Source organism: Impatiens glandulifera, chromosome 4 (genome assembly GCF_907164915.1).
Source record: "Impatiens glandulifera chromosome 4, dImpGla2.1, whole genome shotgun sequence".
NCBI classification, from domain to species: Eukaryota; Viridiplantae; Streptophyta; class Magnoliopsida; order Ericales; family Balsaminaceae; genus Impatiens; species Impatiens glandulifera.
The window spans coordinates 59681557-59753645 of NC_061865.1; the positions used below are offsets into that span (position 1 = coordinate 59681557).

Consider the following 72089-nt stretch of genomic DNA (forward strand, 5'->3'; position numbering starts at 1 on the left):
TTTGGCTTATGTTACGGATTAGGTCTAAATAGTGAATCGAGACCGGGTTGACTAGAACATTACTTAGACACGTACAAAACTAATTTTGTAATGTTAATGAGAATGGTTAAGGTGGTTTTAGTGCTGACCTTGAGTGGACTCTTGGCTCTTAGCATTTTGGTAAGTGATCATGATCTATGCATGCAACAAGAGACAAAGCACTCAATCAAGCACAAGAAGGAGATGGTCTTCCACTAATGGAAATCTCTAATAGTAAACTCCCCAATGTGCATTCTCCACTCTACTGCCCACCCTTTTTGACTGCACCATCAGCAACCAACCTACAGAAGAAGAATAAAACATCGATCTGAAAGAGGCTTATTCATTGCCATTTGTCCCATTCAGTACAGCCCTATACTTCATCTGTGAGAAGTTGACTTTACCACATAATTAACTTTAATCAAAACAAATATTTAAGACTTTACACCAATAAAACTATTCACGTAATGATACATAAGGCCTTGTTTCATGTGACCCACTATCTAATCTACCATCATCACATCGTTCAAATCATCAACAAAAAATATTAATATACTCTAGTTTTACTCAAATAACCTTGTTTTTTATAACCTACGTCAAATGAGGTTATATGAAATCAAATAACCTCAGATCGAACAAGGCCTAATACTTTTCATTTTATTATACATATTAATGTTGATGTAAGTGCTATTTATTATCAAAGGTTGTTGTGATTGAGAAATGGATATTTAAGCAAAAGACAACAAAATTTATACTTTTAATTGACCAAATTCATTAGGTACTCAAAAGTGAAAACCCGTGTAAAGGGGAGCTAAAAAGATAATGGAAATGATGAACTTAATCGTCAACTGTGTCTGCAATGAGTGTGAGAGATTGAAAACTAGATACACAACGTTAATATAAATAATAGTAATAAAAGCAATTGATTGAAGCTTGGAATTCTTATATACAGGAGTTTGAAACAATAATATTTTCATCTCATGTTGTAGTTAGAAATGAAAAACTTATGAGAGACACAGTTGGCATATACAAGCCGAAAGCATATATAGTTCTCGAATGACATATATAGAGATACACAGTTGTCACGGTTAATGTGGTCACATCAGCATGTGTTGAAATAACTGGACGAAGATGGTGTACCAGATCACAACTCACAAGGGCCTTCATAATGAGAATGCTTGCTGAGGATGTAAAGTCATAAAGCCTCAATATCTGACTTTCAACTGCCACTTTGTTGAAAAATAAATATAGGAAAAAGGAACAAAAAAAACCATAAAGTTTAGCAAATGAAACAAATAATCTCTTGCACTTTTAAAAGGTACAGATCGACCCAGAAGTTTCCATAAAAAGTACACGTCGGCATTCTCATTATGGGGTTGTACACAAACCTTGTATGAAAACTTCTGGGCGATTCTTATTTTCAAAGTTTAGGCTTATTCGTCATTTTTACCAAAGTTCAAGAGCTTTTTTGTCCTTCAAACATCACCAATTCTTGTTTCTTTTAAATCAGCTCGACAACACGTACTTCTCCGGGCATTTCTCGCACCTCCAATCTTCTCTTGTCTGTATTTCTTGTCATATCTAGTTTTCATGGCTTAGGATTGATAAAATTCTAAGTAGTTTTCTAAGAGCTCCTCCATCTAAGTGAAAAGACTATCATCATAGATATCACATTTTAAGAACCATGTCATGATCCTTAAAATAATTTTCATATCAAATGAAGCCAAAAATCATAGTATAATCTGGATCATGATATGAGAAATTAATCTTTATACCAAATGAAGTAGAGAATCACACTATAATATGGTTGATGATCTAGAAAACAATTTTATACCAAACGGTACAGAAAAATCACTTTCTATTTTAAATTTGGCAATTTTCAATGAGATTGTAATTGTGACAAAATATCAGTTTTCAAATAAGCTCATGATCCTCATCTGAAGTATAGGAAATAAAGCTGGAGCAAGTATGAGACACAGAAGAATCATGTCAAATTGTGAAATATGCACATTGAACGGGCGCTTACAGTACAAAATACCTGTTTCAAGTTGTTCTGATCTAAGCAAAGTGACTTTAAATGGACAAGGTTGCATATTGAAGAAGGAAGGCCCTCAATAGGAAGATAAAACAACCATTGTTATGAAATGAGATATCAATGCAGCAACAATTATGCAAGTTAAGTACAAAAAATACTTATTATCCCTTTGTCAAATTACATAGGACCCATTTTACATAGTCTAGATTCAAAAAGGTCGATTAAGTTTGATTTTTATTCGCGATTTCATCTAAATCTACATCCATATGAAATACTTACCAAAAGAAACTGTTTTCAAAGCAAAATTATTGACCATTACTAGTTTAAACATTGTTTTCTAAATGGGTTAATTGGATAAAACAAGAATAAGACAATTACCATTGTAATGAACGTCCCCTTCTATGCTGTTTCCATCATATTCTCTGATCCCTGCTCTCTAAAACTCCGTCACGACCTAATGAACATTCCAATGGAAAATTATACTAATGAAAGTGAAAAGGCATCCTCTAAGACAGCCACTGCTGATTTTCTTCACTCAAATCATTTGGTCACAACTAAGCTAGCCCTGGAAAAACAGAGAACCGGCGAAGACGCTGCTGGAAGCGTCTTCTACGACTCGTTTGAGCTCCGGGCGGTGTCCAAACAGCTCAATCGAGCAATCCGAGGATCTACCGGTAGCCCGTTGTCGCCATACTCATACTACTTGAGATTTCATCTTGATAAGAAGGGAAGAAGCAAGGCGAGGAAAATAACACCATTTGCAGATGGGAAGAGAGGGGCCGGCGCCGGAGCCGGCGCCGGAGGGTTCGGTCAGTGGTTGTGGAAGAAGGTGAAAAGTGGGTTTCTAGGTTACCGGCGAGAGTGACTGAGTCCGGATCGGATCTCTCCCCCCCGGTGATCTTTCATCCGTTCCCGCCTGACCCGAGAGCAGCTGTGTTGGATTCGGCTTCATAAAATTTTATTTACACTTAAATCTAAATAATTGTAAAAAATATATAAATTAATAATACTTTGTATAGAGTTTATATTGAGTGTAAACCATTAAAGAGGTAGTTAGGACCTAGTTCGAACATCAACTCGAACTCGGTTGAATAGTTAGGTCAAATCACGACTCGAACTCAGTTTGAGTAGCTCGATTTTGTAATCGATCGAGATTGAGTTCTACTTCGAACTCTATATTTTCAATGTGGGTACTCGCTTTATAAATATTATTAACGTTTATATGAATAATATTTAATTTTAATTAATAATATTTAATTTTTAAATTCAAGTTCGAATAGCTTGAATCGTTAACTAACCGAATATGAGTATAAATTTTGGTACTCGACCAAGTTTAATAATATATATATAATACAAATAGAGTAGGACTTGTAAATTTTTGAAGAAATAACATGATATTTCTTTTGTCCATTTCAAACGATCGAAAAAGAAATAAATTGTTAATATATTCAAGATAATTACGTATTTACAAAATACCGTCTCAATTGATCGTATTCCATCCGATTCATGATGTGGTATGGTTCCAAATGATGAACTTGATATGGACAGTTCCTGATAGTCCTTTGTGGATCTGGTGACGACTAGATTCACACTCCATGTTTCGAGAAATATTTACCATTCAAAAAATAAAAAATCGGAGTTTTTGTGTAAAGAATTCTTTTATATCAATCCCAGTACAAGTCTATAATTATAAAACCAACCATCAGGTTTTCTATAATTTTGTTGAATATGCATACCAATTTGATATACCTATAATAAGAATTATGAATAAATCTTGAATATAAAAAGATAAAATAATTATATTGAGATGAGAAGGGAAGAATCAAATGAAGTAGATAGAAACCTAACTCTTATAGTGAATATAATGGGGATGGGAGAAAATTTTTAACAAGAATTTTCAAATAAATCCTTTTATATCTCATTCTTCAAAGTTAATTGTTCTATTTATACTATTAAATTAAAACAGTCATTTTATTTTCGTCATACCCTAATATCCTTTTTCCTTGTATTATATTAAGAAAATTTTGGAAGAGTCCTACCATAAAGATGTGGTATATACAGGATGGTTGGGAATTTTTAAATAAATTATATTATGAAATAGTATAAAAAAAATTACTTTATTTGATCAAATAAAAAACAAAGGTTCCTTTAAAAATATTGTATTTTATTTTATAAAGATAAAGAGGAGCTCTAGTGTTGTAAAAATAATTTTTTATTTAAATTTTATTAAAATAAAATATTTTAAAATTTAATAATTAAATAAAGAATATTTTACAGGCTTATAGTAGATTTTTTTTTAAAGATTTATAAAATATTAAAAATAGAAATTATTCAAGTACACCTAAACAAACAAAAATGAGAAAAAAAATATAATAAAATGGAAAAAAAAATAAAGACGTAGGTCAAAGAATAATAAAAATTAATGTACACAAAGTTATTAAAAAACCGATAAACTTTAAATTCAGTAAAAATACAATGATTCATTACCAGAAGATAATAAAATAATAGTTCAACGATTTAGACTCGTCGTATACAACGTATGTGCACCAATTCAAACAATGATGACTCGGACTATTGTGTCGTCCCCCTAGATATTATTATTTTTTTATTTAGTTTAACAAATATCTTTTTCAATTAATAAATATAAATTACTATCTTATAAATGATTGAATTATTATAGATGATAAATTAGAAAAATATAATTTTGAAAAAACCTAGAGCTCGTGAATCCAAACAGGCCAACAATTATGAGTATAACACATTAACTCAGGTTATCATGGCCACGAGCTGAAATCTTTATACTCATTAGACAGTAGTTGGTTTAACATAAAAACATTATTAAATTTATATAATTTAACATAAAAACATTATTAAATTTATTAATATATATATATATACATATATAAATATAATTATGTCATATTTTTACCTTAATATTTTATCTAAATTAATATTTAAATAAAATAAGTGAATGTTTTTTTTATAATTTTCTTTCTGTTCAAACTTAAATACAACTTAGGAATTCCAAACAAAGTATGTAAACATTGTGATTGATTTTGTATCACAAAACAATAGCCTAGTATTCATGACGTTACAGCCTATAACAAACAATATAAATAAGATGACAAAAATTAATCAAAATATATTAACATAAAAACTAAAGAAACAAGAATTAAAAAACATATTAAGATTAGTGTTTCAATTTGAGATTCCCTAATCATAGAAAAGAATAAAGAATTGAAATTGTTGAATGAATTAATTAGGTTCTTGGTGTGTGTATGAATGACCAGGACCTCTCTTGCTTGGTCCAGAAGACAAACGAAAAGGCAAGTTCATCATGAGTATTGAATTACATCTTGAAGAAGAAGATAAAGAAAAGCAAGAAACCATGGTTGCTGGCTTCACCACCCTTTCCACATGATGTTCTATAACCGTTAATGATTCCGAGTTTTCAACACCGAGAAGACGACAATGGCCGATACCCATTTGCGAGCTCATAGTTGTCATGATGCCCATAGCAAGAACAAGACTCATCTTCAAGCCCATCTTCAATAGTCGTCTTCAACAGTTGGAATGTGATATTGTAGAGGCTGGTTGGGCATATATATGGGATGGGATTGGGTAAAATCTTTAATTTTCTTATGGGCATAGCAAAATCTTTACTTTGCCAAACTTTTGTGATTTATTTTGTGGCTGGCTGGTTGGTTTGTTTGGTACAAGGATCTTAATCTTCGTTTTGGTCACATGACATATATACAGTCACCAATTTTCACCTTTCTAATTAATGTTATGTTTATTTATAACAAGATATTCATTAAATAACCACTAGGATTGCCACATTTCTCGTATTACTTTGTGATTGAAATAAGCATCGTTTCGTGTTCAATGTCGATCTTAACGTTTGAGTTATCCTAAACCATTTTTTAATCGAAAATATTATACAAATAAAGTCATCTTAATTCAATTTTGTTTAGAAAACATTTGATCTAATGTAATTGAGGACCATACATTTCATATGGATTGTGATAATTTGATTGATCATGCCTAGTGCAAAATACAATAACTTTTTTATTTCTCATGTAGATACACAAATATTAAAGTGATGATATAGATATTATTAATGGAAAACATAATTTTTTAACGAATTTTATAGCGGTGCTTCTATTCTAGATTATAATATCCATCTCGAACTCCATGGCGTGGTGTTTTCACCTCTATCAACGACTAAGCAAGGGAAGAGGGAATTTTTGTGGAGTATATGATTGTTGCGATTATGGTGTTTTCAATCTATCAACCACTAGACAAGGGGAGAGGTAATTTTTAAACTTATTATATCTCTTGTCATAATATGTTTTAGCATGATTGGTTTATGCAATCTTCATGTACATATGGATTAATAAAATGTTCTTCCTTTTAACACAATATCTAGATACTCAAGAATCTTACTATAAATTAAGATTTTATATTACATATGTAATTGTCTCCTAGACTTAATTGAATTTTTAGAACTTGTCTATAAATTAAGTTGTGAATGTTTACAAATGATATAATTATTATTTTTAAATGCAAAAAAAATGAATAATGATTTTTTTGATTAATTAATGATGTGTGTTATTGTATATTTATTATTTTTAAATCACAACAAATTTATAATTTCCTTCTCAATCAACTCTAAGATATGGTGTAGGGTGAGAATTTAATATTTAATAAGTTATGCAATTCATTTATTGTTTGTTTCATATCAAGACAAATTTACACTTTTTAACTTTTTTTAGTTTATATTTTTCACCTTAATTATCATGCAAATTTCATGGTAAAAAATTAATATCATTAATATTAGAAGTTAAGTGACCTCTTTCCATATAAGTGTTGAAGTCAGGCCATCAATGAAATATCTATATAGGAAGATTTTTGAACAGAAAAATCTTGTTTCAGATTCATGAAATAAATATAATTATTATTGGTACATTTACTTGGTGCATTTCAAAAAAAAATATCATCTATAAAAAAAAATATATTTAAGGGGTGTTTGGTAACTATTAAATTAAAATTATAATTTAAATTGGGATCAAATTTCAATTTCTAGATTTAATAGACTATTTAAGATTAGAAATGTGAATTAGAATTCTAATATAATTTTATAATTCTAAATTTTATTTTTTTAGTTCAAAATTGTAATTTCAATATTTTTTTATGTTTTTCAAACAAAATATCTTATTATATTATAATTTTAGAACACGATAGATAACTTAAATTTATGGTGTTAAAACGTTGAACCAATATATATATATATATATATATATATATTTAGTTAGTTAATATTTTTTATAAAAATATTTATTTTTAAAATGCGTAGAGTAAATGTAAATTACACAATGATGACCAACACTATTTGTATGTTACACAGTAAAAAAAACATTACCCACGTTATATCTCGACATTGGCAATAATTAATTTGACAGTAAGAGTTTTCGAAAGAAAGTTATAGAAATGAACGTCTTAATGAATTTATGTTACACGCGTTCGCTTCAATCCGAAAAAAAGGGACTGGTACGGGATGATAAATTTTTGATTTTAGTGACATTTATCATTCTTACGTTGTTTTCTTATTTCTTATTATTTTTTTTATTGAAAAAATGTCGGTATATACCCTCTAGTTTATTTACAATAGTCGACGTTTTTGTTAAGGTAGAAAATAATAAAAATTGTAACTAATATTTTACTTATTTCAATCTAGATTTTTTTTACCCTAAATATTATTCTTATTTAATTATATACTTCATTTCTAACTCAATAAGTTGCATTAATTGAACTCATTTATCCAAGAATTCAATTGGTCAATTGAATCATCTTCTATTTGATTTTATGAGCTAGTTCATATTCTCATCTAGAACTTAAGAGACACGTGTTACTCAGTGATTGGCAATTCCAGCTTCGAATTCACGAACCAATAGCTTCAGTCAACAAACCATTGGGCTCGGAGTATAACCTTAGTCTCGTTCCGAACCAAAGCTTGTTCCCACAGTTCGTTGAAAAATTCACTCTTTTTTCATTTTTCGATCACTTTATCGTCCTCTCTGCAACTCATCTTCGTTCTCTCTCCTTCCCATTTCATATCCTTGTCAGTTCCGCCTTCTTCCCATTTCATTCGATTATTCAAAGCTCCCGGCAGTCGCGGAAACGAAGGTTGAAGTGGGTTTATCTTTGAATCTTTGACTGCGGCTTGCCTTATCATCTAAGTAAGCTTGTACCCATCTCCCCTTTTTCACAAACCCTAATTTTTCCTATCCATTTTGTGGGGGAGGTCCAGTTATTTCTTTGCCAGACCTTAATCCCAGCCATATCTCATGGTTTTTCATTTTCCTGATTTTTTATTATTACTATCTCATGAACTCGATCTTGTTGGAGTTATTGCAGAAATTGAGTTTTCCTTCTTGTGGAAGTGTTTCAGACTGAAAGATTTTGTTTTCTTAAATTTTGATTGTCTTTTGTTGCTTATTTCCCGTGTAAACATAATCATCCTCCTTAGTTTCTGTTTACATTTCTATTTTGATAGGTGTGGTTTGTAAGTGCTATGTTTCCTCTATAGCAGCTAGAGGCTAGTGTAAATGAGTTAGTTGTTTCTTAACTTCAAATGTCAACCTATCTCAATTGTATGTTATGGGCTTCTCTTTCATATTTGGAAATGATTGATGAATGATTAATTTGTTGCTATGATTTCCTTGAGTCACTTGACTAGATGGTGCAAACCCTTCTTAGAATGTGAGGCATCGAATCATCAAATTTTCCAGACATTGCGTCCAACATAACTAATTCGACTTCTTTTGTTGTATATTAGCACTGTATGGGAGCTAGCTATTGAATTCATCATGCGCGGATATAACTTGGGACAACCTTTTGAGAGGATTCGATCTCATTACGATTAATGATAATTTTAAATAGTTTTGAATGTATGTAAAGATGTCTTAGTTCAAGTGGCTTGTTTGCTGCGCTTTCAGCATAGATTGTAAGTTGTAGTCTAGTGGTGAGATATATGGTTCCCTTATGTAGGAACAGTGATTCAAATATTTCCTACTTGAAAACAATCAGCTTCACCCCTATGAAATTATGCATAATTCTGGACTTTATTTGTTTGTCCTATCACTACTGATGAACATGTTAAATAATTTGCAGATTAGCAGGCCAAGTCATAAGTGGGGGGAATCTCGTAGCTAGTGATTTGTCTAAAGACACGCGTCTCTGTATGTAATAGTTTATTAAATTGTACTTAGTTGGAGCAAAAATAATTGTGTACTCTTCTGTGAAGAACGTTGATGCAAAATTATCTACCTAATTGAGTTTGCAACTGTTAATATTCAACTCATATTTGTTTCCAAGTTTCTATGACTGGGAACGAAGTTGGATACAGGGCTCACAACTTCTTTGCACAGGATGCAACCCCTGGCCTCCAACCCTCTCATTCTGTGGATGGTAGTTGGACAATGCTTGGTAACAATATGTGGCCTGAAAGCCAGAGACATGGAGTTCCCATCCCCAATTCAAAAAATTATAGTGTTGGACAATCAGGTATCTATGAATGGTCTTCTCATTTCTTATAAATTATGAGACATGAAATAATCATATATTTATATTATTTTTCCTCTCCTTAAATGGATTTTATGGACCTTCCTTTAAGAAAGTGACCTTTAATTTAGTATTCATTATAATGTTCTAAACATTTTTAACCTCTTGTTGTTTGAAATAATCAGATAATAGTAGAGGAACTGGCAGCCATACGTTGCCAGAAGCGCATGGATTGAACTTTACGCAATCAAATTTTAGGCCAGAGCTTGTTAGCAGGAATTCTCCAAGCCAAAACTCAAATGTCAATAGCTACATGCACGGATATCCGGGTTACCAAACAAACCGGAATGAGACAAATTTCTTAGGAGTAGATTCTGAAACTGATGGCCACAATATGAATTCAAGAGGTTCTTCTTTCTATGAATTGCAGCAAGGACCTGCTCCTGGACATAACTTATCTCTAGATAGTTCAGAACCATCTGATTCTCCTGTTAGTTTTGATTTTATGGGTGGCCAGCAACAAATGAGTGGCCATAATACGGGCACCTTGCAACCTTTTTCTCGGCAAAACACATTGAGTGATATGCACCTTCTGCAACAAGAAGTTATGTTCAGGAAGATGCAAGAACTCCAGAGGCAGCAGCAAATTCAGCAAGTAGAAGCAAGACAACATCAAATTCAGCAAGTAGAAGCAAGGCAGCAGCAAATCCAGCATGTAGAAGCAAGGCAGCAATTAATGAGTCAGATCCCATTTGGTGGCAGACAAGCATCCGGTAATCATTCACCTGCCATCTCAAATGGAAATCCAATTTCTCAAGTAAATGAAGTACTGAATCATCATTGGTCTGGTGAACTTGCTTCAGCTAATGGAAGTTGGATGCATCGTGATGCTGCAACTATTCAAGGATCCCCTAGTGGACATAAATTTTCTCCTGAACAAGGCCAGGCATTGAACTTCATGGGGCTGGTTCCTTCTCATGTTGATGAATCTCTTTACGGGGTTCCAATTTCTAGTACAAGGATCGATTCAAACCAAGATTCTCAGACCTCACTTAATAAAAGTTCTACACATAAAATGATGACCTCAAGTAATCACTTTCACAGTAATAAATTTTCTGGATTCCAGGTGGAAAATAGCAATAGGGATGAGAATTCCATTTATAGACATGATGATCGAGAGGAAAATATATTTTCTCATGCGCCTAGAAGAAGTGTGGAGAATGTTAATCAAGTGGGCATCCTTCAAAGGAATGCATTTTTGTCCAATGCGCATGAAAGACATGAGCTAGCTGATCCTGCAAAAACGTTACAAGAGAAAATGGTATTGCAGTCCACTTCCCATACACCAGCTGGTCTGGATCCTGATGAAGAAAGAATCTTGTATGGTGATGGTAATATATGGGATGCATTAGGAGACGGCCCCAGTGCTGGTGCTGAAGGATCTAGTTTGTTACATGGCACGGGATTCTCAAATGCCCTACCATCTCTCCAAAGTGGGAGTTGGAGTGCCTTAATGCAGTCTGCCGTTGCAGAAACCTCCAGCAGTGATGTAGGGTTTCGGGAAGAAACTAATGGTCCACATTTTCCGTATTCTGAGATTCAAGATGGTAACAACCAAATATATGAAGCTAATGCTAAGCAGGAAAGTATATTAGGTGAGAATAAGTCAAATATGTCATCAACTATGCATTCCCGCTCCGGTTCCTTATATGATGGTGTGAATTTAAACAATAATTGTGGTGTTGCCACGGGATCTCAACAATCTGGATCTAGAATGTCATATCAACAAGGCAACAAGCTTCAGGATTCTTTCAATAAATCCTTCAAACACTCCCATGAAGAAAGAAATGAATCTTTAAATGGCGTCTCTTTACAAAAAGCAGTTGCGGAGGAAAGTCAGGTTTATGGAAATGCTGCTCATTCTGGGGTCTCAGAGATGGGTGTGAAGAATACCTCTATGCCTTGTGCTCTTCCAGATTCATACATTGGCATGGGACAACCTTCGTGTAAGCCAAATGGTCGAGATCTAAACGAGTCCGGGCCTTTGAATGGAGATCTAGTGCAAGTTCATGGGAATGCATCTTCATTGAAACTTCCAGAAAGTAATGATCAGACAAGGTCGAGGTACCAAGAAATGGGTCATCCTGGTGGTTTGTGGAGACCTAATGCTATTTCAAATTCACATGGAAGACTAGCCTCTAGTTCACTGGCTGGTGGAGGAAATCCAAAGCTGAGTAACATTGCTGGAATGTCAAATCCTGATAATCTGCAGGTCAGTCAAGACATTAACCAAACTCTTCCCCATACTGATAATTTTGCTTACTGGAAGCAAGCTGATTCATCAATGAGGAAGAATGTGAATGAAGGTCAAGTGAAATCTAATAGTGGTCCTAATGAGAGCCCTCAAGTACTGGAATCGTATAACTCCAATAAAGCTGGTATTAAAGTGCATGAGAAGGAGAATGATGGAGATGAAAATTCTTTTGAGGGCAATCAGTCAAATAAATCTCACCATACTTTTTCGGGTGGTTTGAATGACATTGCTCGTTCAGATGTTGATTCTAGGGCTTTTTCTGGAGCCAATCAAAAGATGTCTGGTTCGGCAGGTAGAAAACCTCCTGTTCGCAGGTTTCAGTACCATCCCATGGGAAATTTGAATGATGAAATGGATCCTTCACATGGAGGAGGGCATGCTAATCATCCACACATTGCATCTGAGCAGATTAGTCAAGGATTGCTTGGTCAAAACCAAGGGCATCGCGGGCAGTCGAGAGTGTCTGGTCAAGTCACTAAAAACAATTTTGAGACAGATAAGGTTATTCATGAGGCATATGCTTCATTTTTTAACTGGTAGCTCATTGGTAAGTTATCTAAGTTATTATGTTATTCTGCTTGCAGGGGTATTTGCCTACTGATTCTCAAGGAAAAAGAAAAAGGGAAGAGAAGGGGACTTATCCTGGTAGTTCACTCAAAAGTTCTGCTCTTAGTGTTCCCACTAGTAGTACTTCTTCCCAAAATAAGGGTCTCCAGTCGAGGTTGTTGCAACCATCCTTTCGTGCTATTTTCAATAATGTTTTATGCCTTATATAAGAGGTTGCTTGATGAAGTATTTTCTTTATTTCAAATAATTCATTCTTTTAAATTAAAACCTTGTTTGATGAAAAAATTGGATTACTTGGGTTAAATGACTAAATTATTCCGTGTTTAATATTTTAAAATTTTATAAATAAATTAAGGGTATTTTGCTATTTTTGTTGATTTTGATTTTATTGATAATGCGATAAGAGGTTATGAATTAAATTCAAACAATCCTTCATCAAACAAGCCCCAAGTAACTTCTCAAATTTTCTGATTAGATAAGATGTGTACAATTAATTCTCTTTGAAGTTTCGTTCAACAACCTTCTACTTTTTTGGTTTAAAATCTCATGTTGGTTTAGCTGATTGTTTGTGATATTTTATTTTTCTTTGTTCTAGTCAACATATGCTTGAGCTTATTCAGAAAGTGGATCAGCCGAAAGATAACAACTTGTTACATTTGAGGTCTTCTCAAATAAAGTCGTCTAGTACACCGGAAGATGAAATTTCTGATGGATCTGAAGGTCAAATTCAGCAAAACAGATCGTTTGCTTCTCGAGGTTTTGGTTTGCAACTCGGACCGCCTTCACAGGGACAGCTACAACCCAATGAATTGGCTCCTCCTCAGGACCCTAGGAAGATGGTCAGTTCACTGAGTGCAACTCGTATTACTCAAGAGGGATATGGACTGAAGCAGACAGGTGGTTTGCTGAACCAGATCATACCTGGCATCAACATGCGTGCGACAGCTGCGACTACATCTTTAGATGGTCATTCCTTGCAATTTAAGCGGATTGATGAGTCTAGTAGTGGAGTTCATACTGATGCATCTTCATCAGCGTCATTTTCTCATAATGCTGGCATGATTTCACCTGATAATGCTCTCTCATTGGCAGATGCATCTCAACTGACTAGAACCAGACATTCTCATGAACAATTCGTATCTCAGGGTTCTGGAGGGAATATTTTGCCCTCAATTGGGTCTGTTGTTGCTTCAAACCAATCTAAACATACAGGCTTCCCAAAATTAGTTCCTAATGAATGGGTCAATGTTCCACGGCCTAATGCCTCAAGGGTTTTCCAGCCAGGTACTCTCAGTGGTGATGCAACACCAACTTCATCTTCTTCACAGCATATGGAGGAGAAAGATGCAGAAAAAGCAGGGAGGGGTTCATCAAATGTGAATTCCCCAGGATTGGTTCAAGAAGAGACACAAGTCCGAGAAAGGGTTGTTGATCAGCGAGCTGGGTCTGTTGACAGTGATCTGACTGGAAAGGTAACTGCAACTCAAGTGAAAGAAGTTGGAGCTTTTATGCATTCTAGTTCTAATCAGAGAGATATTGAAGCATTTGGCCGCACTTTGATAAGTCAAAATTATTCTTTACTTCATCAAGTTAAGGCCATGAAGAATCCAGAGATGAACTTGTGTGACGGAGATTTGAACAGATTGAAAATGCCAGACAATGCCTTGATCCCCCAGAAGATAGCTCAATTTAGTGAATCAAGTACATCCACCTTTGATAGATTAAATCTTAATGCAGTTACATCCAATGATTCTAAAATGCTAAAATTTTCAGGGCCAATGGATAAAGGGGAGAGAAATGTACCTTCTCAGGCTGAGCTTGGGCTTGACTCAAGGATTCCTAATCATTATTATCAGATTAGTCCTCAGATGGCACCTTCCTGGTTTAATAAGTTTGGAACAATGAATAATGGGCAGGTATTACCTGCCCATGATGATGCTCGAAACGCAAGCACCTTGAAGACAACGGATCAGGCAATAACTCTTGGGATGTCTTACAGTATACATTCACCGCTTCTATCCAAACAAGTCGATGCCATGGCTGAGCCTAGTCAGGTTGTCAATATCTTGGGAAGTTCAACAAGCAATTCTCTTCCTACTGAATCGTCTTTGCAAATGTTACCCCAAGGTATTATTGATACACCTTTGCCTGTTGTGAGACAAAAGAAGCGGAAGACTGCCACATCAGAGCTTCTTCCTTGGCACAAGGAATTAAGTCAGGGTCCTCAAAACATACCTTCTATAAGGCAAGTTTCCTATGTCCTGATATATTTTCTTGTAATGTACATAACTGCAATGATGGTACTGGCAATTTAATATTCTGTCTCTTGTAAACATTTGCATTTTTTATGTTAATAATGTGTTGCTTGCAGTATTGCGGAGGAAAAATGGGCTAAAGCCGCAAACCGCTTGATAGACAAGGTGTGATATGTTACTACCTTTATCCATCCATCTTAGTGTATTAATTAGTTTCTACACATTTTCTCTTTTCCTTCTATATTTTAAAGAATGGTTTATAGCCTCATCTTGCTATAGGAACTTCTTCATTAACGTATGGCAGCATGATATTTCTGTTCAAATACTTTTTTTATTTATCATATTTAAGCAAAATACTTCATTTCGCGTGCCAACGCTTGATTTTACAGTGTTTCTGTCTGTTTTTTTGGTTCAATCTCAATTCGTCATTCCATTAATCATCTACTTAACATAGTAACACTTTTTGTATTTATTTGACTGTTTTTATGGGAATTTGTCAAATGATAAAAAAAACAAAATAAACTCTATATTTGGCTTAATCACTAAAATTTATGGACCACAATCCAACAATTAGGCACAATATATGCCGATCTTCCAAATGTTTTCAAGTCCAATAAAGAAGAAAAACAGAAAATGTGACTTATCCTAATTACACTCTTGTCCTTACTCCCTAATCCTCTTATATATCAAGGGTTAAATGGTAGAAATGCAACTGTAAAATGTTGACAATTTTATACCAAATAAAGTTTCATCAGACTCAAATCACACTTTTCATGCCAAATATCACTTTTTTCTTTGAAAATTTTCCAATTGATTGTGATTTTGATGGTGATTGACGAATATCTGTTTCCAAATAGGATATTTTCATATTAACTTTCTTAAAGGAAAAGTTAGTGTGGTAATTAAAAGAGATAGAAAAATGAAGACTGATATTCTTTTTCAATCTGTGATACGTTCTTAGTGTGTTAATTTGTATCTTTGCTATTGTGCAATCTTTTTAAATTTCTAACTTGCCACAACAGGTGGACGAAGATGCTGAAAACGAAGATGTTCGAGGCACAAAGAGGCTTAAAAGACGACTTATCTTGACTACCCAGCTCATGCAGCAATTATTCTACCCTCCCTCATCTGTTCATCTATCTGCAGATGCCAGTTCAAGCTACCACAGTGTTTGTTACTCTGCAGCTCGTTTAACACTAGGGGATGCTTGCAGCTTATCATGCTTAGGAAGTGATGATGATGCCACACTTGCCAATGAAAGCATGTAAGGAGTGATCATAAAATTATTTTCCTTCTTATTTTCTTTTTCTCTTTCTGGTCTTTAATATAATTAGCAATTGTAGTGAATGGTGAGGCTATTTACTTGTTACTAACTATTGATTCCTTTTTTATCCCTTAAATATGATATAGCTTGTTGGATAAGCACAAGAATTTGAGGGGAAGGAACAGGGAACATTTATCAACGGACATTGAAGTCTTCCTTAATAGAGCACAGAAACTGGAAATCGAATTCACAAGGTACAATACAATATCTGATTCGATTCAATTTATCTGGCCTGTCAAAATTTTAAACTGAAAGATAGAAGACTATTGGTTGATACTATGTTGACCTTTTTCCACATTATGATGTATTTCGATATTTCGAACAATATTATGCCAAATGAACTATAATATGAGAAACTCTTTTTGTTGTATTTGATTTTGGGGAATGCGGAATGTTGATAGTTTTTTAAATCCTTGTATTATGTGCAGATTGGACAAAAGAGTGTCAGTATTGGATTCAAGACTAGAATGCCAAGATCTGGAGAAGTTTTCAGTAATAAATCGTTTTGCGAAGTTTCATAACCGAGGACAATCATCTGATGGAGGGGCGGATGGAAGCAACTCTCAGCAGAGACTGTACCCACAAAGATATGTTACTGCACTCCCAATGCCATCCAATGTCCCTGATATGGTACAATGCCTGTCACTTTGATCATCATCGTCATTATAATTTATTATTAAATTCAATTTGTTCCCTTTGGTTTCCCTATAATAGCCTCGATTTGTCAAGGGTTGGTTATCTGATATGAAATCTTAGAGAGGCTATCTAAGGTGTCTTCATCTCTTCTCTAGGGGGTCAAATGGTCATTATTCTTTAGAAGTAGTACATTTCAATGAGAATTTGAAAGGTATCTGGATAGTAAAGTGCATCCCCTATCATTTTTTTGGAGTATTTTTGGGGTAAAATTATTAGACAAGTTATATGTGGATAGATATATCAGTGATTCTCTAATGTCTATATACCTCTATTTCACAATCATGCTCTTTACAAAGTGTCTGAATTGCCAAATTATCTAATTTTTCTTCTTTTTTACGTGTAAAGTGTATTTTGGTCAGTTTTTGTTGTTGGGGATTGTTGTGGGTTATAGTTTGCATCAATAATTTGCATACCAAATGAAGTCTCTGGACTATGATGATTATCACACTATACTATGGCTGGTGATCTAGATGAGATTGTATTTGTGACAAAATACCAGCTTCCAATTGTTTTGAAATTCTTCTAAACTAAGCAAAGTTAAATGAACAAGTTTTCATATAAAAGAAGGAAGGTCCTCAATAGCATTTTCTGACAAAAGAGAAAATTAGGAAAAACAACCATTGTTATGAAATGAGAAGTCGACGAATAATAAAAAAAAATTAAAATTCATGGTAATAGGTTATAAATGATAGTTATTTAAACATAAACTTTATTTAAAATTGTTAGACAATTGACTTTTAAAAAATGTTAATTATAAATTATTATTATTTATATATAATAAATGATTTTATATTTAGTCAATTTTAAAAATTTATATATTTAAATATAAAATTAATTTATTTGAATAAATAATATATATTTTTTTAATTTATAAATAATTTTTTTTAATGTAAAATAGAATAAAATTAAAAAATTAAAATTATTTATAAACTTTTAAGATTTTATTATCGTAAATTTAAAATTTTAAGAGTTTACTTAAAATCAGGTTCGTTAGGATCGGACGGCTTTCTTTGTCCCAGCCTTCAAGCAACTAACCGCACATACAATGTAATTCCGATTACTGAACACTTAAGTCGCTTTCTAGTAGCTCTCACTCCTTTCTTAGTATTAATACTATCGCAAGATAAAGAAGCTGCGATCACAACACTGAATTGAGTTTAAAGTGGAAGATTGAGTTTATTTAAAGTTGCATTCGTACCAACATACCTCTGAAAATAAAAAAAGGGCCGTTTCAGCTACAGGAGAATGACCTGAAACGACTGAGAATACTAACCCTCTTCTTGTTCCTAGTCTGATGAGTCATGTTTTTTTTTTATCAGAAGCTTGTGATTTGGTTTCTATTTTACATTCGAAAATCCATTTTTTGTCCAGAGATAAACTCTTCTCTAGATTGGCTTTGAAAGAATATGATTTATCTTTAGGGAACTGGTTAACTGCAAGAAGTTCATCGAAAACCCTCCTAGTTAAGGAGCAAAAGCAGGTTTGAAGATCTCGACCAATGTCTGAGGATGGAAAGGCCCTTGATTGCCTCGGTTGTACTTTCAATTTCTGGATCTTTCATAAAAGTCATTCTGTTGTGACTTTAATATTCATAACAATGAGGATTTTATTACCGATATTGTTGAGTTGAACTATGGCTGAAATAGAAGTGGTTATATCTTTTAAGGGCTATTTTATAATTTGTTAGTCTATAAATAAGGTTAGAATTGTCAAAGAGAGGGTATTGTATTTTTGGTATTCTAATTGATATACTTTCTTTTTCTAATTACTAGAGTCGTCGCTCCTGGTAACCCTAACCCTAGACTCCCAATTTCTATACAATCTGTTCTTCTATTCAATCTGTTATTCTATAAATATATTTTTCTATTCAATATCTTCTACCTATTTTGTTCCTATTCTATTCTTCTTTATCTATTCTACGAAACTTTTATTATGGGATTTATATCGTGATTGACAGGGAGATCACGACAAGTGGTATCAGAGCTTACGATCTTTGGACTTCCGCTGAGAATGGTGAATTCACGTAACAATAGTAATGAGGAGATGATCCAGAATCTGACTGAACGTATCGAGACGATGGAATCACAAATTAATGATAAATTCCAGTTACTGTAGCGAGATAATCTCAAGGTTAATCAGAATATTGAAGCGAATCAGATTAAAACTACTCATCACTTCGAGATTATGTAGAAAGATAGCACTGAAAAGTTTGAATCTATAATAAAGCTACTGGAATCCAAGAATCCGAACACAAATAATAAATCAACCGAACACAAAGTAGGAGGTTCAAATACACCTCCACTATAGCCGAGATCTGGACATGGAACAACTCCCTATGAGAGAGATGATATTTACAGGAGGCCAAACAAACAGACGGTGGGACAAAATTTTGGAACAACTAAGACTCCTATTAGTAATCGAAATCAAACTACAGGTCCTAATTTGATACGGACTACGGGAGGTATGTCAATTAAGCAACCACAGATGGATCTGGACAAATTTGATGGTTCAAACCCTAGGGGATGGATCGGAAGAGTCAATAATTTTTTCAATCACTTCACCATGCCTGAAGAAGAAAAGGTAAGTTGCATGTCTTATTTTCTTTCTGGTGAGGCTGATGTGTGGTTTTATGATTATCTGATAGATCATCCATTACCAAATTGGGAAGAATTCTCTAAAGAGGTGTTATTGGCATTTCAAGAAGAGGGACACCAAGATGTGATAATAGAGTTTAATCAGTTGAGACAGACAGGAATTTTGAAAGATTATATCTATCAATGGCGAGAGCTAAGAGCATTGGTTGTAGCTAAATGCTTTCCACAGAACGACGAATACTATGTGAAGAGTTTCATGGGAGGCTTACGACCTGAATTGAAAGAGGTTTTAAAGATGTCAGAACTAGTGACATTAGATCGGGCAATAAAACTAGTTAGAGTGAAGGACAAGTTCCTCGAACCTCTTGGTAAGGAAAAAAATTGTTCACCAAATTGTCAACTCAGACCCCAAATGAAACACAACCAAAACCTCCATGGAGTAATAGCCATACGTTTAGACCAACTATTAACAAAAATACTACTGAAATGCCAACTAGAGATCTCACGTTTGCACAAATGAGAGAAAAATGCGTTAAAGGTATTTGTTTCAAGTGTGATGGGAAGTATTCCAAAGATCACGTTTGTCCCAATCATCATCAGCTAAACAATATTGAAGCAATGAAAAATGAGATAGATGACTGGTTTAAAGCTAAAGAGGAGTCCAAAACCGAATATATCTATGATAACGAAAATGATTGTCTTAAGGCTAAAGAGGAGGCCAAAGTCGAAAGGGATAATGATGGGGGTTCGATTTCAATGCACGCTCTTAATGGGAGTGCTAATAATGTTACGCTCAAGATTATTGGGCAGCTCAAGAAAAGGAAAATCACTATATTAATCTATAGTGGTAGTACACATTCGTTTATTGATGAGGGTACTACATCTCAGTTGGATTGTGTTCGAAAGGAAACAATGCCTATGGGGTGACTATTGCAGGCGGAGGCAGAATATTTAGTCGATTCTTATGCACGAATTTGGCTTGGAAAATGCAGAGTCATGATTTTCTACTAGACTTTCGAACGATCAAGTTGGGAGGTTGTGATATGGTTTTGAGAGTTGATTGGATGACTAAATATGGACTAGTGAGCCTTGATTTCGATGAGAGAGTTATGAAAGCTAGGTTATCCAGCGAGAAAATTCGACTGTCTGGTGATAAGGAGGGCAGTTCCTTTTATTTAATGACAGGGGACGACGTAGCTCGTAAGGTGAAGAAGGGTTACGATTGTTTTGGGGGTCAACTATTATTTATGAATGTTGAGCCTCAAATCTGTTATCAGTCCAAATTCCTGAATTCTGTAAACAGTTTCGATGCAGAAACCACGTTCGAAAATGGCAAGGAAGTTCTTAAGAGGAAATGGATGTTTTGACTCTAATATTTACAACAATGAGGATTCTATTACCGATATTGTTGAGTTGGACTAGGGCTGAAATAGAAGTGGTTCTATCTTTTAGGGGCTATTTTATAATTTATTAGTCTATAAATAAAGTTAGAATTATCAAGGAGAAAGTATTGTATTTTTTGGTATTCTAATTGATATACTTTCTCTTTCTAATTACCAGAGTCGTCGCTCCTGATAACCGTAACCCTAGACTCCTAATTTCTATTCAATCTGTTCTTCTATTCAATCTATTCTTTTATCAATCTATTCTTCTATTCAATATCTTCTATCTTTTCTGTTCTTATTTTGTTCTTCTCTATCTATTCTACGAAACTATTATTGTGGGATTTATATCGTGATTGACAGGGAGATCACGACACATTTTTATCATCTTCCTAGTACAATTGACAGCTCTACAACAAGCCTCTCTATCGAGAAAGCATCGACGCTACTAGTGATAGGCTTAGCGTTGCTATCAAGATAAAAAAAAAATCGATCAGTAATCACTCGCAACTTATTGGTTTGATGATTCTAGAATAAGAAAAAGACAGCATTTCAGGCAGGAATAAAATAAATATGATGCCCGTGACAATAGAAAGAACTCATATTGGATTGGTGCGAGGCTGAACACTGGAGCCAAAAGGAAAGATGGCTTGGAAGATGTATCACGAGAATAGGTAGAAGATTTTGCTAAAACCAACTCAGTATGTTGGCAAAGTATCCAGCCGTGTCTCAAAAGAGATAACTTCATAGCAGTACTATCCAATGAGGGGAGAAAATGCCTATTTAAGAGAGAAGCTCTGGTAGACTTAAACTCATTCCGGAGAGCCTGGTGAAATTGAGTAAGTCTCGTATTATCACGATAGTCAACAAACTTATTAGTATCCTCAATACAATGTCATTGTGGTTCAGACATGGCCCGTTCATCCTTAAGATAACTCATCTTAGAATAAAAATTACCAATAGACTTACTCTGTCGCATATTATAAAGATTATGCATGAGCAAAGTCTGCTGAGCTTTTGTCTGTATCAATCTCAAGATAGAGCTAAGTGTCTCACAGTGATATAATATCTTTACAATCAAATGATGCGAGAACCGCGGTGAAGAAATAATAAAATCTTTCTATATCGAAATATTAGTTGAAAAAATAATAGAAAATTCTTAGATCACTCTGTCAGAATGTGAAAAAGAACCATCGGATATGGGGCCCGGAGGGCCACGATGTGAATAAAATTAACCGCAGCATTGGAGGGGGATAACATAAGGGTGCATGCTTTATACTTGACCCGAAAGAGTGATTTCTTTTAGCCCTTCCAGGCAGATATTGAAGTAAGAACAAGGCCGTTCGGGCTAAACTCCGTTTACACTCATTTCACCACGGCAGTAAGTCCCGCGGGACAATTTTCACGTTCCAATTGAACACTTTCCATTTTCATTTTTAATTATTTTCAAAGGAGGAGATTATTCTCTTCACCAAACATATGTGAATTCAATCACGATCTTCTAATAAGAACAAGAGATCTTTCTCGATTAATCATCTTGCCCCTCATTTTTTAGAATAAAAAAGATCATTTTCCAGTTTGAATTTGTTCATTTGGAATTTGGGTTCTTTGACTTTATTTTTCTTATTTAATTTTGATTTTTTACCGTTTTTTTATATCATTCTTTAAGTCCCATAGGTTTGATCCTATAGATTTTAACCCATTTTCTCATTGAGCAAAGGGTACGAAAAATAATAAGTATATGAAATACTCTATTTTTTATTATGCCTCTCTACCTACAACATACTCATAGGTAGAGTGATTGAATCAATAGAGAACATTTTTTCTGTATGATTTGATATTATTACATTCCAATTCCTTCTTAATAAGTCCCAAGGAAAATCTCAAATTGGATCCCAAATTGACAGGTTATTGTAAGCTTATCCATGCGGTTATGCACTCTTCGAATATGAATCTATTTTCTGAAAGATTCTGACGTTTGTGCTTGGTGGGTCTTTGAATCCTTTGAATGACCTATGTTTGTTGAAGAGATATCTTTAATAATTTGATCTATAATAATTTGATCGATTGTGTAAATCCTGCGGTAACAACATAATCGGGGAAAGTATATAGAAAAGACAAATTTTTTTATTCTATTAGTAGTAATTAGATTCGTATTAGTTAGTGATCCCGACTTAGTGAGTCCTTTCTTCTGTGATGAACTATTGGCATCAGTCTTACTTCGGTGGACTAAGAAGAAAGGGGGCTCCACAGAAAGAGGATTGTACCATGAGAGAAGCAAGGGGGTCAACCTCTTTCAAATATACAGCATGGATTCTGGCAATGCAATATAGTTGGACTTTCATGTCGCCGAATGAATCATCCTTTCCACGAAGGTAAATCTTTGGATGTTAGGCAAGAGGATAAAAAATACAAATTTTGTCTAGGTAGGACTATGGGTGTAAATGAGCTGACCTGCTCGTGAGTGGCTCGGTCAAAGCTTGATTCGAGTTCGGTCAAAATCGAATTCGAGCCGAGCTCGAGCTAGCTCGTTTAAGATTCGAGCCGAATTCGAGCTTAGGTAAGACTCGCTTGATGGTTCTTCGAGCTTTTTCGAGCCTAATCATATAAATTTTATTTATTATATTTTACTTTTTAATAAAAATTTGAAACATACTCATAAGACTATCTATGACTTATTGCTTATAGGTCTCCCCAAAATATACTTATAAATTAAAAATATATGTTATATAATATTTATAATAAATAAATAAATTTAATATTAATTTAATTAGATTGCTTATGGGCCACCCAAAAATATAAAAATATATGTTATATAATACTTATAAGGAAATAAATAGATTTGATATTAATTTAATTATAGAAACATAATTTTTGAAAATCGAATCAAAATATAATTATCTTGTAATACTATTTAATATATGCAATATCAATGTAATATATTTTATATGATATAAATATATTTTAGTTTACTATAAAGTGTTTTAGTTTCAAAATAAACATAATAGAGGCCTATGGTGTTGTAGGGCAGCATTCATGGAGGCATATTGTTGGGTCAGCCCTTTGAGTAGGGTCTTAAGATTATCCATCTTTGCTGCTATCTGGTTTCTTTCATTTGAGAATCGTCTTGCTCTGATACCAAGAATGCTAGGGTCTAAAATCAAGGCCTAGGTCCTAGAATAAATTCCAGCAACCTTTCTCGACACCCGGTCTCGGTCCTATGGTGCACATGGGCCAGATTTCTGTTTTGTTGTTTTATTATTTTGTTTTGCTTTCCTTTTCTACTTTACAAACCGAATTCTGTTATTTTCTAGTTATTGTTGTAACCGAATATTTTGGGGCAAGACATCACCTATATAAGGCTGATCTTTCTTCCCCAAGGACCCATGAATAGAATGATGAAGATGTGACTTCGCCCCTATTCGTCTATTATTATTATTATGAACTGTTTGGTAAAGACCAACTGTAATTCTCTTCGCACCCTTGATTCTTCTATCCCTTCCCCCTAAATTCTCTATCGAAAACCTTCCGCTGCCCTTTGATTGTAGAATTTCCACCTGTCTTATTGATCAAGAACTTAATTCTTGAACCCAAAACACATCTTACAAAACAAGTCGTAACATTCTTGGTATCAGAGCAAGACGATTCTCAAATGAAAGAAACCAGATAGCAGCAAAGATGGATGATCTTAGAACCCTACTCGAAGGGCTGACCCAACAATATGCATCCATGAATACTGCCCTGCAGCAACAACATATGACCGAACAGGCTGCCTTGCACAATGCCTTTCAGCAAAATATGGACAGAAGGTATGCTGCTGGAAAAAGTTGACATCCATTGAAAAAGATGCGTTTAATAATGTCCAAAATCCCCGCACCCGACCCTATAATATTGCTTCTTGCTACCTTTCTCCAAACCGGCTCACAAATATTGATATACTTGAATTTGATGGGACTGATTTGGAGGGCTGGCTCTTATTTGTCGAGCAAATATTTAGGGAGAGCAAGACGAATGATGCCACAAAGCTGGACATTGTCCGCACTCACTTCTCAAAAGAGGCAAGAACGTGGCATGAATCATATTTGCGGAATCGCAACCATATGGAAGCATTGACGTGACATAAATTCAAGAAAGATCTCTTGCTGCGATTCGGTCGCAAGCCCTTGTACGGAGCCAAACCGCCGCTGCTGCCCACGCCTTGCATTGTTAACACGGTCTGGCCGAGCACAAACCGGACGACCGATCCCAAGGAAGACCGGCGCTACACTTGCAATGATAATTGGGAGCCGAATTATAGGTGCAAATCCAGATTGTTCATGGCCCCGTTTAATCATCAAGAAGTCCAAGAACGCGTTCAAGAATCCGTCTAAGAATCAGATTTTTATGACCCACCTTTGGTGTTTGAGACAAGGGACGAACGTGTCATTATCTTGCACACTTTCTCGGTCCAGCAAGGTGCCCCTCGATCGCGGGTCAACATAATACAAGGCAGCCAGCTAGAAAAGGCCTTAGAAAATCATAATGTTGCTGCCACGGTACAAATAATCAGTAAGAACGAATGCCAAAGTGATTCACTTGTTTTGAAAGACGCTCCTAAAAATTTCTAAAAAATAATCAAAGGGCTCACCCAGCAACCCAACAACCGAACACCAGCCAGGAATGTAGTCGGAAGACATGGCTATGTTGTTGCGCATGTGTTACTGGTCTAGATAAAGGACCGGGCTTGGTTATTTGAAGACATTCTAGAGTATGCCCGGAAGAAAGATGGCCATTTTGCTGCACTTGGCGTGCTGGGCCGAATGAAGGACTGGTCGTGGAGCAGGAAGACCGAAGGCTTCTAAGAAATGCGGTCCTAAGACTCCGACACTTGCTGGACTTGCTGAAGTCCGACCGAATTTTTGAAATATTGAGCATGCGCATTAGAGGCTCGGCAGACTCGGCAGACCACGGTCTTTTTCGTCGAGGGCGACGAATTTTGAAGGGGGAGATAATGCTAGGGTCTAAAATCAAGGCCTCGTTCCTAGAATAAATTCCAGCAACCTTTCTCGACACCCGGTCTCGGTCCTATGGTGCACATGGGCCAGATTTCTGTTTTGTTGTTTTATTATTTTGTTTTGCTTTCCTTTTCTACTTTACAAACCGAATTCTTTTATTTTCTAGTTATTGTTGTAACCGAATATTTTGGGCAAGACATCACCTATATAAGGCTGATCTTTCTTCCCCAAGGACCCATGAATAGAATGATGAAGATGTGACTTCGCCCTATTCGTCTATTATTATTATTATGGACTGTTTGGTATAGACCAATAGTAATTCTCTTCGCACCCTTGATTCTTATATCCCTTCCCCCTAAATTCTCTATCGAAAACATTCCGTTGCCCTTTGATTGTAGAATTTCCACCGGTCTTATTGATCAAGAACTTAATTCTTGAACCCAAAACACATCTTACGAAACAAGTCGTATAGTGTTTGATTTATTAATAAAAGAACTTTCTCTTTCCTAAAAAAACATTGGCATTTTCACAGACAAAGAACAAGATGCAGAGTTCATATTCCAAAACTACACAATAAAATAATTTTTAATTAATAATAATTAAAGCCTACCAGTGTCTTCTCCAGAACACTAATCTTCTGTTCTTGTTGTGACCAACATATCTTCAACTCTCTAACTTCTTCAAACAATCTTGAGCAGAAATCATTGGAACTTTCGTCAAACTATAAATGAAGAAATAAGATATTACAATACATATAAAATAAGGGATGAGTACTATCAAACTTTTTTTACCTCATTTGAAGTAAACTCATCTTTCGAATGTTCCTTGACCATTGAAAGAACAAAATCTTGCATGTTATTATTATGGGATATCAACTCTTCCCTTAAATGTAATAAATCATCATGTACATTAGAATACTCAAGGCCTCCATCCAAACAAGGTGCCTTAATGGGTGAGCCAACAACATTAGTTTCTATTGAACTTGGTGCATCAACACTTGAATCATCATCTTGTAAGTTCTCTACTTCTTGGTTTACATAAACAGATATATGATCAAAATTAGAACAATTATCCCAGTTGAAATCATGCATGGGTTGCACAAATTCCCACCCTACATTGACATACAAATATGGACCAGTCTATCCTTCATGCCCATAATTAAATTACCAAAACAGATGGACCAAACCATCTCTTACTTTACCTTCTTCTCCACGCAAACCGATGTCTCAACAACCCGCCTCCAGTCGTTCCGGTGCCAACCGTTCCGCCCTTCTTTCCCGTCGTTTTGTCCGCCATCCTTCAAGTCGTTCTTTCCGTGCCACTGTCAACCGTTCCGCTGCCAACCGTTCCGCCTCCGTACGCCGCTTTGCTCTTCTTTCAGCCCTCTGTTCTAGACGGTGTTTTGCCCAATATTTGGCATGTCGGTCCTCCATCCAGCCGGTGTAAATTTCTGAAAAAGCTTCAATAACTATTGCTTGGCAAAAATGAGAGGTGATGTAAATAATGTCGTTTTGAAGCTTATTTAAATCATTCTAACAAGATATTTGTTTTTGAGCGATAAGATTTTGTAATGACTGTTTGAAATAAACCATTTCGTCGCTCTCTCCCTCGGCTTCAGCCACCAGGTCCACCACGTCGTTGTCGGTAGCAGTTTGAGATGAATCATAGTTTGAAGGAGTTTGAGATGGATTAACGTATGAAGGAGAACGAAGATGGTTTGTGTTGGTGGTGTGAAAACACTTTGAAAACCATTTAAAACAATATGAAAACATTTTGAGAATGAATGGTTTGAAGGGTTTGAAGGAGAGTGAAGACAGATTTGTGTTGTGGAGATTTTGAAAGCTACTGATTTGAAGGGTTGAAGGAGGAAGTCAAGGGAGAGAGTGAAACAGGTTTAATTAAAAAAATAAAACAAATCAAATGAAGATTTGGTTTACTTGGTCTATAAGCCGTCAATCCAAATCCATAAATGCACTTTGCAAAGTGCAGCTTTGCATAAGGACCCGTATGAAATGTAATCATTTTATATATATATATATTTTTTTAATAATTATTATTATTTACATAATTAATTACCCATTGTTCATATATAATCCAATAATTTAACCCTTTAACCACACATATTTTTTACAAATTATTTAATTAGTCACCTTTAATTTAAATTGATTGAAGATTTTCTCATTTTTAGTGTCGTAACATTCTTGGTATCAGAGCAAGACGATTCTCAAATGAAAGAAACCAGATAGCAGCAAAGATGGATGATCTTAGGACCCTACTCGAAGGGCTGACCCAACAATATGCATCCATGAATACTGTCATGCAGCAACAACATATGACCGAACAGGCTGCCTTGCACAATGCCTTTCAGCAAAATATGGACAGAAGGTATGCTGCTGGAAAAAGCTTGACAGCCATTGAAAAATGTGCGTTTAATAATGGCCAAAACCTCCGCACCCAGCCCTATAATATTGTTTCTTACTACATTCCTCCAACCGGCTCACAAATATTGATATTCCTTAATTTGATGGGACTGATTTGGAGGGCTGGCTCTTATTTGCCGAACAAGTATTTAGGGAGAGCAAGACGAATGATGTCACAAAGCTGGACATTGTCCGCACTCACTTCTCAAAAGAGGCAAGAACGTGGCATGAATCATATTTGCGGGATCGCAACCATATGGAAGCATTGACGTGGCATAAATTCAAGAAAGATCTCTTGCTGCGATTCGGTCGCAGGCCCTTGTACAGCGCCAAGCCGCCGCTGCTGCCCAAACCATGCATTGCTAACACGGTCTGGCCGAGCACAAACCAGACAACCGGTCTGAAGGAAGACCGACGTTAAACCTGCAATGATAATTGGGAGCCCAATCATAGGTGCAAATCCAGATTGTTCATGGCCCCGGCTGATCATCAAGAAGTCCAATTACGCGTTCAAGAACCCGTCCAAGAATCAGATTTTTATGACCCACCTTTGGTGCTTGAGACAAGGGACAAACGTGTCATTATCTTGCACACTTTCTCGGTCCAGCAAGGTGCCCCTCAGTCGCGGGTCAACATAATACAAGGCAGCCAGCTAGAAAAGGCCTTTGAAAATCATAATGTTGCTGTCACGGTACAAATAATCAGCAAGAACGAATGTCAAACTGTTTCATTTGTTTTGGAAGACGGTCCTGAAAATTTCTAAAAAATAATCAAAGGGCTCACCCAGCAACCCAACAACGGAACACCAGCCAGGAAGGTAGTCGGAAGACATGGCTATGTTGTTGCGCATGTGTTGCTGGTCTGGATAAAGGACTGGGCTTGGTTATTTGAAGACATTCTAGAGTATGCCCGGAAGAAAGATGGCCATTTTGCTGCACTTGGCGTGCTGGGCCGAATGAAGGACTGGTCGTGGAGTAGGAAGACCGAAAGCTTCTAAAAATACGGTCCTAAGACTCCGACACTTGCTGGACTTGCTGAAGTCCGACCGAATTTTTGAAATATTGAGTATGCGCATTAGAGGCTCAGCAGACTCGGCAGACCACGGTCTTTTTCGTCGAGGGCGACGAATTTTGAAGGGGGAGATAATGCTAGGGTCTAAAATCAAGGCCTCGGTCCTAGAATAAATTCCAGCAACCTTTCTCGACACCCGGTCTCAGTCCTATGGTGCACATGGGCCAGATTTCTGTTTTGTTGTTTTATTATTTTGGTTTGCTTTCCTTTTCTACTTTACAAACCGAATTCTGTTATTTTCTAGTTATTGTTGTAACCGAATATTTTGGGGCAAGACATCACTTATATAAGGATGATCTTTCTTCCCCAAGGACCCATGAATAGAATGATGAAGATGTGACTTCTCCCTTATTCGTCTATTATTATTATGGACTGTTTGGTATAGACCAACAGTAATTCTCTTCGCACCCTTGATTCTTCTATCCCTTCCCCCTAAATTCTCTATCGAAAACCTTCCGCTGCCCTTTGATTGTAGAATTTCCACCGGTCTTATTGATCAAGAACTTAATTCTTGAACCCAAAACACATCTTACGAAACAAGTCGTATAGTGTTTGATTTATTAATAAAAGAACTTTCTCTTTCCTAAAAAAAAACATTGGCATTTTCACAGACAAAGAACAAGATGCAGAGTTCATATTCCAAAACTACACAGTAAAATAATTTTTAATTAACAATAATGAAAGCCTACCAGTGTCTTCTCCAGAACACTATTCTTTTGTTCTTGTTGTGACCAACATATCTTCAACTCTCTAACTTCTTCAAACAATCTTGAGCAGAAATCATTGGAATTTTCGTCAAACTGTAAATGAAGAAATAAGATATTACAATACATATAAAATAAGGGATGAGTACTATCAAACTTTTTTTACCTCATTTGAAGTAAACTCATCTTTCGAATGTTCCTTGACCATTGAAAGAACAAAATCTTGCATGTTATTATTATGGGATATCAACTCTTCCCTTGAATGTAATAAGTCATCATGTACATTAGAATACTCAAGGCCTCCATCCAAACAAGGTGCCTTAATGGGTGAGCCAACAACATTAGTTTCTATTGAACTTGGTGCATCAACACTTGAATCATCATCTTGTAAGTTCTCTACTTCTTGGTTTACATAAACAGATATATGATCAAAATTAGAACAATTATCCCAGTTGAACTCATGCATGGGTTGCACAAATTCTCACCCTACATTGACATACAAATCTGGACCAGTCTATCCTTCATGCCCATAATTAAATTACCAAAACAGATGGACCAAACCATCTCTACTTTACCTTCTTCTCCACGCAAACCGATGTCTCAACAACCCGCCTCCAGTCGTTCCGGTGTCAACCGTTCCGCCCTTCTTTCCCGTCGTTTTGTCCGCCATCCTTCAAGTCGTTCTTTCCGTGCCACTGCCAACCGTTCCGCTGCCAACCGTTCCGCCTCCGTACGCCGCTTTGCTCTTCTTTCAGTCATCTGTTCTAGCCGGTGTTTTGCCCAATATTTGGCATGTCGGTCCTCCATCCAGCCGGTGTAAATTTCTGAAAAAGCTTCAATAACTATTGCATGGCAAAAATGAGGGGTGATGTAAATAATGTCGTTTTGAAGCTTATTTAAATCCTTCAAACAAGATATTTGTTTTTGAGCGATAAGATTTTGTAATGACTGTTTGAAATAAACCATTTCGTCGCTCTCTCCCTCGGCTTCAGCCACCAGGTCCACCACGTCGTTGTCGGTAGCAGTTTGAGATGAATCATAGTTTGAAGGAGTTTGAGATGGATTAACGTATGAAGGAGAACGAAGATGGTTTTTGTTGGTGGTGTGAAAACACTTTGAAAACCATTTAAAACAATATGAAAACATTTTGAGAATGAATGGTTTGAAGGGTTTGAAGGAGAGTGAAGACAGATTTGTGTTGTGGAGATTTTGAAAGCTACTGGTTTGAAGGGTTGAAGGAGGAAGACAAGGGAGAGAGTGAAACAGGTTTAATTAAAAAAATAAAACAAATCAAATGAAGATTTGGTTTACTTGGTCGATCAGCAGTCAATCCAAATCCATAAATGCACTTTGCAAAGTGCAGCTTTGCATAAGGACTCGTATGAAATGTAATCATTTTTTATATATATATTTTTTTAATAATTATTATTATTTACATAATTATTTACCCTTTGTTCATATATAATCCAATAATTTAACCCTTTAACCACACATATTTTTTACAAATTATTTAATTAGTCACCTTTAATTTAAATTGATTGAAGATTTTCTCATTTTTAGTGTCGTAACATTCTTGGTATCAGAGCAAGACGATTCTCAAATGAAAGAAACCAGATAGCAGCAAAGATGGATGATCTTAGGACCCTACTCGAAGGGCTGACCCAACAATATGCATCCATGAATACTGTCCTGCAACAACAACATATGACCGAACAGGCTGCCTTGCACAATGCCTTTCAACAAAATATGGACAGAAGGTATGCTGCTGGAAAAAGCTTGACAGCCATTGAAAAATGTGCGTTTAATAATGGCCAAAATCCCCGCACCCGACCCTATAATATTGTTTCTTACTACATTCCTCCAACCCGGCTCACAAATATTGATATTCCTGAATTTGATGGGACTGATTTGGAGGGCTGGCTCTTATTTGCCGAACAAGTATTTAGGGAGAGCAAGACGAATGATGTCACAAAGCTGGACATTTTCCGCACTCACTTCTCAAAAGAGGCAAGAACGTGGCATGAATCATATTTGCGGGATCGCAACCATATGGAAGCATTGACGTGGCATAAATTCAAGAAAGATCTCTTGTTGCGATTCGGTCGCAGGCCCTTGTACAGCGCCAAGCCGCCGCTGTTGCCCAAACCATGTATTGCTAACACGGTCTGGCCGAGCACAAACCAGACAACCGGTCTGAAGGAAGACCGACGCTATACCTGCAATGATAATTGGGAGCCCAATCATAGGTGCAAATCCAGATTGTTCATGGCCCCGGCTGATCATCAAGAAGTCCAATAACGCGTTCAAGAACCCGTCCAAGAATCAGATTTTTATGACCCACCTTTGGTGCTTGAGACAAGGGACGAACGTGTCATTATCTTGCACACTTTCTCGGTCCAGCAAGGTGCCCCTCGGTCGCGGGTCAACATAATACAAGGCAGCCAGCTAGAAAAGGCCTTTGAAAATCATAATGTTGCTGTCACGGTACAAATAATCAGCAAGAACGAATGTCAAACTGTTTCATTTGTTTTGGAAGACGCTCCTGAAAATTTCCAAAAAATAATCAAAGGGCTCACCCAGCAACCCAACAACCGAACACCAGCCAGGAAGGTAGTCGGAAGACATGGCTATGTTGTTGCGCATGTGTTGCTGGTCTGGATAAAGGACTGGGCTTGGTTGTTTGAAAGGTGTGTTTTGGGTTCAAGAATCAAGTTCTTGATTTATAAGATCGGTGGTAATTCTACAATCAAAGGGCAGCGGAAGGTTTTCGATAGAGAATTTAGGGGGTAGGAATAGAAGAATCAAGGGTGCGAAGAGAAATACTGTTGGTCTATACCAATCAATCCATAATAATAATAATAATAGACGAATAGGGGCGAAGTCACATCTTCATCATTCTATTCATGGGTCCTTGGGGAAGAAAAATCAGCCTTATATAGGTGATGTCTTGCCCCAAAATATTCGGTTACAACAATAACTAGAAAATAACAGAATTCGGTTTGTAAAGTAGAAAGGGAAAGCAAAACAAAATAATAAAACAAAAAAATAGAAATATGGCCCATGTGCACACTAGGACCGAGACCGGGTGCCGAGAAAGGTTGCTGGAATTTATTCTAGAACTGAGGCCTTGATTTTAGACCCTAACATAGAGTCTAATATGTTTTCTTGTTCATCTCAAATACAATACACGGTTTGAAAGTATTCTTTTCAAACTTGCTTGAACATGAATAACTCTTATAGGTATTCTACGCGTATTCTTACGCGAACCAATACGTCTATTCTTACATGAACCAAGTCTTAATCGAGGAAGAGTTACGGGGCGTAAAACAATAAAAAAAACATATGCGGAGGGTTGTACGGTCCGACGAATGGACTCCCGACTTCCATTATGTTTTTTTAATATAAGAAATTAATATATAAATATATTTAAATTCGAGCCTTTCGAGCAAAACTCGAGCCTATGGTTATATGATCGAGCCGAGTTCGAGCTTAATATTAAAAGCTCGATTGAGCTCGAGCCGAGCCAATAAAAAACGAGTCGAGTTGATCTCGAGCCAGGACTAGTTCGAGCTCGGCTCGGCTCGTTTACACCCCTAGGTAGGACATGTATTTCTATTACTATAAAATTCATAAATGAAGTATTTAATGGTGGGTTACCATTATCCTTTTGTAGTGACGAATCTTGTATGTGTTCCAAAGAAAATGAATTTGTTCATTTTTCGGGGCGTGAAAACACATAAGAACTCTTTAATGGAAATGATGTAACTTTAGTTCTTTTGGAAATGTATGGTAAGATCTTTGGCGCAAGAAGAAATGGTGGATCCGTGAAAGCCCTTCTGTTGGCCTAGCCCTCTTTCAAAACTCGAGTCTTAAGCTCTCCCTACTCTTAGTCAGTTCGGTCAAGAAAGTAAGGCAAACCGGACATACATTTCTTTTTGGATTGAACTACTTATAGTGAAATCGTAAAATTTTAAGATTCATCTTGAGATTTAGTAGACTTGAACATAATGACAAAAACAATACAAAAACACGAGTGTTTACTTTATCACCAATTACACTTTAAACACAACGAGATTAACCATTTGAGATTAACAATGAAAACATAAGCAAAAAATGCACACCAACATCAAAAATATAAAATCTAGAATTAATGGGTCGGAGATCTTTAAGAATATTCATAAGTTCAACGGATTTTCAGAAGAGACCTCCTGTATCGTCATAATAATAATAGCGTTGTGAAAGAAACGCATTGATCGACCACAATCACTGAATGTACTACGGTTTCTTTCGAGTCAAATAGTCTACCAAAAAATAATCGGAATAATAATTCATCGACTCAATACAATTGAGCTCGTTCTCGTTGTTTCTATCCAAATATCATAACAATCATCTATTGATTCAAACATTACTCACTAAATGTCGATCATTACTAATCATCCAAATAATATTAATTTATATCAATTATAATATAAGTTTAATGTATATTTATGGGTTTTAAAACATACAATTTTGGTTTTGCAAATTTTCTGAAATTCAAAAATAAAATCGCGCAGATGTCGGGTAAGAATTATTGACAAAATTATTAGAAGATAAGAGATTAATGTTAAGTATTATTAGCATATTAATAGTTCACCTTGTTGATAGTATATTTTATATTTTACCCTAAATATTGTTAATGTATCTATTTAACATCAAAATTGTCTTCTAGACTTAAATCAAAATTTCAAAAGCATGTATATAAATTAAGTTTGTAATGTTTACAAATGATGTAATTATTATTTTTCAAATGAAGATCTAATAATAATGACTTTTTTTATTAATTAATGGCGTGTTCAATGTATACTTATTGGTTTTAATTTTTCTTAATCAATTAACTTGCTAATAGGAATTTAGTGTTAGAAATTGAAAGTTACAAGATTTATTTATTCTTAAACACTCAAGAATAATGTATTTAATTTATTCATTGTTTCATATCACAACTATAGATTTGCTTTTGTTCAACACATAATTAAGTATTAATAATTAGTGTAATAATTATTAAAAGTTAGTTAGTTAGTTAGTTAACACTATGGGATTAAAAAAAATTCCTAGGTCAACCAATTTCCAAATTACTTGGAGGAATATGAAAATTCTATTACCTTTTTCTTTTAGAAGATATATTTTATTTGAAATGAGTCAAATAAATGCAAAATATTGATATTCCACTTAAGAAATAGACTCAATCATTAAGTTACACTATAATATACATGATGTAATGAAGTAATAAAGTGAACCTAAAAAACTAATATAAAAATTATATTATTGGAAGTTAGTTGTGGTCGATCAAATTAAAAATTAAGATATAAAATTGTGTAGTAAATTTTAAGTATTTAATAATTTAAATATTTAAGGATAAAAAATTGAATTAATCAATATAAACATCTAAATATTAAGTATTCTATATTTAAATTAGTTTGATACTATCTAAAAATTAATATTTAAAAAAAATACATAAAGACATTTATACTTTTATATATTATTTATATTAATTAATAAATTCAATATATTAAATTATATAATTTAATATATTAAATATTAAATACAAATTAATTAAAATAGATACTAATAAATGGTTAAAGATTAAAGAAGAAAAAATTAAAATTTATTATACTTATAAAGAAAAAGAAAAGAATAAAATTTTATATATAACAGTAATTTTGTTAAATTTATAAGGATAATTTTTGGTATTTTGTTATTTTTGTAAGTATCGTGTTTAAATTTTATTTTTATAAAATAAGTTTGATATTTTATCTTATTATTTTTAAAATATTTTTCTGTAAAATAAAACAATAAAATTTCCAAATTTCCAAATTAATAAATAAACCTTTCAAATTTTTGTTGTCACAAGAAAAATGTTTCCTTTTCAAAATAAGCCGAGGTTAATAGACATCCCAATTAAGAATGAAGCACTTTTAATAATACTAAATTTACAAGTTATAAGATTAATGATAACTTTTTATACTTAATCTGACTAATAATAATTAATACGACGACAAATGTAGACAATTTTTCAGTTGATAATGGTAAAAATGTTATTAATATTTTACTTAGTTTAAACTTGATTTTTCTTATGAAATTCAGCTTTAATGTATTTCAGTAAGTTGGATTTTGTCTCAAGAAGCTGAATTTATTGCATGGTCAACAAATATTTTATTAAACTTAAATATTGAAGAGAATCAAATAATTTATTAGAGATAAAAATAAAATAATTTTATGTGCTAATTTATATTTTTGTTGGTTAATAATATTAAGAGTGAAAAAAAGGACCATACGTGTTACATAGTGATTGGAAATTCTAGCTTCGAATTCCCGAGCCAATAGCTTCAATCAACAAACCATTGGGCTCGGACCATAACCTCAGCCTCGTTCCGAACCAGAGCTCCCTTCTCACAGTTCGTTGAAAATTTCACTCTTTTTTCATTTTTCGATCACTTTATCGTCCTCTCTCTCTGCAACTCTTCGTCTTCTCTCTCCTTCCCATTTCATATCCGGGTCTTCTTCCCATTTCATTCGCTTATTCAAAGCAGAGGGCATCGCGGAAATGGAGGTTGAAGTGGGTATATCATTGAATCTTTGATAGCGGCTTGTCTTATCATCTAACTAAAGCTTGCCCCCTTCGTCTACAAACCCTAATTTCTCCTATCCGTCGCCATTTTGTGGGGAGACCCAATTATTTCTTTGAAGACTTTAATCGTCGACATACCTAAAGGTTTTACATTTTTCGGATTTTTTATTATTACTATTTCATGAGCTCGATCTTGTTAGAGTTGTTGCTGAAATCGAGTTTTTCTTCTTGTGGAAGTGTTTCAGACTGAAAGATTTTGGTTTGTTAAATTTTATTTGCCTTTTGTTTGCTTATTGCCTGTGTAAACATGATTATCCTGCTTAGGTTTCTATTTACATTTCTATATTTATAGGTGTGGTTTGTTCTAGTTGTTTCTTGACTTCAAATGTAAACTTATCTAAATTGTATCATATTTGGAAATCGATGATGAATGATTAATTTGTTGCTATGGTTGCCTTGAGTCCCTTGGCCAGATGGTGCAAACCCTTCTTAGAATGGAGGCATCGAATCATCAAATTTCCCAGACAATGGGGGCAACACAACTAATCAGAAGCATAACTAATTATTAATATTAACATGATAAGGGTGACTTCTTTTGTTGTATATTAGCACTGTATGGGAGTGAAGCTAGCGGATATAACTTGAGACAACTTTTTGAGAGGATTAGATCTCATTACGATTAATGATAATTTTAAGTAGTTTTGAATATATGTAAAGCTGTCTTAGTTCAAGCGGCTTGTTTTCTGCGCTTTCAGTATAGATTATAAGTTCTAATCTAGTGATGAGAGACAGTGATTCAAATATTTCCTGCTAAAAAATCATCAGCTAAACCCCTTTGAAACTATGTAAAATTCTGGACTTTATTTGTTTGTCCTATCACTGCTGATGACATGTTGAATATTTTGCAGAGTAGCAGAGCTAAGTCATAAGTTGGGGTAATCTGGTAGCTTGGGACTTTTCTAAAGACATGTGTCTTTGTATGTAATAATTTAGTAAATTGTACTAGATTGGAGGGTACACTTCTGTGAAGAACGTTGATGCAAAAGTATCTACCTAATTCAGTTTGCAAGTGTTAATAGTCAACACATATTTGTTTCCAAGTTTCTATGACTGGGAACGAAGTTGGAGATAGGGCTCACAACTTCTTTGCACAGGATGCATCCCCAGGTCAACAACCCTCTCGTGCTGTGGATGGTAGTTGGACAATGTTTGGTAACAATATGTGGCCTGAAAACCAGAGACATGGAGTTCCAATCCCCAATTCAAAAAATTATAATGTTGGACAATCAGGTATCTGTGAATGGTCTTTTTTTCCCCTTATCTATGAATGTTCTTTTTTTTTTCCAATCTATGGAATTGGTGCTTTTTCCCTATCTATGAATGGTATTCTCATTTCTTATATATCATGATAAATGAATCATTTTTTTATCTTATTTTTCCTCCCCTTGTATTGATTTTATGGACCTTCCTTTGAGAAAGTGACCCATGATTTAATATTCATTTTAATGTTCTAAACATTTTTAACCTCTTTTTGTTTGGAATAATCAGATAATAGTAGAGGAGCTAGCAGCCATATGTTGCCAGAAGCACATGGATTGAACTTTACGCAATCAGATTTTAGACCAGAGCTTGTTAGCAGGAATTCTCCAAGCCAAAACTCAAATGTCAATAGCTACATGCATGGATATCAGGGTTTCCATACAAACCGGAATGAGACAAACTTCTTAGGAGTAGATTCTGAAACTGATGGCCACAATATGAATTCAAGAGGTTCTTCTTTCTATGAATTGCAGCAAGGAATTGCTCCTGGACAAAATATAGCTCTAGATAGTTCAGAACCATCTGATTCTCCTGTTAGTTTTGATTTTATGGGTGGCCAGCAACAAATGAGTGGCCAACAACAAATAAGTGGCCAGCAACAAATGAGTAGCCATAATACCGGCACCTTGCATCCTTATTCTCGGCAGAACACATTGAATGATATGCACCTTTTGCAACAAGAAGTTATGTTCAGGAAGATGCAAGAATTCCAGAGGCAGCAGCAAATTCAGCAAGTAGAAGCAAGACAACAACAAATTCAGCAAGTAGAAGCAAGGCAGCAGCAAATTCAGCATGTAGAAGCAAGGCAGCAATTAATGAGTCAGATCCCATTTGGTGGCAGACAAGCATCCGGTAATCATTCACCTGCCATCTCAAATGGCAATCCAATTTCTCAAGTTAATGAAGTACTGAATCATCATTGGTCAGGTGAACTTGCTTCAGCTAATGGAAATTGGATGCATCGTGATGCTGCAACTATTCAAGGATCCTCTAGTGGACATAAATTTTCTCCTGAACAAGGCCAGGCATTGAACTTCATGGGGCTGGTTCCTTCTCATGTTGATGAATCACTTTACGGGGTTCCAATTTCTAGTACAAGGATTGATTCAAACCAAGATTCTCAGACCCCTCTTAAAAGTTCTGCACATAAAATGATGACCTCAAGTAATCACTTTCACAGTAATAAATTTTCTGGATTCCAGGTGGAAAATAGCAATAGGGATGAGAATTCCATTTATAGACATGATGGTCGAGAGGAAAATATATTTTCTCATGCGTCTAGACGAAGTGTTGAAAATGTTAATGAAGTGGGCATCCTTCAAATGAATGCATTTTTGTCCAATGCGCATGAAAGACAGGAGCTAGCTGATTCTGCAAAAACATTACAAGAGAAAGTGGTATTGCAGTCCACTTCCCATACACCAGATGGTCTGGATCCTGCTGAAGAAAGAATATTGTATGGCGATGGTAATATATGGGATGCATTAGGAGACGGCCCCAGTGCTGAAGGATCTAGTTTGTTACATGGCACAGGATTCTCAAACGCCCTTCCATCTCTCCAAAGTGGGAGTTGGAGTGCCTTGATGCAGTCTGCCGTTGCAGAAACCTCCAGCAGTGATGGAGGGTTTCGGGAAGAAACTAATGGTCCACATTTTCAGTATCCTGAGCTTCGAAATGGTAACAACCAAATATTTGAAGCTAATGCTAAGCAGGAAAGTATATTAGGTAAGAATAAGTCAAATATGCATTCTGGCCCAGATTCCTTATATTTTGGTGTGAATTTAAACAATAGTTGTGGTGTTGTGACAGGATCTCAGCAATCTGTATCTAGGATGTCATATCAACAAGGCAACAAGCTTCAGGATTCTTCCAATAATTCTGTCAAACACTCATATGGAGAAAGAAACGAATCTTTAAATGGCATCTCTTTACAAAAAGCAGTTGCCGAGGAAAGCCAGGTTTATGGAAATGCTGCTAATTCTTTGCTCTCAGGGATGGGTACGAAGAATACCTCTATGTCTTCTACTCTTCAAGATTCCTACATTGGCATGGGACAACCTTCGTGTAAGCCAAATGGTCGAGATCTAAATGAGTCCGGGCCTCTGAATGGAGATCTACTGCAAGTTCATGGGAAAGCATCTTCATTGAAACTTCCAGAAAGTAATGATCAGACAAGGTCGAGGTACCAGGAAATGGGTCATCCTGGTGGTTTGTGGAGACCTAATGCTATTTCAAATTCACATGGAAGACTAGCCTCTAGTTCACAGGCTGGTGGAGGAAACACAAAGCTGAGTAACATTGCTGGAATGTCAAATCCTGGTAATTTGCAGGTCAATCAAGATATTAACCAAACTCTTCCCCATACTAATAATGTTGCTTACTGGAAGCATGCTGATTCATCAATGAGGAAGAATGTGAATGAAGCTCAAGTGAAATCTAATAGTGGTCCTAATGAGAGCCCTCAAGTACTGGAATCATATAACTCCAATAAAGCTGGTATTAAAGTTCAAGAGAAAGAGAATGATGGAGAAGAAAATTCTTTTGAGGGAAATCAGTCAAATAAATCTCACCATACTTTTTCGGGTGGTTTGAATGATATTGCCCGTTCAGATGTTGATTCTAGAGCTTTCTCTGGAGCCAAGCAAAAGATGCCTGGTTCGGCAGGTAGAAAGCCTCCTGCCCGCAGGTTTCAGTACCATCCCATGGGAAATTTGAATGATGAAATGGATCCTTCACATGGAGGGGGGCATGCTAGTCCACACACTGCATCTGAGCAGATTAGTCAAGGATTCCTTGGTCAAAACCAAGGCCATCGTGGGCAGTCGAGAGTGTCTGGTCAAGTCACTCAAAACAATTTTGAGATAGATAAGGTTATTCATGAGGCATTTGTTTTTTTAACTGGTAGGTCATTGGTGAGTTATCTAAAGTTATTCTGTTATTCTGCTCGCAGGGGTATTTGCCTACTGATTCTCAAGGAAAAAGAAAAAGGGAGGAGAAGGGGACTTATCCTGCTAGTTCACTCAAAAGTTCTGGTCCTAGTGTTCCCACTAGTAGTTCTTCTGCCCAAAATAAGGCTCTCCAGTCGAGGTTGCTGCTACTATCCTTTTGTGGTATTTTCAGTAATGTTTTATGGTTTATATAAGAGGTTGTTTCATGAAGTATTTTCTTTATTTCTAATAATCCAGTTTTTTTAATTAAAACCTTGTTTGATGAAAAAATGGATTATTTAGGTTAAATGACTAAAATATCTATTGTATTTAATATTTTAAAATGTTATAAATATATTAAGTAAGAGGTTATTTGTAATAAATCCAAACAATCCTTCATCAAACAACCCCAAGTAACTTCCCAAATTTTCTGATCAGATAAGATGTGTATAATAATTTCTCTTCGAAGTTGCCTTCTGCAACTTTCTACTTTTGTGGTTCAAAATCTCATGTTGGTTTAGCTGCTTGTTTGTGATATTTTCTTTTTCTTTGTTCTAGTCAACATATGCTTGAGCTTCTTCAGAAAGTGGATCAGCCAAAAGATAACTTGTTACATTTGAGGTCTTCTCAAGTAAAGTCGTCTAGTACACCGGAAGATGAAATTTCTGATGGATCTGAAGGACACATTCAGCAAAACACATCGTTTGCTTCTCGAGGTTTTGGTTTGCAACTCGGACCGCCTTCACAGGGACTGCTACAACCCAATGAATTGGCTCCTCCTCAGGACCCTAGGAAGATGGTCAGTTCGCTGAGTGCAACTCGTATTACTCAAGAGGGATATGGACAGAAGCAGATAGGTGGTTTGCTGAACCAGATCATACCTGGCATCAACAGACGAGCGACAGCTTCAACTACATCTTTAGATGGTCATGCCTTGCAATTTAAGCGGATTGATGAGTCCAATAGTAGAGTTCATACTGATGCATCTTCATCTGCGTCATTTTCTCATAATGCTGGCATGATTTCACCTGATAATGCTCTCTCATTGGCAGATGCATCTCAACCGACCAGAACCAGTCATTCTCATGAACAATTCTTATCTCAGGTTTCTGGAGGGAATATTTTGCCCACAATTGGGTCTGTTGTCGCTTCAGGTCTATCTAAACAAGCAGGCTTCCCAAAATTAGTTCCTAATGAATGGGTCAACATTCCACGGCCTAATGCCCCAAGGGTTTTCCAGCCAGGTACACTCAGTGGTGATGCAACACCAACTTCATCTTCTTCACAGCATATGGAGGAGAAAGATGCAGAAAAAGCAGGGAGGTGTCCATCAAATGTGAATTCCCCAGGATTGGTTCAAGAAGAGACACCAGTCCGAGAAAGGGTTGATCAGCGAGCTGGGTCTGTTGACAGTGATCTGACCGGAAAGGTAACTGCAGCTCAAGTGAAAGAAGTTGGAGCTTTTTTGCATTCTGGTTCTAATCAGAGAGATATTGAAGCATTTGGCCGCTCTTTGATAAGTCAGAATTATTCTTTACTTCATCAAGTTAAGGCCATGAAGAATCCAGAGATGAACTTGTGTGACGGAGATTTGAACAGATTGAAAATGACAGACAATGCCTTGACCCCCCAGAAGATGGCTCAATTTAGTGAATTAAGTACATCCACAGTTGATAGATTGAATCCTAATGCAGTTACATCCAATGATTCTAAAATGCTAAAATTTTCAGGTCCAATGGATAAAGGGGAGAGAAATGTACCTTCTCAGGCTGAGCTTGGGCTTGACTCAAGGATTCCTGATAATTGCTATCAGATTAATCCTCAGATGGCACCTTCCTGGTTTAATAAGTTTGGAACAATGAATAATGGACAGATATTACCTGCCCATGATGATGCTCGAAACACAAGTACCTTGAAGACACCGGATCAGGCAATAACTCTTGGGATGTCCTACAGTATGCATTCACCGCTTCTATCCAAACAAGTCGATTCCATGGCTGAGCCTAGTCAGGTTGTCAATATCTTGGGAAGTTCAGCAAGCGATTCTCTTCCTACTGAATCGTCTTTGCAAATGTTGCCCCAAGGTATTATTGATACACCTTTGCCTGTTGTGAGACAAAAGAAACGGAAGACTGCCACATCAGAGCTTCTTCCTTGGCACAAGGAATTAAGTCAGGGTCCTCAAAACATACCTTCTATAAGGCAAGTTTCCTATGTCCTGATATATTTTTCTATAATGAACATAACTGCAATGATGGTACTGGCAATTTAATATTCTGTCTCTTGTAAACAATTGCATTTTTTATATTAATAATATGTTGCTTGCAGTATGGCGGAACACAAATGGGCTAAAGCATTAAACCGTTTGATAGACAAGGTGTGATAATTTTCTACCGTCATCTCTCTATCTCTCTTTTTGTGCTAATTGATTGTGATTTTGATGGTGATTGTTAAAATACCAGTTTCCAAATAGGGTATTTTCATATTAACTTTTTTTAATCTGTGATATGTTCTTAGTGTGTTAATTAGTATCTTTGCTATTGTGCCATCTTTTTAAATTTCTAAATTGCCACAGCAGATGGATGATGATGCTGAAAATGAAGATGGTCGAGGCACAAAAAGGCCTAAAAGACGAATTATCTTGACTACCCAGCTCATGCAGCAAATATTCAGCCCTCCCTCAGCTGTTCATCTATCTGCAGATGCCAGTTCAAGCTACGACAGTGTTGGTTACTCTGTAGCTCGTTTAACACTAGGGGATGCTTGCAGCTTATCATGCTTAGGAAGTGATGTTGACACAGCACATACCAATGAAAGCATGTAAGTAGTGATCTTCAAATTATCTTTCTACTTATTTTATTTTCTTTCTGGTCTCTAATATAATTAGCAATTGTAGTAATGAATGGTGAGGCTATTTATTTGTTACTAACTATTGTTCTCTTTCCCCTCCTTAAATATGGTATAGCTTGTTGGATAAGCTCAAGAGAAGGAACAGGGAGCATCTATCAACGGCCATTGAAGTCTTCCTTAATAGAGCACAGAAACTGGAAATCGAATTCACAAGGTACAATACAATATCTGGTTCGTTTCAATTTATCTGGCCTATCAAAATTTTAAACTAGAAGATAGTAGACTATTGGTTCATACTATGTTGACCTTTTTCCACATTATGATGTATTTCTATATTTTGAACAATATTCAAGATGCCAAATGACCAATATGAGAAAGTCTGTTCATTTTTGTATTTGATTTTTGGGAATGCGGAACGTTGATAGTTTGTTAAATCCTTGTATTATGTGCAGATTGGACAAGAGAGTGTCAGTATTGGATTCAAGACTAGAATGCCAAGATCTGGAGAAGTTTTCAGTAATAAATCGTTTTGCGAAGTTTCATAACCGAGGACAATCATCTGATGGAGGGACGGATGGAAGCAACTCTCAGCAGAGACTTTACCCACAAAGATATGTTACTGCACTCCCAATGCCATCCAATGTCCCTGATAGGGTACAATGCCTGTCACTTTAATGATCGTCATCATGGTTATTATAATTTATTATTAAATTCAATTTGTTCCCTTTGGTTTCCCTATAATAGCCTTGATTTGTCATGGGTTGATTATCTGATATGAGGCTATCTAAGGTGTCTTCGTCTATTCTCTAGGGGTCAAATGGTCATTATTCTTTAGAAGTAGTACATTTGAAAGGTATCTGGATAGTAAGTACACCCCCTATCATTTTTTGGAGTATTTTTTGGGGAAAAATTATTAGAGAAGTTATATGTGGATAGATATATCAGTTGGTTCTCAAATGTGCTGTAAATTCACTATATACCCCTATTTACCAAGTGTATGAATTGCCAAATTACGTATATTTTGAGTCAAGATTTTATCCTCTTTCAATTTGTTTTTCTATCTATATATGTTGTCTGTCAATAGATTTATTTATGGGTTAAATATCCAAATTTATACTAAATTATGTTGTGTCCATCAATAGATTTATTAATGGGTTAAATATCCAAATTTATACTAAAATATGTTGGTATTTATAACCATGCAATTTTTTCTAATTTTTATATTTTTTGGATTTAAAGTATTTGTTGACATGTACCTTTTTTTCTTTTCTTTCTTACATGATTTATATAAAAATTAAAATGTGATAATATTACAATGTTATGATGGTTCATGAATTTAATACTTAACTCATTTAATAAAAGGTCACAACAATTAATGAGATTTGTTTTCTTCTAAAATGAATGTTATATCAAAGTATGAGTACAAGAAAAATTTATGGTGCAATGAACTTAGTGAAGTAAATGAGTATAATAAGAAGGGACTAATTGAATTTGACAGCTTTGGTATCTTGTAGAAAGGGCATCTTTGCTTCTTGGGGAGATCTTCCATTGAATCTTTTTCATACAAAACCCGGTTTATAGACCCATCCTGATCAGCTCATTTCATAGCCACTTCTCCTTGCCATTCTGAGTCAAATTAATGAAACTAAAACAATGACTTGAATATCACAATACCGTAGCTTCTCTGCGCCACTATTTGAAATCCGCTAATTGTGACAAGCCAATGGACAAGCGCTGGTTCAAAAAAACTTAACTTGGATTTCCTCTCCAGCTTCAGAAAAGATTTCCTCCAACCTAAATTATGGGAAACTTAGACCTTGTTTGATATGGGTTATTTATTTGCAACAATCTACTCATTAATCACATAATGAAAATAATCACTTGGTTATTCAAATAGATCAAACAAGGCCTTAAGCAACATTCAAACGGAAGCCATGGACAAAAATTTCGCACATTTCAACCCTGTGTTCATTGGTTACAAACTAGCGAATGTTTACCTGCATGTATCTATGTTCACTTCAGCAAGCCAGGTTGTTTGGTAGACCTGCAATCATAATGATACATCAAAATCTACAATTACTAATTGCCGATAAATTATGGAATAGTTTATAACCACAATATCAAACTAAAAAACTGATCATATAAATCGGGACCTCTAGAACATCACGGTCAAGTTGATGGTTAGTCCTTTTGACTGGCATATCTGTTTCCTGCCCTTCTTTCATCTTAGGATTCTTTAGCTTGTTAGTTTCTTTTGAATATAGACAGCATAAATACAAGTCATCAAATTCTCCAGAGTAAAGTTCATCGGACCAACATGGTCCTGTTAATTCTCCACAATCGATAGAGAGAAATTCCACTACAAGCAATCGCTGCCCATTTAAGCAAAAGAATCTTAGCGAAAAATGAAAGAAAGATGATGAACATCTAACTAATGCTTATATTTTACCTTCAAATTCAACTCCAATGCAAACATCTCAACAAGCTCTGCAGCTAACTTTTCTGAGATGGTCAAAGAAAATAATATCATTACTATTCCTCCTCATAGATAAGCCCATTTGAAAACGGTTAATAATAGTTGAAGGAAAACCATATTTTTTGGTCTTATGCCTTAAAACACAACCTTATTCTGTTCTAGTCAATTTAAAATATTATCCAAACACAAATTTCAACATTTTAATGGATCAAGAAACCAAAACGCAAGCTTTAACTCACATAAGAATGGGAGGATGTACTTGATTTGAACTAGTAAAATTCTATAACAAGGGAAGCCAACAAGCATTGGAGAACGTAAACTTACCAAAAGATGAGATTGACAAAAACCTAAACACTTTGATCCCCCCACCATCACCATCATCATTATGTCCATTCTCATCAGGACAGAAATCGAATTTCACAATTGGGCTACCAATACCTTTCGTAAAACATCTCATCAATGCAGCAGCTTGGAACATTTTAACAGTGGTTGCTACCTGTTGGATATATGTATTCATTAAATTGTTACAACTTCCAATACATTATATTGAATATCAACCAGGATCATACCATATCTTTGTAGCAATGTAACAATTTGCTCCTATCAAGTATCTGAATTTTCAGAAATTGAAACAATTCAATTATCACAAATGACTTCATCTCATGGAAATACAAAAATCACAACAACATATGACAGACACTCACTTGATTCTTGTACAACTTTTGACAAGTTTTCTTTCGAATATCAGGCATGTCACTAACAACACCAAATTCCCATCCTTTTATGTATCTGTATAATAACCCACAAAGTAAAACATTAACCATGTTAAACCCTCAAATGGAAAGAAAACAAAATGCAAAAATTATACGTGGGGAGTATGCCTTTGAGAAAGGTAGTTGTTCACAAGAGAATTAGCGATCTTAAGTCCCTTTTCCAAATGTGTAGACCAATCCTTCCTGTACTGAGCCAAATTCGACCACCGATTCCGGAGATTCCTCTGCGCCGCTGGCCTCCATTGCCGAGGCGTTGAAGTTGTTTCAGGAGAATATAAACTACGGAATTTGGATTCCAATGAAGAAGGTGTAGAGAGAAGTACAGAAGGATTTGTTTCTTCCGACATTGGGTAAACTTTATTTGCAATTACTAGAATCTGAAACTAATAGTTCAAGTGAAGATTAGATACAATAATCAAATTCAAATCAAGAACTTGTATTTAGGGTTTACAAAGTCGTCACTCGAAGACGACGAAGGAAAAAAAAAAAGGAAAATAGTGGAATGGTCTATGGGCCCTGATAGTTTTCCCAAGCCCAATGTATTGATTGATGGATTTAGGATTATTAATAAATATTTAAATTAATAAAAAAATATATTCAATTATACTTAAATATATTTTTAAATAAGTATTTTTATTATTATTGTAGGGACAATACAATAATGAAATTGTCACTTTATAAATAAACACTCTCCTCATTTAAAAGTAACAAATTAATCAATTTCCTTATATTTGAAAAAAAAAAACATTTTTTATTTAACATTAATATTTTGATAGAGTATATGAAATTTGAAAACTATCCCAAAAAATAAATAAAAATTGTAGTATTTAAAAAAAATGAGTTATTTAAAAATTTAATGAGGGAATTTTCTTCTCCTTACTAATATTCATTTTTTTTAAAACAAAATAATATATATAAATATATAATTTTTAAATTATAATTAAAGTGAGTTTTATATTAAGGTGAATAGAAGAGTGTTATTCCAAAATTTAAAAAATATATATTATTAGTTAAATGTATATTTGTAAATTTAGAAATTAGAATTATGATAAATTTAAAAATAATAATAAAAAACTTTAGAGTTGGAATAATAAAATAAAAGAAAATAATTAATATATAACTGGTTATAATCCAATTCAAAATATAATTTAAAAAAATTGTCAAATTAATCCTTAGAATTATTGATATTTTTAATATATATAATAAATAATAATATTTATTTTTCAAATGTCAAACAACTCCAAGATCCGTCAAATCCCAAATAAATATGATGATGATTGATTGGGCTGGGCTTAATCCCCACAGCCATAATAATGCCTTCCGTCTCTGGCCCATAACACAACCATAAAACTTTATGAAGGGGGTAGGTTTAAATGACTAAGATATATTTAATAATATTTAAATTCGTAATTTTATATTCTATTTTATTTAAGAAATTAATTCATATAAAATATTATTTTATAAATAAATAAATAAAATTAACATTTAAAAAATTAAAAATCTAGATGTTAACATCCCTGTTTGGAAACACCCACGACAGCTCCGAGGTTAAACTTGGGTTTGGACAAAAAAAATTTATTATTTAAAATATAATTTTTTTAAATATATAATTAAAATGTTGATTTAAAGGAAATAATATTTTGAAACGTTAGGTGTATATTAACAAATTTAATTACAAGTTCAAACTCATCTTAGGTGTTTCCAAACCAGTATTAAAATTCTAATGAAACTGATCCACAATGATAAGATAACTTCAAATACGAACTCATTTGAATTCAAACTCATTTGAATTCAATAACAATATCTAGAAAAACAAACTAATTAAGAGGTATTGAAAAAATCTGTACCAAATATTTTGAGCGACAATCAAATGAATCTTTGTCCAAATGTTTGTAATCAAAATAGCAAGAAATCCATATAAATTATTAAAATATATTATATCACGATAAATTTTAAAAACTCGTTATAAGAAGTTTAATTTCATTTTTAACTTATTTATATAAAAAAAATCTTCTGATTTTTTTTAGTGTAGTAAAAGCTAAAAATAATTATTTAAAAACTTATCTACTTATTTCAAATGAGCCGACAACTCTAATTACCTTATGACCCTACTTAGTGATACTTAAATAATTGGTTATTTCAAATAATTTTATTGGTAGATATTAAAAAAATAGGTTATTTAAATAGAGTATATAACAAAATCACTTTTTAATAAATAGATAGTATTGTTTTTTAATTAATTAAATTATTGAATAAATAAAAGTATTTAGTAAAGGTAAAATTATTTATGTCCTTATTTCAATAATATTTTTATGTTTAAATATTTTTGAAAAAAAAAATATTAGTTAATATGTATATATATTGTTAACATATTTTTTAAATAAGAGTATTTTAAGTTTCACTTAAAAAAAACGTGTTCAAATTGAACTGCTATGCTATGAATGTGAGTTAGACTGAGATCCATAAATATAGAATTGTGATAATTAAATAATAATAATAATGTTTTGTTTTTACCAAAACTGATATTTGGTGGTCTCTGCACCACGTAGGCATTGTTCTATTTATTATTTATTTATTTATGATGGTTCAGATTAGAGTTTTTTAAAAAAATTTAGAAAAATAAAAAATTATTGATGGTGGGTGATTTTGAAAATGTGATTATTATTTTTGATGAAAAAAATTTAAAAGGTTTAATATATAAAAATAAAATAAATAATAATAATTTAAAATAAAAAGTATTTTAATATTTAGTTAATTAAATGAATGATATAATTATTAAAAAATAATTGATTGAAAAAATTATTTTGTTTGAATTTTTAAAATAATACAAAAAGAAATTTAAAAATTATTTTCTTTTAGATTATTGTAAATTTTTATATGTCAAAAGTTTGACTGATGTTATTTTGAGTCACGTGGTTTGTCTTTCGTTAATTATTATTTCTGTTTTTAATTATTTATTTACAATTACTCTTTATTTATTTATTTATTTTTGTCATGTTTAGTTATTTATTTACTATTAATTTAATCAGTTTCTAATATATGAATCATTTATAAAAATAATTTTTTTCATTTATCCTGATAAGGTATGCACCTATTTTATTAGTTTAAATATTTGTTAGAGTATTTAAAATAACAATATAAATACTTATTAAATTAGAATTTAAACCAGAAGAAACGTAGAAATTAAAGTAAGAATTAAGAAAATATTATGATAACAGTTAGAGTGTTTATTTATGAATTTATTTTGTCTGTTTATATATAAATAAAAATATATTTTATATTCTATTCATAAACAAGACTAAACAAATATGTATTCATTAGGACGATAGTTACGGTTATTAGTTTTTTTTTTTTTAGATTTTATTAGAAACTTAACACTTCTTTTAACTATCACTTCTTTTTATATATTTAAAACTAAAATTATTATTATTTTTAATTATTTTTTAATATAAATAGAAAATGTTAGGGATATTTTTGTCATTTAAAAATAAAAAACTAATTTTTTAAAATTTAATCCAATTAAGTTTGGTTAGTATAGTTAGATTTGTGGAGCACATACCCAAAGCACATTTTCTCTTCCAACCAACCACGCATATATGGGTTTGGATGGTTCATAATTGCAATTTTTTTATTAAATTTTAAAATAGTTCATGAACTTTATAAATATTTTAATTTGAATTTTTAACTTGTTAACAAACATTTAATCTATCCTTTAACTTTTAATTTAATTTTTTATATTTAATTTTTTATTTTTATCTTTTGTATTTTTATTAATATTTTTTAAATATCATAAATTTATAATAATAAAACAATATTGATAAAAAAAACTAAAAAATAACAAAAACAATTAAGAATAAAAAAAATATTCGTTGCAAACTACAAAAATTGGAAAAAGATATTTTTTTTAATGTAATTTGCGTTTATTTAATAATTTTTTTATGTGTATAAATTATTAATTTATAATTAATTTTATTATAATTTTCTTTAATGAGTGTGAGTTTGAAAAAATATTACGGTTTCATTTGTAAAGATGATAAATATATATAGTTATTGAAACAGTTAGTGTAAAATTGAATATTATTATAATATTATTTTGAGTTAAAAATAGGTTTTTGGGTTTAAGATGGATTAATTTTGATGTGATATTTACTGTATTTTAAGTTTGAGAATTAATTTATAATTTGAAAATATTCTTAGGAAAAAATCCAGTAAAATCCCAAAAGATCATAACTCAAAATGGACTTAATTAAATAAAATCTCTTTAAATATATATATTTGTTTAGAGACAAATCTATAAATTAGAGTTATGATAAATTTAAATATAATAATAAAATATTTAGAATGGACTTAATTAAATAAAAGAAAGAAACTAATAATAATAATAATAATATAGATGAAGATAATCCAATTTAAAATATAATTTAAAAATTTTGTCAAATTAATCGTGATTGATATTTTTAAAAGTTTATAAGGGAATAAGGGAGGGAATTTGAGAGAGAATAATGTGTTAATATATTAGTATATCACTAATTAGAACATTAGAGGAGAGAGAAGAGAAAAAAAATTTGTTATATTTTTTTTAAATTAAATTGCTCATGTCGTTCCTTTTAAAAATTTCATCTCCCAATCATTTTTCATAATAAATAATAATATTTAATTTTCAAATTTCAAACAATTCCAAGATTTGTGAAATCCCAAATAAATATGATCTTCTATGATAATTGATTGGGCTGGGTTTAATCCCCACGGCCATAATAATGTATGCCGTCTCTGGCCCAGAACACACAGTCAGAAAACTTTATGAATGGGGTAGGTTTTAATGACTAAGATATATTTAATAATATTTAAATTCGTAATTTTATATTGTATTTTTTTAAAGAAATTAATTTATAAATAATAATAAAATTAACATTTAAAAAATAAACAATCTAGACATTTAGACCTTGTTTTGATAAAAAAAAAAAAAAATAAGAAAAAAAATGATTTGAGTAGGAAATTTTAGAGGAAATAACATTAAGCAATTTAATTTATCCAAAAAAATAATAATTTTTTTTCTCTTCTCTTTTATCACATTTTATTTTTTTTTCTAGTCAGTGATGTGGTGACACATCATTCTCTCTTAAATTCCCTGAAAGTATCTCTATTCAAATTCTATGTAGGCATGGTTGGATTGACTATTTATTTATTTATTTTATATTAACGAACTCAATAAAAATATATATATTTTTTATGTCATTGTAATTTTTTATTTGTAATTTTTTATATGTCAAAAAGTTTTATTGTTGTTATTTTTTGGTCAACACATTCTTACCACTGTTGTGGTTTGCTTTTTGTTATTAATTATTATTTCTATTTTTAATAATTTATATATAATTAATCTTAGATTTTTTTTTTGTCATGTTTAGTTATGGTTTACTATCAATTTAATTTGTTTCTAATATATGAATAATTTTAAAAAAAATACATTTTCCAATTATTTGTTAAGGTATGCACCTATTTTATTAGTATAAATATTTGTTAGAGTATTTAAAATAACAAATAATAATATAAATACTTATTAAATTAGAATTTAAACAAGCAGAAACGTATAAATTAAAGTAAGAATATGATACCAGTTTGAGTGTTTATTTATGAATTTATTTTTTCTGATTATATACAAATAAAATATATTTATATTATATTTATAAACAAGAGTATTAAAAATTATGTATTCATTTGAACGAGATTTAATTTTTGTAAAATGTTGAGTTATAAATAATTACGGGAATGAACATAGAAGCACAAACTTACCACTTTATTAAACTTGATAGCTATCTTTTGGTTGGTCTCCTCTCCACTTCGTTTCATTAATATCTAACTCTTTTTACACAAAAAGGGAATTAGTTTCATTTAAGGCTTCAAGTGGTGCACAAGCTAAAATGGTGAGGCCCTCAATAAAACCAAATATTCAACAATTTAGTTATTGAGAATTCAGTTTGAATAAAAAGCAATATATATATATTTTTTTATTGAATAAAACTAGTCTACTATTATCCTCCACAAATTACAGTTATGATCCATTTCAACTTAAATTAATTTTTTTTTAGTGGAAATTGAAATTTGAAGTTTGATTATATTAAGAACCTTTAAATTGAATTAAAGTGAAGATAGAAAGCTGGACATGACTTCATGTGAATTCACTGTTATTTACACTCATGTGAAGTTTTATCATTATTGTGAGTCAGTTAATGTACTTATATATATATATATATATATATATATATATATATATATATATATATATATATAAAGTTTTAATAAGAAAATAAATTAAAAAAATGTTCTCTGTAATGTGTAATGGGATCTTAAAAAATAAGTAATTTAGTTTTTATCGTTTTTTAAGTTAATTAGGATTCTTATTAATTAAAACTTCCAGTTATCTTGGTAGAAGTTTGATATTTTTTTCTGTCTTAACAAATTATTTTTTTCCACAAAGACTTGTAATGCGTTTATATGAGATAAGATGTCTATTTATTAGTTCCTATGTGTGGTGCACAATTTTCTAAGTTAATGTTCAAACATTTTTTCATCTAACTTAATTTTTTTAACGAAAACATTAAAATAATTTAAATTTAAAATTATCAATTATTATTTTATTATTATATATTAATACTTTTAAATTATTTATAAAAAAATTATACTTTCTCAAAATCATCATCTATTATTATTATTTTTTTTTATATCTCTCTTGAACCCGATTTAGTACATTTTTTTATAATTAAAATGTAGATCTAGATTTATTTATGAGTTTTGATTATATATATATATATATTATTTTAATATTTTTTATAATATCTGATGAGATATTAATTTAAATAAAATAAAATTTTAATATATATATTAATAAAATTAATAAAACTTGTTATTTCAAACATAATTATAAGTGTTTAAACATATTATTATTATTATTTATCAAAATAAATCATTTTAAAATTATTTTAAATAACCAGCCATGAAATAAAAGTCAAATATATTATTAATTAACATCTCTATCTCACAAGGTGTGGAAAATTTCCTTCCATTAGTTACATTTTTAAATTCTACTAACTTTAAGAGAGTGGTGTGTCAAATTGTCAGCCTAATAAGTCACCTACTTCATTTTTGTGTTCATATTATAATTTTATCTTTGAAAGAATATGACTTTTCATTTTAATTAAACTATTTTTGTTGTGAAATTGATTTTAAACTTTAATACTTTTATTTTTATCTATAATAAATTTGATTACAACCAAATTATCATAATTATTTAGTAAAACAATAAACATGAATTTTGTTAAATTTGCTATCATAAGTATCACAAAGTCACGTGGCCTTCTATTCATCAAACTTTTATCATGTCCTTCTATTCATCAAACTTTCATCATGTCCTTCTATTCATCAAACTTTCATCATGTCCTTGTCACGATGGTACCTAACAGCCTCCTAATTTTTCAAATAAATTTGTACCTTTTATTAATTTTATTTAGGATAAAACTCACCTACTAAAAATACACAACCTAACTCATCTCTCTCTTTATAATTAGCTACCATGCTCATTTATTTTAGTGTTGTTTCTTGTGAAATATTATTGTTGAATATAAATTATTACATGCACTAATTAGATTAAAAAGGTTCAATCAAACCAACTTAATCCCTTATTGCTACACTTAATCACTTATTAGCATCAAACTTTTTTTTAATACAATTTAAAAAACTAAGATTTAGTTTTTTCTAAATAAACATTGATTTATTTATAAAATTTAATGGGGGTTGATTTTGACTAGATGTGTAACTTTTGGTAAATTTTTTAAAGAATATTAATGTTTAATGGTAAAATAAATGAATAAATATAATTAGTAAGTATGCAAATATAACGAAATTTAATTATTATTTATTTTTATAATAAATTCAACAGATTTTAAACTTATCTCTAAGATCATTTTCAAACCACGACTATACTCAAACTCATAATAGAGGTCTTATATAATTTTTTTATATGTATTTTTTTATTATTAATTTTTTTTATTGATTTTGAATTTATAATAATGATAACATAAAATTAAAAAAAAAAACATTTGAGTTTAATTTTTTATAAATTGATAAATATATAAATAGTACGGTTGAAAAAGTTAAAAATTTGTGTAAAAAAATATTTCAAAAATATTCATTTGAATTTAATTTAAGTGTTTAGGTTAGAAATGAATTAATATTTGATAAAACAATTAGAATTTGAGAAATATTTTTTGAATTATTATTATGTCTACTTTCAAACAAACTTTCTTATTATACCCACATTTTCATTTCTTTTTTCAAATTACCCACATTTCCTCTCTAAATTATTAATTAATCAATTAATTAATTATTTCTCATTAATCTATTAATTCTCTCTTTCTCAAAATAAAATAAAACAAAATTAAAATCAGAATATTCATGAATTTACGAATAAGTCTATAAACAAAAAAATAAAAATAAAACACAATTAAAATCAGAATATTCATTAAATTTACAAAACAAAAAAAAAAGTCTGAAAAAAAAATAAAAATAAAACACAGTTAAAATCAGAATATTCATGAATTTACGAAGAAATCGGTAAAAAGTTAACATTTTGTATCATTATATATACGAGTACACAAATGTGGTAAGGTTTAGTTTATTAAAAATTTAAACAAAATTAAATATTATTTCACTCTCCTTTCATCAATTACATTATTCAATTCATTAATTAAAATATTAAAATATTATATATTTAAATTATTATTTTTTATTTTATGTATATATATCAATACTTTATAAATTTTTTTACTAAAAATAATCATCAATACTCAAAATCATCTACACTTATTATTTTTTCCATGTTATTAAAATAACTTAAAGCCGACCAAGCTCTAAGACACCCAAACTTTTGAGAGTAAGTGAAATGACGACTTTATCCCCCTTCTTTACCCATAAGCTACTAGAGTCTTCGTCTACTTCCTCCTCAACCTTCTTTCACTTTCGAGACCATAGGATCAAAAACCCGCCTCATTAATTAAACACTCCCTTCATTTAAAACTAATAAATTAATCATTTCCTTGTATTTTAAAAATAAAATAAAATTATTTAACATAAATATGACAATAAGAGTATATGAAATCTAAAAACTATTTCAAATAAAAATAAATAAATTGTAGTGTCTTAAATAAGAATAATTTATTTTAAAATTTAATGAGAGAATTTTCTTCAAGATAGCATTTCCATATTCTAGAGGTTATAAATATTATTTTTATTCGTACACAAATTATTTTAAATTAATATTATAAATAGTTTAATAAATTAAATATCATTATTATAAAATAAATAATAAAAAAATATAAATATTTGGTAAAAACAAATTTGTATGATTCACATTTTAGTGTTTTAATCAATAAACTAACTACTATGTTATATTCTCATTTAAGCCAATTTTAAAACTAATAATTACTCTAACAGAGGAGTAAAAGAGAGGGAGAATGAGAAATGAACGAGTAAAAGAAAGAGTGGAAAATCATATGAAGCAGAAAAACTGAAATCAATTTCATTTTCCCCAATATTAAGGGGATTGGATGATTCTCAACTATACAGGATTCGTTTTATTGTTCATCAATTAAAATTACTTATTAAACATTCATATTTAATCTTTTCTCATTTCGAAATTACAAAACCACGTACCAAGCACGTCACAATACAATTTACACTCATTATGTGAGTATAAAAGGATTAAATGGTTGGTTTGCAGGTTGACCACTCCATTAAAATTTGAGCTAATCACCTAAATAATAACATTTAATTACAAATTATCGAATTTAACCATACAGGAGTATTGATTCGAGGGTTTACCCGTCCACTTGGAGTGAGGCACCTAAATAAATAAAAAGAGTAAAATTAAAATTGACAATGAATGTCTCCCAAATTCCACCAGTGACAATTTAGGATTATAATACAATGCTCTCTAATCATATGTAAGAGTTTTATTTGTTAAATTAATATATATATATATATATATGATTATCACGACGGATAAAGGCACGGAAGCCCACCCAAAAAAGAAAAGAAAAATCACGATAAAAATGTTACTTTACCCTTTATTTTCTTAATTTTTTAAATATTTTATTTTATTTAATTATTAAAAAAAATCAAAGCTTACATATTTATTTACTTTTTTTAATTCAAAATTACCAGATTATTTTTTTATTCACCATAATTTTTTTTAAAACACAACTTAACTTAGTTTTCTGTTTCCTCCTTATTATCCCCTATAAACCTTTGAGTGAGGTTACATAAATTAAAAATAATAATTCTACGATTAAAAATAATTATAACACAGAATTTAACCATAAATTACATTTTTTTAGTTTAATTTATTTCATTACTAATTATTGGTTATTGGGTGGAAGTCATATCCATTAATATATCCATATATCAAATTAAAAATATAAATCACAATCTAACATAGTCTTAAGTATACCTATTTCACATGTAAAACTAAGGTTCAGATCTTACCCGATGCAAATATAATTTATATGTGAGAACAAGGGTTATATATGTGTGAGAGGATTAAGAAGGAGGTGGTTGATAGTGACACGTTGGTAGGGAGAAAATGTCTAAAGTGTTGGGAAGAGTTGTACAAGTATTCGTTAATGTATTAATGACGAGTTAGTTGTGGGAAAATGTAAAGTGTTATAATAAAGAATAAGTTCGAAAAATATCACTCAATAGAGTTATGATGTTACCCTTTTAAGTTTGAAGTTAGGTTTTCAACTTGAGATTGACTCGCTATGTTTATATTATTAGCACAATAATCTAGCCAAATTAGTTAAAATTATCCTTTATATATTAAATTTAATCTTGAATTATTGAGAAGAAAGATGTCATAAACCTATACCATTATTAGCCCAATATTTTTATATTAATAGTTAATAAACTAATTTATAGGATTAGATTCAAATTGTATATGCTTGATTTATATTTCAAATAAAACCTCCTTCAATAAAACCAAATGAGTAGGCTATTTAATAACTTTGTTGTTCTCTAGAAACACTCCTATCAAATTATTTAAATGTTCATCAATATTAAGAGAATGGTGGTTAGATACTTTTGAATATAATGATATATGTGAGTAGATATTAGTTAAAGTTAAATTTTGATAAATTTAATATCACTCATTAATGAAATAGTGATACTCAAGTATACACATAATTCAACCATGTGTGACATTTTGTTTGTTTAATTTGCTGCATTACCAATTAGTGGTCATTGGGTCACACATCCTTGTTAATTTGAATTTTTATATGAATGTAAATGAATATAGGCTAACCAATTATGTAATATCAATTTATAAATTTATACACAAAATTATAAATATAAATCAACAATATTTTAAAATGATGTATGATTAAAACATCCATATATAATAGTAAAGATTATGTTTCAAATATTTTTATTATAAAATGTATACTAGAGAGTAATTATTATATATATATAAAATGATTATGATGAATTAGTTGGAGCGAACTATTCTAAGTTATAATAGAATACGGTCATTAATATGATGAATAAGTTGGTGTAATATGCTTTTGTAAAGATGACGAGTAAACTAGTTCAAAATACACTAGTAGATAAGAAGTTGTAATGTGAAGTCTTAAGTTAAAATAACTTTTACAATTTTAGAATTATTATTATTGTCTTTGACATTATAGGAAAACATTTAAACATGTCACAACCTCAAAAAACATTTCATATTTAGTTATTGACAATTCAGTTTGAAACAATAATATATATATTTTTTAAATGTAATTTATAATTGAACAAAACTAGTCCAAAACTAATTAGTCATCCACCTCAACTTAACTTAATTTGTTCAAAATTTATTTTTTCAATGAAATTAGTATTATTTTCACAAATTATAGTTAATATCCAATTTAACTTAAATCGTATTTAGTGTGATTGAAGTATAATTATATTAACACCTTAAATTGAATTAAAGTGAAATATTAATTAAAAGTTTGTGTTAATCTTCATTTTTATTTTTGGTATTAATTTTTTATTTTAAAAAAATGATAATAATAAATTAATATTGATAGTACATTTTTCAATTTAAGGAGACAAAATAATTGATATACTACAGTAGAAAACTGAACATAATGCAGTTCACGGTTATTTACATTTTACACTCACTATACAAAATAAACTGATACAACCATGATCTTTTTAACTGAAACAATTTTAAAATAAATATTCATTAATTAGTTTAGTAAAATTAAGAACAATTATAATATAATCGGTAATGTTAAGTAAATCAAATACTTTTATGAAGTTACAAATCTTATAACTTATATTGTCACTCTTTTTATAATTATATTTGTAATTAGAAATTAATCATTTTTGTTTAACATATATTATTTAAAATACTATTAATATTATAATATATATTACAACATTATTTGCATAGGAGATTTTATAATTGGAAGAGTCACTTAGGTTTTATTCTTGTATATATTAGTTTTTAATGAGAAAATAAATTTAAAGAAGCTATTAGTATATTTTTTAAAGTTAAATATTGACATAATTTAAAAGTCAATCTTATTCATTTCCTTTTTATATTTTAATAAAATATTAATTTAAATAAAATAATATTTTAAAATATATTTTAATTATTATTTATTAAAAATTTTAAATAATATTTCTCCATTCTTAAGACATTATTCTTTTTATAATTTTAAAATAACTCAAATAAAATTAATTTTTCAATCAATCACTTCTCAACAATTACATCGTTCATTTAATTAACCAAAATACTAAAATACATTTTATTTTAAATTATTTTATTTATTTTATTTATATATACAAATAGTCTTTAAGTTTTTTTTTATTAAAAATAATCACTAACTCATCAAAATCAACATCAATTATTATTTTTTTTTTCACTCTAGATTTTATAATTATTTTCAAACACCGTCATTTATTATTATTATTTTTATCAAAATAAATAATTTTCTATAAATTCGTTTTAAAATATTTCAAATAACCACCTATCATACAATATTTTAGTCAATTTAATATATCTCTCTCACAACTATAGGTGTGGCAAATCTCCTTCCATTAGTTACATTTTACAAATTCTACTAACTTTGTGAGAGGTGTGTCACTATGTCAGCCCTAATTATATTTTCATGTTCATTTTATAATTTTATTTTTAATTTGTGTGTTTATCTTTGAAAGAACTTGTCTCTTCACTTAAATTAAAGTATTTTTTAATTTTTTCATATTATTTTTGTTTTTAGTGAAATTAATTTTAAACTTTAATACTTATATTTGTATCTATATTAAAAATAATTATAATCAAATTATTTGCAATACAAATAATCTAATATAAGTTAAAAATTATCATATTGACCCAATTTGAAAACACTCCGAATAAAAAAAATATATTTTTTTAAAAACTAATTATGTACATAATATAAATTTAGTATAACAAGGAAACATGATTTAATTTGATTAGTCTCCCAAAGTAACATGGCCTTCCATTCATCAAACTTTGAACATAAAGTCCATGTCACGTGGTACCTAACACCTTTTTCAATCAAATATGTACCTTTCATTAATTTTATTTAGGAAAAATCTCAACTACCAAAATACACAACTAACTCATCTCTCTCTCTTTATAGTTAGGTACCATGCTCATTATAGTTTAGTGTTGTTTCTTGTGAAATATTATTGCTGAATATAAATTATTAAAATATAATTATTTTAGTAGAAAATAGCTAGCTTAAGACACATATAGTTTGATTAAATATTTTTAACTGATAGTTTAAAATGAAGGGGAGGTATTGACAGTAAAGAATATTGCTAGTTTGATATATTCTAAAAATAATTACTTACCTCTTTATTAATTGTTTATCTATAAAAGTTGGAAGTGTGTAGCATTGTGAGTTTGTTTTTAATCTGAATTTCTTCTTCATATCAAATATGTTTAGTCCTTGATTAATGAAAATCGCAAACACAAATAAATTGAAAATAAATAAATATTGAAGATATTAATTTAGCGTATACACGATTCAAATAACATAGCATACCCTAAATCGATAAAAAAAAAAAAACACTTATTAGCATCAATGAAGAGTAACAAATTTTAATACAATTTAAAAAACTATGAGCGTAGGTTTTGTTGTAAATAAACATTGTTTTATCTAAAAAAAAATATTACTTAGTAAAAACACTTGAAAATTATTAATTTATTTTTTTTAAATATAAAATATTTTAATTAATAAATTAAATAATATATTAGATAGGAGAGTATTATAATTTGATATTTATAATAATATAATCATTTTTAAACATTATTTTTAATCTTTTTATTTTATATATATATATATATTAATATGTAATAAGAACTACAATATAAAAAAAATATATTTATAATATTTTAAGTTATTAAATATTAAAATAATATTTTAAAAAGGGCATATCAAACAAGCCCAATAAATCTCATTCTATTATTATATATACAAGAAATCACTCTCTTGTTTTCACACATCCCAAACTCTTTTCAGAGTGAGTGAAATGACGACTTTGTCCCTCGTCCTTTACTCACTAGCTACCGGAATCTTCATCTACTTTCTCCTGAACTTACTTTCACTTCTTGACCGCCGCCGTCTTCCGCCGGGACCCAGACCATGGCCGGTGATCGGAAACCTACCTCATCTAGGTCCTATGCCACACCATTCTCTAGCAGCCATGGCTAAGACATATGGGCCATTGATGCATCTACGACTCGGTCAGGTTCATGTGGTGGTGGCGGCGTCAGCTTCTGTAGCAGCACAGTTTCTTAAGAAACACGATGCAAATTTCTCGAGCCGGCCACCGAATTCTGGTGCGAAACATATTGCTTATAATTATCAAGATCTTGTTTTTGCTCCTTATGGTCCAAGGTGGCGGATGCTTAGAAAGATCTGTTCTGTTCATCTTTTCTCTACTAAAGCTTTGGATGATTTCCGACATGTTCGACAGGTTTTATTTCTCTCTCCTCCATTATTTTAAAACTCATGATTATTTATAAAAGAGTTGAGTACAGTGATTTTGAATAACATAATATGTTTTATAAAAATATTTCAAGATAATTTTTTTGAATGATTTGCTTTTAGAAAGAAAAAAAAAAACATGTGAAGGTTGGGAGTTCAATGTTCTAACAAAGAAAATAAAAGAAATTAAATTTATGAGAGGAACACATAACTTTTGACTTTTAGTATCTTATAAAATCCTTTACTCTAATGGGTTAAAAATATATATATTTTTAAAGAGAGGAAAATTAGGAGGAAACGAAACCATCTAACTTCATGTTATTTGACTAGTGCGAAAGAGTAGGATTAATTCGATGATATAGTAGTATATTTATCCAGAAAAAAATTAATAAATAAATAAGGAAAGTGTTATTTCACCTTATATTTGTGTATATGTGTCACTTAATGAGTGGAATATAGGTAGTGTCCCTAGGGTAGCATCGAATTAACCCGGGAAAAGATAAATTTTATTATATTTTTAGAGAATCAGATTGCACCATCATGTAATTCTTTCTCCCATTCTCTTTTTCAAATTCTCCAACGACTTTTTCTTAAAAAAAAAAAAAAATTATAATTTGCTATTTAAAAAAAATATATTTAAAAGACACTTGTCTATTAGTAAGGAATTGGATTGTTAATATACTTGTATTTATGCAGTACAGCTATAAGATGTATTTATTATTGAATGGAAAGATTTTAGTTGGGATTTAATTATTTAAATAATATTGATATAAATACTTTTAAAATTTTGAAATATGGTAAAAAGAAAAAGTTGAGAAGAGTAATAGTATTTGGATTGTTAATAAATATACTTGTCTTTATGCATGCAGTACAGCTATAGGAAGTATTTATTATTGAATGGGAAATTTTTGGTTGGGATTTAATTATTTAAATGATATTGATAAATATTTTTAAAATTTTTTTTTATGGAAATAAAGAAAATATAATATATTTTAGTTGAGAAGAGTAATAGTATTTTTTTTTAATATAAATAGTTTATTTTTTATTTAACTTATTATATTAAAAATATAATAATTTGTATATTAAATTTTAATTAGTGAGTGCCGTCTTGTACCTACCCCCAAGTAGCTTGGGGCTTGGTTTAGAATCTTTTAATTCATTTTCATTAAATATAGCCTAATATATTATTAGGGAGATATATAATTTCTTATAAATCATATTTTCATCCAAAAAATTTAAAATTATTAAATGAATAAAAAAATCAAAAATTGAATTTGTTTGACCGCAGGAGGAGATTGCGACACTAACAAAGGTTCTAACAAACGCGGCCGGTCGGACCGAAGTGAATTTGGGGCAGCTGTTAACCGTTTGCACAACCAACGCCTTAGCTCGTCAGATGCTCGGAAAACGAGTCTTTAGCGACGGAAGCAACGGCGTTGATCCGAAATCCGACGATTTCAAGGGAATGGTGGTGGAATTGATGGTTCTTGCCGGTGTTTTCAATATCGGGGATTTCATTCCTGGTCTCGATTGGCTCGATCTACAGGTATATATAGTGGTGTCCTTGATTATGATTATTGAGTTGTATTACACATAAAATTATTTTCACTTAGTAGATATAAGTTATTATTTTTATTTGTAAAGAATTGAATTCTTAAATATAATAAATTAGAAAAAAATTTGTTTTTACCAAAGGTTAACATATAGCCTATTAAGTTTACTATTTTTTGTATAGATATGATTTCTATACCTTAATTCATGTACTTGTTTGGTTTACTCTGATTAATTTTTTGAACGCAATCGTACGATTGTTTGATTAACAATTTTGAGCGTTAAACGCAGGGAATTGCGTCTAAGATGAAGAAATTGCACTCGCGTTTTGATGCGTTTTTAAGCGAGATCTTGGAGGAACATAAAACTCATCTTCATGGTGGTGCTGATAAGAACTCTACAGATTTGCTTAGTACTCTATTACTACTCAAGGACAGTACCGACGCCGATGCCGGCGATGGCGGAAAACTTACCGACACTGAAATCAAAGCCCTACTTTTGGTATCATTTAAAATTATTTATGTTTTTTGGAAACGAACAATCCATTTTGATAAATGCAGAAAAATAGTTTACAAATTAAAATGAAAAGGTAAACCTAACCTAGGCATTGAAAAATTTAACATTTATATATATATATATATAAAATAAAAACTAGAATAAAAGTCTAAAGTAAACAATACATAAATCATTAGATAAGTCTTGGGAAAAAAATTGAAGTTTGCTTCTCATTATAATTTATATTTTTATTTAAAAATTTAACACGAAATTGGATAGGTCAAAGTGTTTTTGTTTTAGTGATAATTAAATTGATTATAGGTTTATTATAAACTTTTTCTTTTTAATTAAGTGTCTTTAACTATATGTAAACGAGCTAAACCAAGTCGAATAGTTTCAGGTTTAAGCTCGGTTCGTTTAGCATATATTCGAGCTTGAACTTGCGTCTTTTATATAGCTTGCCTTATATATATATATATATATATATATATATATATTCAATTAGGCTCACATGTTATTTGAATTTGACTTGCTTGAATTTGACTTGTTTAGAAACAAGGTAGAAGAAGGCTTCATTGGTTAAGGGTTTGATTTTTTTTTTCCTTATTAGATATTAATAAATATTAAATGAATATGATCCCGAGCTCATAAACAAGTCTCCAAACAAACATTTTTACGAGTTTTTAAATAAACATATTCGCAAGCTCATTATCGAGCTTTCTAAACGAATATGTTTGCGAAATGACAAGACGCATATCTAAAAGCTCTAGCTTGGTTCGTTTAAAATTTCAAACTTTTAAAGGAGCTTAAGCTCGTCTCGTTAAAATTAAATATCGAGATCGATTAAGATTTTTACCGAGCTAAGATTCGAATAGCTCGCGATGAAATCTTTTTCATTTACATCTATAATAATATGGAATACTAACCATAATTCAGTAGAATATGTTTAGAATAAATACATAATAAATTAACAATACTTATATTTATTAAATAATGTGATTTTAACACCCCCATTAGAAAATGTTTATAACTTCTATTTTCAAATTGTGATTTAATTATTGTTAAGTTGTGTGACTTATTCATGACTTATAAATATTAACACATAATTGATTGATTTATCGCAGGATCTATTCACAGCTGGAACCGATACATCGGCGAGCACAACCGAATGGGCAATAGCGGAGCTAATCCGCCATCCAAAAGTCATGACCCAACTCCAACTAGAGATGGATACGGTTGTGGGCCGAAACAGGCTCGTAAGCGAAGCCGACCTTCCCCAACTCCCATACCTTCAAGCCGTGATCAAGGAAGTTTTCCGCATGCACCCGTCAACTCCACTTTCTCTGCCCCGAATGGCGGCAGAGGAATGTGAGATCGACGGGTACATCATTCCGAAGGGCTCAACTCTTTTGATGAATGTGTGGGCCATATCGCGTGATCCAAAATCATGGGCCGACCCGTTAGAATTCAAGCCCGAAAGATTTTTGCCCGGTGGGGAGAAGTCGAATGCCGATATTCGTGGGAATGATTTCGAGGTTATACCGTTTGGTGCGGGTCGGAGGATATGTGCGGGTATGAGTCTCGGGTTAAGGATGGTTCAGATTTTGACTGCTAGTTTGGTTCATGCATTTGATTGGGGATTGCCTAATGGTTTATTGGCTGAGAAGCTTAATATGGATGAGGCCTATGGGCTGACTTTGCAAAGGGCATCTCCTTTAGTGGTGCATCCTAAGCCTAGGCTTGATGCCCATGTTTATGGGGCTTTTTAATTTGGAATGTTATTGGTTTTATTAGGTATTCTATCTTGAAAACTGTCAACTATGTGATTTGAATAATTCACTTTCTCTATCTTATAATAATGTCATCATATTTTAAGCTTTATTGTTGTAACTATCTTTGTATTACATTTTTAGGGTTTTAATTAAATGTTTGTTCAATTCTACGTCGATGTATCGGTCATTTAGGCTTATAATTATAAATGTTTGTCCAAGGATACAGTGAATATGGAGCATTAATTACTAGTATCTAATTGTATTTTTTTTATTTTTTTTTTAAATTTTCAAACTATATAAATTTAGGAATAATTAAATGCCTACAAGTATTCTAACATATAATGTCAAATTTGGACACCAATTGGGTCCATAACAAATCATAATATTCAGGGTTAATGTTGCATGTTTTTATTTGATTATTTAAGAGCACTATCTTAAGTTGTGACAATTTTCCAAGCAAATGAAGACACATTTGCAAGCCTGACAACTTGGTAACGTTGTTCTTGAATTGTTGTTAATTTTTAATTTGAATCTAAAATTTTGATCAACCTTTGTCAAATTTGTGTCATAAAAATGTTCAGAATATATATATATATATATCTTCATTATTGTTTATCATAATTATTTTTCAAATTGGAAATATATATATTTTTTAAAATTCAATCATCCACATTTCTGAAATTTACTTTTTTTATTTTATTAAGCAAATTAAAACTGGGACCTAGCAACTTATCCCTATTACATAGTCGTATATATATATATTTTACACTTTTTAGGGTTTAAAAAAATATTTAGTATTTATTAAACATAAATAATTCTAGCTTATTGGTATAGGAGGTAAACAAAAACATATGGTTATTAGTTCTAACCTCACAATTTTTTTTTTCCGGGCCGACACTGTCCATAACTTTTTTTTTCCGGTGCCGGCACTGTCTAGGAATCGAGCAGGAAACAGACATTGTTAATAGTTTACTCACCAAAAAAACCTTTTTTTTGGGGCTGGTACTGTCCAAAACCTTTTTTTTCCGGTGCCGACACTGTCTAGGAATCGAGCAGAAAACAGACATTGTTAAGAACATGAAAGCACTAGCCGTGCAGAGAGAATTGTCGAACGAATGGTATAGGCGATTGACAGAGAGTTTAATGAAGAAATCCACATTTGAATCTAGAATGAAAACTCAGAAAAAGGCAATAAAGATACTTCGATCAAGAATTTCTTCAATCATAGAATTGCACAAGGCTCGAATTGGGACTCCTCTTCTCTCCGTCCTCAGGCGGTCTACTTCTGATAACATCTAAGAAAAGTAACTTTCGAAAAAAAACATATGTAGCAGTTCATAATTCTTTTGTAAATTCCTGTCATCAGACAAGGCATATTAATGATTCTTCTTTGCAATAGTATACATATGTTTGTTGAGCCTTATTAATAGGAAATTAATTTTTGATTTTCTGTATTAACAACTAGAATGTCTAACACCTTAATCGATCTCTGATTTTGCTTCCATCTATACCCCTCGAAGACTCACCCCTGCTTCTTTCTGGCACGGGGTGCAAGGGTTAATCCAGAAATTCTTTTTTTTGTGCCTGGGCTGTAAAAATTAGAATGAATTTTTTTCTTATAGATGTTAAAAGTGATATGTACTACACTATTAATATGAGTAATAAGTCAACATATTAATCGAATTATTCCGTTAATACCTTTACTAAAATAAAATAAATATACAAATTTAAAAAGTGATAATATCACTTTATTTATAAAACAAATTTATACATTTAAAATTATATAGTTAAAGAAAACGTGTTAAGTTTTAAATAAACGAAGACTATTATATAAATAAAGAAAATATTGAAGTCTAATTGAATGAATTTCAGTTTAGTTTACTGAGAATATAAACCAAACAAAATATGAAAATAAGAAGAAAAAAAATACAAAATTGTTGTTAAAAACATATTATTAAGTTGGTAGATACTCGATGAAAACGATTATATAATATTAATGTTTATAAATCGTTTTTGAAAGAATAAATAATATATCAATTCATATATTTAAGTAAACGTGCCAAATCAATATTACTTTTGAAATAGTTTAAAATTAAGAAATATAAAAACTATTTTACCTTTATATTTATATAAATTATTATTTTAATTTTTATCATATTAATAATTATTATATTAATAAAATTATATTTAAAATTAGAATATATAATTATGAATTAGATATAAGTTTAATATATAATAATAATAATATCATTATCTATATAATTAATTATTATATTTTAAAATATAATAAAGAAATTAAAATTTTATATAAAATTAAGTACTTCTACTTTAACTAGTTTCTTTAATCAGATCACATAACTTTGTATACATATTCTACAACTCAACATACATTTCAGACAGTGTTAAGCTATTGAATGTTGTTGTTCGACACGAATAAGTAATATATCAGAAACACACAATTTTATACATATATTTTAAACGAAAGGATAGGAAACAAATAATTTCTCATCCTTCAAATACCCCTCAATAAAAGGTAATAAAAAACAAATAAACATTACCTGTCCCATCATTTGCAATATTAACACCATCAAAACTGAGAATAATGTCTGAGATAAAATTTGAATTTAAATATAGTACATTTTAGCAATTTAACCTATGTAATCCAAAAAAAAAATCACTTTTTTCCATCAAACAAGATTTTGATTTCATAACATTCAAATAACCACACATCAAAAATCTCTAAAAGCACAACCAAATACCCAGCATTAAAACCATGTAATATAAGCACTTTTCTATTTATTTACTAGTTTAAAGATAGTTTGAGGTAAAATTAATGAGAGCAACAACCGTGAATTACAATAGTGTGATGTTGATGATGATAAGAGTAATGAATAAGTCCCTAAACTAGTATTAATGTTTTATATAAGCATACTAACTTTGAAAGGAAAAGGATATGGTTCAATTTGTTTATATTCCTTTCCAAGATACTTAATTGAAAAGGTGTAATCTTTTGTAGGGTCTCTTTATTTTTGTCTTTGGCAAATTATTTGTTTAATGGAAAAAATAGGTTATTTGAGTTTTTAATTGATTAAATTATTATAATGTATTTTTTTGTTTAAATTTTAAATTTTGTTAAAATAAAGATTGGAAAAGAAATATGATTGTGTTTTTGATAAAAATCTAAAAACAAAAACAAATGTTATAAAAAAAGATGATTGTGTTTTTTACAAAAGTTTAATGTGATAAAATAATATTATATATGATTTGTACTATACTATTTGGATGGTTTAATATGTTCTTACTTCTTACTTAATTTAAGAAAAAATTTATGAGAGGAAATTTTGACTTTTAGTATCTTAAAAACTCCTTTACTCTAATGGGTTAAATATATATATTTAATTATAATGAGAGGAAAGAGGGAGGAATCGAACTACTTGTTATTATGTTATTAACTGGTATGATAGAGTAGGGTTACTTCAGTTTCAGTTATAACAGCGTGCATTTATCCATTAATAAATTATTACAAACATGTAAAAAAATATAAAAAAAATTAAAATAAATAAAATAGCAAACGAGGGAGGTGATGCTTTTGTGTATAAGTGTCATCTAATGAGTGAAATAGAGGTAGTATCTGTACGGGTAACATCTAATTAACCGAGAGATTAATTTTTTTTTTTATATTTTTAGACAATCAGATTGCAACCACTAACGTAATTCCTTAGCCCATTCCTTCTTCAAATTCTCCGGTCATTTTTTCTAGAAAAAAAAACTTATAATTTGCTATCTTTAAAAAAATTATTTAAAGGACACTTGTCTATTAGTAAGGAATTGGATTGTTAATATACTTGTATTTATGCAGTACAGCTAAAGGATGTATTTATTATTGAATGGAAAGATTTTAGTTAGGATTTAATTATTTAAATAATATTGATATGGAAAAAAGAAAAAGTTGAGAAGAGGAGTAATAGTATTTGGAAGTTAATATTACTTGTCTTTATGCATACAGTACAGCTATAAGAAATATTTATTATTGAATGGGAATTTTTTTTGTTGGGATTTAATTATTTAAGTAATATTGATAGATATTTAAAAAAAAATATGAATTATGGATAAAAAAGAAAATATAATATATTTTAGTTCAGAAGAGTAATAGTATTTTTTTTAATATAAAAAGCTAAAACATAACATCACTAGGTCACTCTTTTTTGTTTCTTAAATATCTACTTTTGCCTTAATTTGAATTTTAACAAAACTTTTTTTTATCATAATTAGTTTTTCCTTCCAAAATATTAATAAATAAACATTAGTTTAATAAACTTACTCAAAATTATTATTATTTTTTATTTAACTTATTATATTAAAAATATAATAATTTGTATATTAAATTTTATTTAGTGAGTGCCGTCCTGTACCTACCCAAGTAGCCTGGGACTTGGTTTAGAATATTTTAATTTAATTACCACTTGCTATTTATTTTCAATAAAAAATAAATAATTGGTATTGATTTTGAAAAGGGTGACTTATTTTTGTTATAATTATTTAAATATAGCCTAATATATTATTAGTGAGATATATAATTTCTTATAATTCATATTTTCATCCAAATAATTTAAACTTATTAAATGAATAAAAAAATCAAAAATTGAATTTGTTTGACTGCAGGAAGAGATTGCCATACTAACAAAGGTTCTAACAAACGCGGCCGGTCAGACCGAAGTGAATTTAGGGCAGCTGTTAACCGTTTGCACAACCAACGCCTTAGCTCGTCAAATGCTCGGAAAACGAGTCTTTAGCGACGGAAGCAGCGACGTTGATCCGAAATCCGACGATTTCAAGGGAATGGTGGTGGAATTGATGGTTCTTGCCGGTGTTTTCAATATCGGGATTTCGTTCCTGGTCTCCATTGGCTCAATCTACAGGTATATATAGTGGTCTCCTTGATTATGACTATTGGGTTGTCCTAGACATAAAATTATTTTTACTTAGTAGATATAAATTATTATTTTTATTTGTAATTGATTGAATTCTTAAATATAATAAATTAGAAAAAAAATTGTTTTTACCGAAGGTTAACATATAGCTAGCCTATTAAGTTTACTATTTATTTTATGGATATAATTTATATACTCTAATTCATGTATTTGCTGGACTTACTCTGATTAATTCTTTGAACGCAATTGTACGATTGTTTGATTAACAATTGTGAACGTTAAACACAGGGAATTGCGTCTAAGATGAAGAAATTTCATTCGCGTTTTGAAGCGTTTTTAGAGCATCTTCAATAGTGCTGCAAACGCATACCCAAAATGGGTTTTTTCCTCCAACCGAACTGCAAAACCAAACCCATAATGAGATTTCTCATTTTCCCTCTTCAAAAAACCCAAATATGCGTTGCTACTGTTCACAAACGCATATATATATATATTTTTTTTTTGCATTTTAGCCCTTTAACTTTTACTTAATTAATTTTATATATTAAACTTACTTATATAATTTATTTATATTTTAATTTATTTATATTTTAATTTGTTTATATGTTTTATTGATTTATATGTTTTATTTATTTATATTTTATTTTTATCTTATATTTTATATTAAGTTTATTTATATAATTATTAATTTAATTTATATAATATTTTTTATATAACATAAATTTATAATATAATTAAAAAAAATTATAATAATATTAAAAAAAAATATTTTAATATATATATATATATATTATATATATTATTTTAATAAATTTTTATAATTAATTTATATTTAAGTTTAAAATATTTGGATGATATTATAATATTGTGGTGTAATTTATAAGTTTGTAAAAGATATGAGTGATATTAAAAAGTTATAAAAGTTGATGTAAGAAAGAATATTATAAGAATATTCTTTTGGGTTTGAGAATGGGTTTTTCGGTTGGAGTAGGATTACTGTTTGATGTGACATTTACACCAAAATAAGTTTGAAAATAAGTTTTTCGGTTGGAGATAGTCTTAAGCGAGATCTTGGAGGAACACAAAACTCATCTTCTTGATGGCGCTGATAAGAAGTCTACAGATTTGCTTAGTACTCTATGACTACTCAAGGACAGTACCGACGCCGTACCGACAATGGTGGAAAACTTACCAGACACTGAAATCAAAGCCCTACTTTTGGTATCATTTAAAATTATTTATGTTTTTTGGGAAACGACAAACCATTTTGATAAATGTAGAAAAATAGTTTATAAATTAAAATAAAAAGGTAAACCTAACCTAGGCATTGAAAAAATTAACATTTACATATATATAAAAATGTAAAAACTAAATCATTAGATAAGTCTAAAGTAAACAAC

General features: G+C 31.4%; 4 protein-coding genes and 1 pseudogene across 8 annotated transcripts; 4 read left to right on the forward strand and 1 right to left on the reverse strand.

Annotated features, from left to right (window-relative positions):
* The first annotated feature begins 8046 nt into the window (after positions 1–8046).
* LOC124935972 lies at positions 8047–17129 on the forward strand. Of its 4 annotated transcripts, none has more exons than XM_047476419.1 (10): positions 8047–8292; positions 9227–9294; positions 9484–9619; positions 9802–12431; positions 12515–12651; positions 13093–14742; positions 14869–14917; positions 15775–16016; positions 16163–16270; positions 16505–17129. In XM_047476419.1, exons 3-10 carry the CDS (start codon positions 9535–9537, stop codon positions 16725–16727), a joined length of 5124 nt encoding a protein of 1707 aa, XP_047332375.1. In that variant the 5' UTR covers positions 8047–8292; positions 9227–9294; positions 9484–9534; the 3' UTR covers positions 16728–17129. The 4 variants fall into 4 exon arrangements, with proteins under 4 accessions (XP_047332375.1, XP_047332376.1, XP_047332374.1 ...); XM_047476420.1 differs by lacking the exon at positions 8047–8292 and adding an exon at positions 9042–9059; XM_047476418.1 differs by lacking the exons at positions 8047–8292; positions 9227–9294 and having other exon boundaries at positions 9304–9619; positions 13093–14198; positions 14271–14742.
* Positions 17130–36318: 19189 nt separating this feature from the next.
* On the forward strand, positions 36319–44682 carry LOC124935973. Of its 2 annotated transcripts, XM_047476422.1 has the most exons (11): positions 36319–36685; positions 37450–37831; positions 38090–38713; positions 38789–39586; positions 39671–40731; positions 40812–40948; positions 41347–42990; positions 43117–43165; positions 43367–43608; positions 43754–43852; positions 44091–44682. In XM_047476422.1, exons 2-11 carry the CDS (start codon positions 37648–37650, stop codon positions 44311–44313), a joined length of 5061 nt encoding a protein of 1686 aa, XP_047332378.1. In that variant the 5' UTR covers positions 36319–36685; positions 37450–37647; the 3' UTR covers positions 44314–44682. The 2 variants fall into 2 exon arrangements, with proteins under 2 accessions (XP_047332378.1, XP_047332377.1); XM_047476421.1 differs by having other exon boundaries at positions 36320–36685; positions 38090–39586.
* A 283-nt stretch (positions 44683–44965) lies between these two features.
* Positions 44966–47349, reverse strand: LOC124936358. Its single transcript, XM_047476853.1, has 8 exons — positions 46996–47349; positions 46819–46903; positions 46684–46725; positions 46439–46610; positions 46088–46140; positions 45792–46010; positions 45636–45682; positions 44966–45432 (listed from the first exon to the last, which is right to left on the reverse strand). The coding sequence occupies exons 1-8, from the start codon at positions 47232–47234 to the stop codon at positions 45378–45380; spliced, it is 912 nt and encodes a 303-aa protein (XP_047332809.1). The 5' UTR covers positions 47235–47349; the 3' UTR covers positions 44966–45377.
* A 14098-nt stretch (positions 47350–61447) lies between these two features.
* Positions 61448–65865, forward strand: LOC124934289 (flavonoid 3'-monooxygenase-like). Its single transcript, XM_047474793.1, has 4 exons — positions 61448–61929; positions 63229–63486; positions 63783–63992; positions 65111–65865. Exons 1-4 carry the CDS (start codon positions 61483–61485, stop codon positions 65753–65755), a joined length of 1560 nt encoding a protein of 519 aa, XP_047330749.1. The 5' UTR covers positions 61448–61482; the 3' UTR covers positions 65756–65865.
* Positions 65866–66835: 970 nt separating this feature from the next.
* LOC124935581 overlaps positions 66836–72089 on the forward strand; it is a 6929-nt pseudogene continuing 1675 nt past the window's right edge.

Excerpts from the sequence above, each read along its gene's own strand:
- LOC124935972 (XM_047476417.1), top strand. The coding sequence starts at position 9,436 with ATGACTGGGAACGAAGTTGGATACAGGGCTCACAACTTCTTTGCACAG. Across the intron at positions 12,432-12,514 it reads ACAATTTTGAGACAGATAAG|GGGTATTTGCCTACTGATTC; the intron begins GTTATTCATGAG and ends TTCTGCTTGCAG. Across the intron at positions 12,652-13,092 it reads AATAAGGGTCTCCAGTCGAG|TCAACATATGCTTGAGCTTA; the intron begins GTTGTTGCAACC and ends TCTTTGTTCTAG.
- LOC124935973 (XM_047476421.1), top strand. The coding sequence starts at position 37,648 with ATGACTGGGAACGAAGTTGGAGATAGGGCTCACAACTTCTTTGCACAG. Across the intron at positions 37,832-38,089 it reads TTATAATGTTGGACAATCAG|ATAATAGTAGAGGAGCTAGC; the intron begins GTATCTGTGAAT and ends TGGAATAATCAG. Across the intron at positions 42,991-43,116 it reads CAAAACATACCTTCTATAAG|TATGGCGGAACACAAATGGG; the intron begins GCAAGTTTCCTA and ends TGTTGCTTGCAG.
- LOC124936358 (XM_047476853.1), bottom strand. The coding sequence starts at position 47,234 with ATGTCGGAAGAAACAAATCCTTCTGTACTTCTCTCTACACCTTCTTCA. Across the intron at positions 46,904-46,995 it reads AACAACTACCTTTCTCAAAG|ATACATAAAAGGATGGGAAT; the intron begins GCATACTCCCCA and ends GTTATTATACAG. Across the intron at positions 46,141-46,438 it reads TTTGTCAATCTCATCTTTTG|AAAAGTTAGCTGCAGAGCTT; the intron begins GTAAGTTTACGT and ends TGACCATCTCAG.
- LOC124934289 (XM_047474793.1), top strand. The coding sequence starts at position 61,483 with ATGACGACTTTGTCCCTCGTCCTTTACTCACTAGCTACCGGAATCTTC. Across the intron at positions 61,930-63,228 it reads ATTTCCGACATGTTCGACAG|GAGGAGATTGCGACACTAAC; the intron begins GTTTTATTTCTC and ends GTTTGACCGCAG. Across the intron at positions 63,993-65,110 it reads AAATCAAAGCCCTACTTTTG|GATCTATTCACAGCTGGAAC; the intron begins GTATCATTTAAA and ends GATTTATCGCAG.